The sequence below is a fragment of the Lactuca serriola genome, chromosome 2, assembly GCF_051521515.1.
Source record: "Lactuca serriola cultivar US96UC23 chromosome 2, Lser_US96UC23_V15, whole genome shotgun sequence".
Lineage (NCBI taxonomy): Eukaryota > Viridiplantae > Streptophyta > Magnoliopsida > Asterales > Asteraceae > Lactuca > Lactuca serriola.
This window is the reverse complement of record NC_136409.1, coordinates 69,238,912-69,311,000: the sequence shown is the minus strand read 5'-3', so window position 1 is coordinate 69,311,000 and position 72,089 is coordinate 69,238,912. Positions and strand designations below refer to the sequence as shown.

Below are 72,089 nucleotides of genomic sequence, written 5' to 3'. Positions count from 1 at the left end.
GATCGGCGTCTGTCTGCATAACTCTTCTGTCGGCTCTGGGCGGTCAATAACCTCTGCCTAACCTGCTGAATCTGCTCTGTCGTCTGAAGTACGATCTTTATACTGCCCATCACCCTCTGTCCCACCTCTCCCCAGCAAATGGGGGTCCGACACCTCCTACCATACAACAACTCAAAAGGTGGCATACCAATGCTCGAATGACGGCTGTTGTTGTAGGAAAAATCCGCCAAGGATAAATACGCATCCCAGTTATCCCCGAAGTCTAACACACACGCTCAAAGCATGTCCTCCAGTATCTGAATCGTCCGCTCGCTCTGACCGTCGGTCTGGGGATGGTATGCGGTACTAAAATGCAGTTTAGTACCCAGCTCCTCATGGAATTTCTTCCAAAACCTGGAAGTGAAACGTACATCTCGGTCCGAAACAATCGAGATCGGCACTCCATGCCGAGATACTACTTCTCTCACATATAACTCCGCCAACTTCTCCGCTAATGAACTCTCGCTGATGGCAAGGAAGTGTGCACTCTTCGTCAACCTATCCACAATCACCCAAATTGCATCGACTCCCCTGGCAGTTTTTGGCAATTTGGTGATGAAATCCATAGTAATCTGTTCCCACTTCCACTCAGGAATCTCCAATGGCTGTAACTTGCCATGCGGTCTCTGGTGCTCGGCCTTAACTCTACGGCAGGTCAAGCACCTCTCAACGAACCAGGCGACGTCTCTCTTCATGCAGGGCCACCAATATTCCTTACTCAAATCCAAATACATCTTCGTAGCACCGGGATGAATCGAGAATTTCGATCTATGAGCCTCTTCCATCAAGGTAATACGCGTACCGCCCACGAACGGTACCCAAATCCGACCCTGAAACGTCAGAAGTCCTCGTCCATCCTTAACGAACTGTGAAATTAACCCAACGACCCGCTCTTTCTTCTGCATCTCGGATCTCACAGCCTCGGCCTGTGCCCCACGAATAGCATCCAATACTGGAGTCATCACCGTCAGTCTCAGACACACATTTCACAATCGTAATCCTTGACCACATCCAACCACCTCCTCTGACGCATATTTAGGTTGGGTTGATCCATCAAATACTTCAAACTCTTATGGTAAGTGTATATCGTACATCGAACCCCATACAGGTAGTGACGCCAAATCTTGAGGGCGAACACTACTGCCCCCAACTCTAAATCATGCGTCGGATATCTCGCCTCATGAGGCTTTAGCTGCCTCGATGCATAAGCTATCACATGACCTCTCTGCATCAACACTGCACCCAGTCCCGAAATCGATGCGTCGCAATATACGACAAAATCTTCCATCCCTTCCGGGAGAGCTAATACCGGGCTTCGCACAGTCTCTGGCGAAGTGTCTCAAAGGAAGTCTGTTGCTCGGGTCCCCATAAGAATGCAACACCCTTCCGAGTCAATCTGGTGAGCGGCACAGCGATCTTGGAGAAGTCCTTAATAAACCTCCGATAGTATCCCGCCAACCCAAGGAAACTCCTGATCTCAGATGGTGACTTCGGTACCTCCCAACTCATCACAGCCTCAACCTTGGCCGGATCGACCAATATCCCTGCCTGATTAACAACATGTCCATGAAATTTGACCTCCCGCAACCAGAAGTCACATTTGGAGAACTTTGCATATAGCTTCTCTGACCTCAGTACCTCAAGGACCTCCCGCAAATGTCCCTCATGCTGCTCTCTAGATCGCGAATACACTAGGATGTCGTCGATAAATACAATCACTGACCGATCCAACATCGGCCTGCATACCCTGTTCATGAGGTCCATGAACACCGCCGGGGCATTGATGAGCCTGAAAGGCATCACCACAAACTCGTAATGCCCATATCGCGTCCTAAATGCTGTCTTCTGGACGTCCTTATCCCGCACTCTTACCTAATGGTACCCTGACCTCAGATCGATCTTGGAAAACCAAGATGCCCCTTGCAACTGATCGAATAAATCATCGATCCTCGGTAATGGGTAACGGTTCTTGACCGTCACTTTGTTCAACTCCCGGTAATCAATGCACATCCGGTGTGAACCATCCTTCTTCTTGACGAACAGAATCGGTGCTCCCCACAGCGAGCTGCTCGGCCGAATAAATCCCTTCCCCAGCAACTCCTGGAGTTGCGAGGACAACTCTTGCATCTCTGGAGGTGCGAGACGATAAGGCACCTTTGCAATAGGCGCGGCCCCCGGAATAAGGTCGATACCAAACTCTACTTGCCTCGCAGGAGGTACTCCCGTCAGCTCCTCGGGAAATACATCTGGAAACTCACGCACCACTGGGACCTCCTCCACTGACCTCGGTCTCTCGGAAGCCACCCGCGTATCCATCACATACGCCACAAAACCCTTACATCCCTGCTGTAGACATTGCCTCGCCCTAGCGGCCGAACAAAAAGCTAATCCCGAACGGGTACCCTCTCCGTACACCGTAAGAACTCCCCCACTAGGGTCTCGTATAGTCACCAGCTGACGCTCACAGTCGATGACAGCGCTGAATCGACTCAACCAGTCCATGCCCACGATGACACAGACATCACCCATCGCAATAGGAATTAGGTCAATCGGAAACTCAACCCCGAAAATCTCTAGTACGCATCCCCGAAGAACCTCCGTGGCACAAACCACCCTCTCGGCCGCTATAGAAACGCTCAGAGGCCGACTTAACGGCTCACGACTAATGCTGATATGCTGACTAAAAGCTAAAGATACAAAGGACCTACTCGCACCCGAGTCAAATAAGACTAGAGCAGGCATAGAGTTCTCAAGAAAAGTACCTACACATATATTAACATAAGCATAACATTTCGACTTTAAATAAATACGTGAATTACAGCATACCTGCCACAACATCGGGCGCAGCGCGGACCTCCTCCGCAGTCAGCTGAAAGGCTCTCCCGCGAGCCCTCGGGGCCTCGACCTTCGCCGGTCGAGTCTCAGTAGTCCTGGTAGTAGGTGTAGATCCCTGACGAAGCTGAGGGCACTCGGCCTTCCGATGGCCTGTCTGGTTGCAATGAAAACAAACCATAAACCCCTTAGGACAATCCCTGGCAATGTGTCCTTCCTTGCCACACTTGTAGCAACCACCAGCTCGACACGCCCCATCGTGACCCTTGCCGCACTTTCCGCAAGTGCGGCCCTTTGGACCTCCCGTCCTCAAATCGGCGGACTTGGTCCGCTTGGCTGTCGGCTGAGATTGAGCCGGCCGCCGGTCCACCTGCCGAGACTCGGCCTCCTCCCTGGCCTGGGTCTCCAACTCAATCTCGCGCTTCCTGGCATTCGCCTGAAGCTCAGTAAAAGTACGATAGGTGGAGTTCGACACAAACTCCCGGATATCCCTCCTCAAAACACCCAAGTACCGGCTCATCCGCGACTGCTCTGTAGACACCAGCTCAGGGCAGAACATCGCCCTCTCATGAAACTTCCGCGTGACCACCGCAACCGAATCAGTACCCTGCTTAAGGGTTAAGAACTCCTGAACCAATCGTTCCCTCTCCACTGGGGGAACGTACTCGTCCCTGAACATGGTAGTAAACCTCTCCCATGTCACTGCTGTAATCTCCGCCAAAGTGAAGTTCACCGTCACGAACTTCCACCAATCCTTCGCTCCCAAACGGAGCTGGTTCAAAGCGAACCGTACCCTCAGGTGCTCCGGGCATGAGCAAGTGTAGAAGCACCCTTCAATATCGGCGATCCACATCATCGCAGCAATCGGATCCTGCGTCCCATCGAACTCAGGGGGTTTCGTGTTGCTGAATTCCCGGAATAGCAACGAGTCGCCCCCCTGTGGCCTAGCAGCGGCCACAGCTGCGGTAGCGGTAGCGGCTGCAGCTTCAGTCAGTGCGGCGTACCGCTCTTCAAACGTCTCCATCAGGGTGGTCTTAATATACCCAAACATCTCCGGGATCTCAGCCCGGATCGCTGTAGCTACCTCCTCCTGAATCATCTGACGAATCTCCTCGTTGCTCACACCGCTCGAACTCGCCCCGTGGCGTGTTGTAACCATGATGTCTCTGAAATACAACATAAAATTATCAGAGACTCCATCAAGTACAATTGTACTCGATAACGCAACCCTACTCAGTCTCCGATATCCAGGGATTCTTACTTGGGTCTTCCACCGACCCGGTGTCTTCGGTAGTACGGGCCCAATACTACCGACCACACCGTATCAGCATTCGTCCCAAATCTTCCTCCCCAAACCCCGAAAAGTGAGTACTCTACTTTTGATATGCACTATCTACCTGCACGCTATCAAATATCTCGTATCAACAAACTCCTAGACTAAGGCATCACAAATCAGGCCACTCTAGTCCTATCATGAATACCTAGTCTTCTAGCATGCATAACAATTCATAATTCATTGCATAACATAACATTGTAAGGTATTCTGGGGATCTTTACCGTTCGGGCGCTGACTGATCGTACACATTGCTTCTTTCTTGTTTACCACATTATCATTTATAAAAGTTTATGCCTTTATTTTTAAAAATTTCCTCAAATCCTCGGTTTGAGTTCAGTTACACCCGAAGGTACACCCGAATCCCTCAAACCAAGGCTCTGATACCAATTGTAACAACGCAAATTTTCAAACAAATTTTTCATTTCAAATAAAGTGATTTTATTCAAACTAAATATAATTATTCCAAGTTTTATGTCAAAATACAAATCATAAAATTCCCAAGATCTCAAAACATCAAATAGTGTGTACGCATCACGCCGGCGCCTTCCCACGGTCCTCGCTAGTACCTGAAACACATACATAACAACTGTAAGCATAAATGCTTAGTGAGTTCCCCAGTATACTACTTACACATATACGCCTTTCCAGGCCCTGACCTTCCGGTCCACAACACAACGCCTTCCGGCCCATAACATATTCGCCTTCCGGCCCATAACATATTCGCCTTCCGGCCCATAACATATTCGCCTTCCGGCCCATAACATATTGCCTTTCGGCCCATAAACATACACAGCACATAATACATTTAACTTACCACATATAGCACATATATCATATATCATATCCGACCTTCCGGTCACACAGTCAAACCCTTCCGGGTACAGTATAGTGAGAATACTCACCTCGTGGATAATGAAAGCTAGCAACTCCTGAAATCACTCGTACTCGATCCGCCGAGCTACAAACTCCCTATAATATCATATATCCCTTATTAACACTTTTATCCTTCAAGACAACTGACCCTAAGAAATCACATATAGGTCAACTCTGGTCAACGGTCAACAATCAACGGTCAACGGTCAACTTGACCGGACTCGGCGAATGCTATGGCGACTCGGCGAGTCTAGACGTCCTCACCAATTCCCTGATGTTCCCTTTCTACTCGTCGAGTATCTCTCTTGACTCGACGAGTTCCTCGTGGAAGAATCGCGGGGCCACCCCGACTCCACTCGCCGAGTCAGAAGAACAGCTCGACGAGTCCCGGTTATTCTCCAAGCTACTCGCTGAGCCTGTTCATTGGACTCAGCGAGTCCATGCCATGCAGTCGATCAAACTGCTTCCTAAGATCAGAACTGTTCCGACCATTCATAGGTCTGGTCCTCCTAAGCTGGTCCATCACGTAAGGCCTCCATTTAGGTGCTCATGCTACACCCCAAGACTTATAATTTACATTTTGACTTAAGGCATAAGGATTCCAATCCAAAACCTCTATTGATTCCCGAAATGCACAGGCATGGGACATTCTGGACCTCTAAAGGTCCCAATACAGGGTTTCAATCGTTTGGGGACTAAGATAACATTCCATCTAACCACAAAAAGGGTTCCATAAACCCTAAATCCATATACACATCAACATAGAAGAATATAATCCGAATTATTACCTGAATAATGTACTCTCTGCGTCCCCAAACCTCAGAACGTGATTCTCTTGCTGTTCCTTTAGCCAAGCCCTTCTCTTCCTTGCACAACAACTCTTCCAAACTCAACAATGGTCTTCAATCCTTGCTCCAGATGCACACAATTGATTTAGGGTTCTTCTCAGTAGGCTAAAACGAACAATGATGGCCTATAAGTCCTTTTTATACGTCCCAAAACTGAACGGCTAAGGTTTCCGTTGAACAGCGCAGACTCGTCGAGTCCAGTCGCGAACCCGCGACCAGGTCTGCGGTCCTACTCGGCGAGTCTAGCTCCAACTCGCCGAGTCCCCTCTTAAAACACCCCAAAACACAATTTAACAATACCTGAGATTCCGGGCTGTTACAAAGGTCTATTGATAGCGGGCGGGTACCCAAGGAATGGTTTGCATGATAGAGTATACTTGTTGTCTGTGTGATAATTATATGTGCCTGGTAGGGAGGTGAGTGTGGGTGAGGTCCCGTATCTCACCAATAGCAGAGTGTGGATGGTGTTCCACATCTTATTAGTAGCAAAACAGGGGTGAGGCCCAAGTTAAGGCAAGAGTGAGTGTGGGTTGGGCCCGTATCTCACTATCAGTAGGAGCGTGGATGGGTTTCCTTGACTCATCAGTAGCAGGACAAGGGAGAGGTCCAGGATAGGTGAGGCCTTAGGACAGGATCCATTAGTATATGTTTAGCTTATGTGTTGTGATATGTTTATGTGCTATTATATGTTAACGGGCGAGGCCCAGTGACAGGCGGGCCTAAGTGAAATAGATCTGTATCCGAGCGGGGCTCGAAGCCAAGCAGGGCTTGGAGCGGTGGGGCCGTTGTAGCGGGCGAGGCCCGAGGTAGTGGGTGACGCCCAGAATAGCGGGTGTGGCCCAGTATGTGCAGTATGTGGTTATGCATGGTATGTGGTAGGTTGGGGAACTCACTAAGCTTCGTGCTTACGGTTTTCAGTTTTGGTTTCAGGTACTTCCGGTAGCGGAGGGAAGAGCTCGGGGTGATCGCATTGCACACACCATAGATTAGACAGCCTGGGAATGTTTTACTCTGATAATGAAAATACGTTTTGGAATTAATACTCTGATTATGTTACAGATTGATAAATGTGTTTTAAGTAATGTTTTATAAAAGAAATTTTAGTCTTGAAAATTGGGACGTTACAAGTTGGTATCAGAGCCTTGGTTTGAGGGATTCGGACACGCTCTCGGGTGTGTCTGACTCAAACTGAGGAATTAGCATAGAAGTTTCCAGAATGAAAAGACAGTTTTGTAAAAAGAGTTTTTAGAAATGAAACAGTTTTAGAAAAGTGAAAAGAATTCTGAAAGAAAAGAATTTTGATATGAGAAAAGGGTGCGGTGCATGCAATCAACAGAACTCAAGTAAGTACCCCAAAATACCCATACAAGTTTATGTTATGATTATCGGTTAGTAGAACAGCATGCTAGATTAGAACTAAGGATCTAGGGAGGATGCCTTATGTGCCTGTTATATGTGTTTTTGAGCTGCATGATAGTGCTAGTTAGATAGTAGTAGGATAGCCTGTTTAGGTTATGCTTGATTTTATGAGTTTGTGTTGCATGCTAGTACAAATTCTTGATATGAGATTGTGATTGCTTGAGTATGTTATGGTTAGATTTTCCCTTTTCTGAATGTTGCTTGCTTTGTGCATTGTGGGATTCTGAGTGATGGGAGTTAGCCATTAGGTGAATACGTCATGTCACATGTGATCAGGATTGAATAATCTCAGAGTGTTGGATTTGGCCCTATTGCAGCTCTCATTTGAGTCTAACCGTTGTAGGGACGATTCTTTTACTCGAAGGATTATCTGAGCCTCGTCACATGTGATGGTATTCAAGTGATGGCTAATTGGCATCACAAGGAGGCCTTCAGCAGCTGAGGACTGGTTTGAGTTGAGTCAGAGGTTTCCCTAGGGTAAGCCTAGGATGAGGTAGTGTTGGGAGCAGTAGTAGTGGAAAAAGGGACCTGGTGGAGTCGAAGCAGTTCTTGAGGAAAGTACGGATAGATGTGGAAGGTAGTATGGGCCCGTACTACTAAAAGCATAGGATCCGTACTCAATTCGGGAAAGGCCGAGATGAGACCGGGAAACTGGTAGTGTGTGTGTTTGGTCTCGCAGCAGTGATAAGTATTTTGATAAGTGGATGTATTATATTCTTCAGCATGGTGACGTTGCGAGAGAGGCCGATGGGCGGATCAAGCGCCAGAGAGGGATCAAGCACGGGTTCAGGAGTCGAGCAGCTCGAGGAGCGGATGAGGGAGTTGATATCAGCTGAGGTTACGCGCAGCATACTAGACCAGACTCCTGTGATCTTTGTCACGGTCAAGGAGGGTATACTGGAGATCTTGGATGAGAGGCTGGGAGCCTCCCGTACCGAGATGATGGCTTTGATGGGAGCTCGTACTTTGACATTCCGAGAGTTTAGGGCTTTCAGGGCACCAGATTATCATGGGGCTAGGGACCCCATTGCTAGAAGCAGGTGGTTGGCCGATGTCACCAATGCATTTCGTATGAGCCGGTGTCCCGAGGGGGACAAGGTCACACTCGCCTCCTGTCTTCTGAAGGACATAGCGAAGGATTGGTGGGAGGAGATTGGTCATGCTTTGGGGGATGATGCCGCGTTGGACGCGATGACATGGAGCGATTTCTCGGCCAGGTTCAGGGCGGAGTATTCGCCGATTATTGAGGTGCAGCAGTTGGCACGGGAGTTTTAGGATTTAACACAGACCACTGAGACTGTGGCGGAGATCACCACCAAGTTCAGGGAGAGGGCTCTTCTTGTACTGCAGTATGTCGCGGATGAGGAGATGAAGAAGGCACGATACCATGAGATGTTGAGGGATGACATCAGGCAGTTTGTGAGCAGGTCCAGCTGCAAAACGTTGGAGGATATGATCGTGCGAGCTAGCAAGAGAGAGAGAGAGAGAGAGAGAGAGAGATTGATTTGGAGCAGATCCGGATGAGGTTCAGGTAGCCACAGGTTCGGGAAAAAGGCCCAACGGATCGGATTCGAGATTGAGGGATTATCAGGACCCCAGCCGGTGTGGGAAATATGGCAAGGCGCATGGGGGCGCATGCAGGAGTGGTAGCGGTGGTGAGTCTGGCTGCTTCAAGTGCAGTCGGACTGGTCATTTTAGCAGGGATTGTACTGTTACCACCACACAGGGATCAGACTTGATATGTTTTCACTACAATCAGCGGGGCCACAAGAAGTCCCAATGCCCCAGTTTGCTTCCGGTAGGACGGGTGATGGCACCTACCCCTGCAACTTTGAGGATCACAGAAGGCCGTCAGGGCCGTGCAGAGGCGCCTGTGGTAGGAGGTAGGGCTTTTTAGATGAAAACCTTGGAGACACGAGCAGCATCGGATGTTGCAGGTATGCGCCTTCCGTTTTTAGTTCTTTTATTTGTGCATGATTATATTGTTATGGTTCTGCATCATTATCGGTATGAGTATTTTAATTTTGTGCAGCTTGATTTCGAGTTACATGCCATCTGCATACCTTGGATATTTGAATGGTAGTTAAGGGATGGGCTCTATTGGAGAAGGTTACTTAGGATGCAGTTACTGCAGCATGCCTGGGAAGGACTTGGTATGTCTCATTAGTTCGGAGTCGTATAGTTTTAGAAATGGACTGGTTAGATCCCTAGCTATGGTAAGCTTGGGGTTCCTCAGTAGATTGATTATGGAATGGTAGCAAGGATTGGGATTTCTTTTCGAGCATTGAGCAGCGAGGTGTAAGCATGATCGAAGTGCGGGAGAATCCTCTGAGTGTACAAGGGTAAGAGCATGCAGATCCAGAATGAGTACGCGATTTCTGAGAAGGAAAAGAAGTAGTACAACGTTTGATGGATTGAGGAGTTCAAGGTTGGGAGTTCGAGAAAATCCCCATCAGTTAGTGTGTGTAATGGTGATGGTTAGTACGTGGTTGGGAATTCAGGTTGGAGGATCGCCTGTAGGACTCGAGTGAGTCGGAATGAAGATCTTGAGGACAGATAGCATGGAATGCTTTCGTGTTAGTAGACATTGGCAGAGGCAGCATGTAGAGCATAGTAGAGCAGCGGGAGAGCCACAGCTTTCTCCAGCAGCGGTCAGTGGTGGAAGGTGTTGCAAGACTACAGGGCAGTCATAGCATTCACTAGCAGTCAGAGATGGAAGGTGTTGTAAGACTATAGGGCAACCATAGCATTCACTAGCACTCAGAGATGGAAGGTGTTATAAGACTACAGGGCAGCCGTAGCATTCACTAGCAGTCAGAGATGGAAGGTGTTGTAAGACTACGGGTAAGCCGTAGCATTCCATAGTAGCTTCGTTAGCGGAGTTGGGGCGAGGCCTTTATCTCCTAGTGATCAGATAGGGATCAGGAATGGGTAGTGGATGAGAATAGTAGGGAGGTTGCCTGTATAGCCCTAGAGAGGTGAGACCTTGGGAGAGGCTGCTCCAGGATGTAGTTGGGTGAGACCCGTGGGCGAGACCCGTATGAGAGTAGCAGTATAGGTGAGACCTGAGAGCAGGGTTGCTCAGTAGTATGGTTGGGCGAGACCCGTGGGCGAGGCCCGTGCGAGAGTGGTTAGACAAGTGAGACTAGAAGGATAGAAGTGGGTGAGACCTGTGGCTGAGGCCCGTGAGTTTTAGTAGCATAGGTGGGACCTGGTAAGGACCTTAGTGTCAAGATAAGGGATCAAGGATCCCAGGGTTGTAGTGCCAGAATGGCAGAATAGATTGAGCAGTTATAGGTAGTCGAAGTTTCTTCGAAAGTCGCTGGGAGAGACTAGGAGTTGTGTTGGGGCTAGCGATCGGTGGGAGCTGGTAATCCAGATATTGATAGATCAGCAGGGACCAGGGTGGTCTCGGTTCATCCGGAAGACGGATAAGGGACAACAGAGATTTTCAGTCAATGGCAGTGGAGTTAAGAAATGTCCAGTGGATACTGGCGGTAATGACCCATACTAGAGGTAGCGGGAGTAATGGGTTTGGTGAAGGATAGGACCTTCATAGTGACAAAGGAAATAGTTGGTTATGGAACATTGCCTTGGGAAGGCAAGAAAACGCACAAGGAAAGGGGGTGAACCCCTATGGCTCCGATTGCAGTACTCGAAGAGTACCAGAAGGGTTGTCAGTTGAGTAAGTTGTATTTCCAGAATGTTCAGGGTCAGGGTTGACCCGAGATTATTATCTGCAAGGATTAATGTTAGTCAGAATGACCGGGCGAAAGGCCAACGAAGGTAGGCAGCTAGTGTTGGATTAATAAGTAGAGTATAGAAAGCAGATTGTGGGGCGATTGACCGTAGAGAAACTTCGAGGATGAATTTTAGTTTAAGTGGGGGAGATTTGTAACACCCATAATACGGAAGACCAATAAAGGAAAGGAAAATCCTAAGTTAAAGGGCCAACTCGTCGAGTCCAAGGAGGAACTCGGTGAGTCCGAGCGGGATCCGGGTCGAGGAGTGAGTGATCGACTCAGCGAGTCGGAGAATGGACTCGGCGATTCCGGTCTGAAGAGGGAAACCCTAAATCTAGGACTTTGTGCACTATTTAGCCACCTCATTCTCTTCCTTAGGGTTCCCTTACACCTCTTCTCATCCAGAACATCGAACCCTAGCCGCCATATCCGTTTTTGAGCAAAGATCTAGCCTTGGAGTTGTTATTTGAAGCTTGGAAGAGAAGGAAGTTCATAGTGGTGCAAGAGGAAGCCTTGGATCCATAGTTGGTGTGACTTTTCACAACATTTAAAGGTAAGATGTCATTACCTTCACTCCTTTGCTCATAGTTTCCTTTTTGTCATGAGATTTGGGGCTTTTACGCCATGTCCTAGAGCCAATTGGAGTTAGAAGTCTAGATCTAAAGTTGCTACTTCAGATCTAAGTGTATTCTGACCTAGAGGGTCATAAAGTATCAGTCTTGGGGGTATGGGTGAAGCATGGTTGTCTTAAACCCGAGTATGGAGTGTTTTGCGCCTAGATCTCCTTAGCTACATGTAATGTTTGCAACTTTATGTGAGGAATAGGCCTTGGAAGAGTGGATCTACAGTTTGGAGTCCCTGCATGACTCAAAAAGCCTCTGAATGCATGAAGGACTGAATAGACTCGGCGGGTCCTTCGAGTGGACTCGGCGAGTAGTATGAAGATTAGGAGGAACTTGACGAGTTGGATGAACAACCCGGCAAGTCTGTTGAAGTTTGCCTTGGACTCGGCGAGTCTGTTCTCGTACTCGACGAGTCATGTCGCGAAACCCCAAACCCTTCAAGTTGAAACTCGAATCAGTGTGTCGAGTGGAGACTCGGTGAGTTGGATAGGACAGGACTCGGAAATCGATGGACTCGGTGAGTCATGGGTTGACTCGGTGAGTCAAGTCGCGAATGGAAGCACTCTAAGCATATGAACTCAGCAAGTCAGTAGGCAGACTCGGCGAGTAGGGTTGACCTGGAAGGTTGAATTTGACCAGGACTTTGACTTTGACCAGAGTTGACTTAGTTGACTTTCGGAGGACAGTTAGACTAAGTGTCATATTTGTATTGATAGCTCGGGGAGCTAGTGGAGCCGCAGTTCTGAAGAGTTGTCGGGCAGCAGCAGAGGGGTTTCAGCAAGTTCAGCAAGTGCAGGTGAGTTTACCTTTGTGTGAATGGGTCTAAAGCCACAATGTCGGCCCATGTAAATATGAGTAGGAAGACCACAGGGGTTAGCCCTAGGCATTGTATGCCAGTATGATATTTAGGACCAAGGTCCATTGATAGCGGGCGGGTACCCAAGGAATGGTTTGCATGATAGAGTATACTTGTTGTCTGTGTGATAATTATATGTGCCTGGTAGGGAGGTGAGTGTGGGTGAGGTCCCGTATCTCACCAATAGCAGAGTGTGGATGGTGTTCCACATCTTATTTGTAGCAAAACAGGGGTGAGGCCCAAGTTAAGGCAAGAGTGAGTGTGGGTTGGGCCCGTATCTCACTATCAGTAGGAGCGTGGACGGGTTTCCATGACTCATCAGTAGCAGGACAAGGGAGAGGCCCAGGATAGGTGAGGCCTTAGGACAGGATCCATTAGTATATGTTTAGCTTATGTGTTGTGATATGTTTATGTGCTATTATATGTTAACGGGCGAGCCCCAGTGACAGGCGGGCCTAAGTGAAACAGATCTGTATTCGAGCGGGGCTCGAAGCCAGGCGGGGCCTAGAGCGGCGGGGTCGTTGTATCGGGAGAGGCCCAGAATAGCGAGTGTGGCCCAGTATGTGCAGTATGTGGTTATGCATGGTATGTGGTAGGTTGGGGAACTCACTAAGCTTCGTGCTTACAGTTTTCAGTTTTGGTTTCAGGTACTTCCGGTAGCGGAGGGAAGAGCTTGGGGTGATCGCATGGCACACACCATAGATTAGACAGTCTACGAATGTTATACTCTGATAATGAAATTACGTTTTGGAATTAATACTTTGATTATGTTATGGATTGATAAATGTGTTTTAAGTAATGTTTTATAAAATAAATTTTTAGTCTTGAAAATTGGGACGTTACACGTAGTGTCATTCTATCATCTACTGGTGGGTCAAGTTTGAAGCCACCTCTATCAACAGAAGAGTTAAAGCAAATAGGAAAGAGTATTTTGATAGAACCAACTGTCAAAGAGAAAAAGATGGGTTTGGAGCAGGAAATGGAAAAGCAAAGAAAAATTCAGAGTATTCTTCGACAAAGATAGAGTGATCCTCCTAGCCTTGATAAGGGTGATCCATCCAAACATTACAAGTATGAAACAATTGAGGCTACTGTTTTCAGTGGTGTTATGCATGAGTTTCCTAAAGTTCCTAAAAAGAGATTTGATATTGAAAACTCAGATTTCAATTAGCTGGACTTCCCTATCAATGAAATGATGTTCATTTCTTCGCAATATTAGATTGTTGACAAATTTGAAGACAAAGATGAATTCAAGAGATTGAAGCTTCGATTCCATGCAGTTCTTGGAAAAGGGAAGAAGAGATTTGGTCGTTGGTCAAAATTATCAGAGTTCTAAGCATTTCCAAGGTTGTCTTATTCGAAGGAGTTTTGCAAAATTTTCATTATCATGTTGTTTGAGCTAACAATGTTGCATTCGACTTCTCAGTAGCAGACTTTCCATTGATGAATCTAAATGATCTCATCAGTGTAGCAAGGACTTTGAAAGGAGTAGATACTTCGAAGCTACAAATGATAAATAAAGAAGACTTCTTGATTGGGTATGCACACATTAAGTTATTCATCGACAATTACTACGATTGTCTTGAAATGACTCCAGTGGAATTGGCTTTAGCAATGGGAAAACCAGTAACAGTGCCCCAATCTATGTTGAAGGGTCAACGAAGTCTTAAAAGATATGAAGATGGGGAAATCTGTATGAAGCCCCTTGGAATTGTTTTTATGGGTAAAAATAAGAAAATGAAAAACGTTAAGTTTCTTTCTCAAACTTATGATGTGGAAAGGTATACATGTTCTCAGTATACAAATCTTCTGGTTCGTATGAATAGCTGGAAAAAGAACAATGATGGGGACAAAGCAGATATTCGAAAAACAATCAATTGGTATGCTGAGATAAGGAGGGTTAAACATCAAGCGGCATATATGTTGATGACTTAGGATTCAACACTGCTTACAAGGAGGGAGAATGTTGGTTTCGAAATATTTGTAAGGCGTCGAAGCGCCCTTTGTTTTGTATTAGTATCAAAGTAGTCATGTATGTTTTGCATAAGGGTATTTGTATTTCGAAGCGTTATTGATTAATCCCTTATGTATTTTTTGTATGCTTTTGTCATCCCTATAATAGGGAATTGATACTAGAGTTAGAGTATCTTTTTGAGTCTTCACTACTTGTACTCTAAATTTACTATGTATCTTCCAAAAGAAATATATTGAGCCAAGCAAATATTATTTACGATTCTGTGTTCATAATTCATTCTAAACTCTAATCTCGTTTCTTATGACTAAAGAGGGTAACGTACTTTAGCTTTTGGTCTCACAATTATTTTTCATGATATATTAACCATTGAACTTGTGGAAACATATACATTATACCAGTATGACCCTCAATAGTGAGTTTTGCCGATTTCCAATGTGGGTTTCTGCTAAGTATGATTTTTCTGGTATCTTCTCGACGACATTTCCGACGTTCCTTACCTCTGGCCACACTTTTAATCTAAGTTTTATTGAAGGAATTTGACATAAAATTTTGAAAATAAACTCACAAAAGACACCTAACTATGTGTTCTTGGTGTTTGTGTGTGAAAATTTGAAGTCGGTGAAGATGAACATGAACAAACAAAAATGAAATCACAAATTGTTTGTTGTATTGTTCTTAAATTCAAAGCTGATGAAGATGAAAATGAGCACACAAAAACCCTAGGCTTTTAAGTTCGGTTTCATCTGAATCTCGGTCAAGAAAAAAAACCTAGGTATGTTGAGTTCGATTTCCTCCAGATTCATCATGTTTTTGAGTTGGAGTTCGAGGGTTTCGAGTTTATAGAGCTCTTGTGTTCGAGGTCAAGGATTTCAAGTTCATCTAATTCTTGTGCTCATCTAATTTTGGGTTTTTAACATTTCTAGTAAAAAAAAGGTCTCGCCGGAAAATCAAGTTTGACCGGAGAAGATGACCAAAAAATCATACTTCACTGGAAAACTCATGTTTGACTGGAAACAGTGCCGGAAACCGGCAAAACCCACTATTATCGGTGATACCGGTATTATCTATACGTTTCAACAAGTTGAAAGGTTAGTAAAACATGAAAAATAATTTAATAACCAAACGTGACCAAAAGCTATGGTAGGTTAACCTATCAAGTTACTTTTTTTTTTTGAAACAGCAAACTAACTAATTTACTCTTAAATAACCACCTATGTGTATCAACCGAGATTTGAACCATTGACCTCTGAAATGAGATGATCACTCCATACCGCTAGGCTATTGGCCCTTTGGTATCTATCAAGTTACTATCCCATTTATTTAATACCAAAAAGTGCGATCCAATTTAATGTGCAATTAACGCACGGCAGAGGTTTTATTAGGACACCATTTACAAGTATGCTGTTTTTGACTTTAATTAACTTTGTTTGCGTGATTTTAAATAATAAAACAGTGCATGTACACTAATTTTAAATACTAAAAAATGATATATTATTTTTAACAGAAACCAATTTATATGAGTTTTCAATAACGACAAAGAAAGTTAATAGGTGGATCAGTGGTAGCTACGCATGTTTAATACAGGCAATATCGTTTGTTGAGCTCATGGGGGCAGTTTGCAACCTTCATTCATTACATTTGTAAATGGCTAATTATATTCTCACCCACCTATATCCAATACATATAATTATATAATATTTTATTCTTATTCTTGTTAAATAGATAAGCTCGTCTATTCATTTCACACACACATTCCCTCGATCTTGAAAATGGCTGACGCTTTAGTCTCTGTTGCTGCCGACGCAATCCTAAAAAAAGTGGCATCGTTAGCTGCCAACGAAATCGCCCTTGTTTTGGGTTACAAAGCGAAGTTGCACACACTTGAACAGTCCTTGAAAATGATTCGTGCCAAGTTACAGGATGCCGAGAATGAGAAAGCTCAAAAACATGGTGTGATGGAGTGGCTGAAACAGCTAAAAGATGTGGTTGATGAAGCTGATGACGTGTTAGATGAGGTTGACTACGATATGCTGAGGCGTGAGGTAAAGAATCGAGACCGGGTGCATAGAAAGGTACCCTCTCTCCCAAGCATGAAAAAGCTTTCATTTCGTAGAGAAATTGGTCAAAAAATAAAAAATATTAATGAAAAGTTGTCTCAAATTAATAAGCTCGCCAATGAGTTAACACTAAAAGATGAACAACCTGGTCCTGTTGTTCCAGATCGTCCATACCCCCAGACTGTCCCAAATTTAGAGAAATTCAAAATTGTTGGGAGGGAGGAGGATGAAGAGCACATCATACACCTTTTAACCGAATCCAGAAAAGAAGAAATGCTTACGATTGTTCCTATTGTGGGAATGGGCGGGATGGGGAAGACCACTCTGGCTAAGTCTGTCTACAATAATCCAAAAATCCAGCAACACTTTGATGTTGAAGCGTGGGTATGTGTATCGGTTAAGGTTGATATCAAGACACTTCTAGCAAAGATCTATGAAATTCTTGCAGGACAGGCACCTAAGTCGGTTGAAATGGGCAATTTAATTAGTGCTCTTGAAGAGAAGTTGGGATCAAAAAGATATTTCCTAGTTCTGGATGACGTTTGGGACGAAGAGAGATCACATTGGGAAGAATTTAAGAGTCATATGATGATGATAAAGTCAGAAACTGGAAGTGGCGTTCTTGTGACGACCCGAAAACTTGACCTTGGAACTAAGGCTATGAAAATCGATTCATGTCTTTTGAAAAGTCTTTCTGATGATCATTGTTGGTACATCTTTAAAGAGAGGGCGTTTCTAGTGGGACAATCATGGCAACCCAAATTGGAGGAGATAGGACGTGATATTGTGAAAAAATGCCGTGGTTTGCCTTTGCTAGTAAAGGTAATAGGAGGTGTATTGCAGAATTACAGTGACCCAGAGAAGTGGTTGGCCATCAAAAATAGTGACATTTGGGATCTAGAAGATGAAAGGGAGAGAGTTCAAAAGAGTTTGGAACTGAGCATAGATAATCTGCCTAGACTATCTATCTCCAAGCAATGTTTTGCATACTGTTCCATCTTTGAGAAAGATACACTCATGGAAAGGGAAGAACTGATCCAACTTTGGATGGCTTTAGGGTTGGTTGAAGCAGATGATACAGGAAGCAATGAGATGGAGGACGTTGGAAATGATATTTTTCAAATTCTGGTCAGCAATTCATTGTTCCAAGATGTTATAAGGGATGAGTATGGTCACATCACTCATTGTAGCATGCATGGTCTGTTACATGATCTTTCATTATCTCTTTTTTCCAAACAAGAAGGCTTATGTGTCGGGTGTGCAGTGAATGATGATATTTCTCGTGTCGATAAGGTTAAGCAGCTCAAGCATCTCGCTGTTTACAACAAACACAACGAGGTCATTGAATTTGAAGCCAAGGTTTCTATGTTCATTGAATGGGATATGGTGGGTAGAACTTTGCATACATTGTTTGTCAAAGAATTAAATATGATGGAATTTTCATTTCAACGACTCAAGTGCATTCGAATCCTAAAACTCCAAGGGAATACTATATGGGAGTTAGACGATTCAGTCGGAGGGTTGGTGCATCTTAGGTATCTTGATTTGTCAAAGACAATGATCCATGTTCTTCCTGAATCTATTGGTAAATTATACCACTTGCAAACTCTGAGGTTGCGCTCTTTTGTCTTTAAGCAGTTTCCAGAAGCCATGAGAAATTTGATAAGCCTGAGATATTTCGTGTGTGACGTAGACATTCCCACCAATATTTTGGGACAATTGATTTCTCTTCGAAAATTGCCAACCTTCACAGTGCTTAAAAGCAAGGGACACGGTATTGAAGCACTACGCTATTTGAATAATCTTAGCGGAAAGCTTCGTATTTTCGATCTAGAAAATGTGGGAAGCAAAGAGGATTCTGTTAAGGCTGAATTATCCGGAAAAAGAAAATTATACGATATTGAATTCAGTTGGAGTGGCAATGGAGGTGCCAACAGAAACGACAAGGAAGTATTGGAAGGCTTGCAACCCCCTAGAAATGTGAAAATGTTGAGAATTAACAAATTTTCTAGTTATCATTTTCCAAATTGGGTAACAAAGATGGCAATCAATATTGACGGGAAATGGACTCCCCTTGACAAGCTCGTGTCAATCACATTATATGGATGTAGCAGCTGCCTCTCTCTTCCGACACTTGAGCACCTACCATATCTTCGGGAGCTGGTATTAATGGAAATGGACAACTTGACATGTTTAAGGAGTTCCGATGTTACTGGATCAATGAAGCCTTTGTCTCCAAGGTTGAGATCGCTCAGACTAATACGTATGGAAAAACTGGAAAAGTGGATAGACGGAGAAACCAACAGCTCAAAAATGATATCGCCTATCCTCGAGAGTTTGGAAATTGAGAGTTGTCCAAGGATTATTCAGTTAGATGAATGCCATCCCCATCCTCTTGTATCCTTAAGGATATGTGACTGCACAGGTCTAGAGTACATTAAGAGCATACAAGGCCTCACATCTCTCGTATCTTTAGAAATTTCCTATTGCGAAAGTCTTTCAGAAATAACCAATTTCCCCAACCAGTGTCATTCTTTGAAGACTTTGCAAATTAAGTATTGCTACGGACTGCGGTCCTTGCCTTGCGAAATGTTTGACTGTTTTGCCCTCTTAAATGAGTTGATACTTGATCCATTCTCGAAGGAGCTCCATTCTTTCCCAAGTCTCCAAGGCATCGAGAAGTTAAGTAACCACCTTCACTCATTGGAATTGTGGGGTTGTGATCACTGGGAGTTGATGCCAGAAGAAATACAACACCTCACGTCACTGACACGGTTATGCGTAGATAGCTTTGGAATAAAAGAACTGCCTATATGGTTAACCAAAATGTCATCTATTCGAGAAATGTGTTTCACTGTTTGCAAAGGGTTAAATAAAGAAAAGGTTAAATGGAGAGCACCGTGTGAAGCAGATTTTGTCAGTTTAAATCATTCAAGGGTGTACATAAACAAGGCCGTCCTTCGGCATGTACGGGGTGTGCGTCGATAGGTGTCGTTTCGTTTAGGGGCTTGGATTTTTTTTAAGTACACTAATATTAGTCGTGACTTATTACTGATTATTGTCAATTTAATGATGGATTAGTGATAATTTTGTTTTGATTAATTGTATAACATGCAAACATATATAGCATGATTACATAGTGCAAGTCATTATTTCAGGAAGAAAAAAAAAAGGTAACCATATGTAACCGTGATTAGATGGTTAGATTTTTCTGTACCTTTATTAAACATAAACAAAAATAGCATTGTCACGAGCAAGCCAAACCACTCACTGACTCACATACTCTGGCTTTATCTGCTAAAATAATCAACACTTCTAAACTTCTGTCTAGTGGGAGAGGAATCTACTCTGCAATATGTTTGTTAATTAAATCGATATTAATCTTGTATTTTCTTCATGGGTTGCTGCAGAATGAGGTTTACATATACTTCATCACTGGTAATTCGGTTGATTAAATTCATCACTAGAAATCAGAAGTGTAAGTTTTGAAGATTAAAGTTTAAAAAAAAAAAAAAAAAAAAAAAAAAAAAAAAAAAAAAAAAACAAGTGTTTTAAAGAATCAGATATATATACAGCCAAAGACGTCAATATACATACCTGTGTAATGGTGAAATGGTCATCTTTGTTCTGTAGAAAACATTATAAACACAAGGAATCACTTCAATCAAATTAAACTTCATAAAATAAGTAATCGTTACATACTGTTAATTTTAAAAGGAATGATCCAATAGTAAAAGGTGATTCAAACTTAAAATCGGAACCAGAGAAGCTACCTCTGAAAGCACTGAGCACTGAACTCTCTACAATCGATGTGAGTATTGAAGCTCGAGCTATATGTACAAGTCTATATTTTGCAAAGCCCTGCATCTTGTTCTACGAAAACGTAAAGAGGGATAAAAGGATTTATAAGTATTTAGTTGAATATCAAGGTTGAATCCAATGTGACGGGGAACTGGGGGAGACCATATGTTCGATGAAATGCCAACGCTATAAGAAATGAGTTTAATTTTTATTTATTATTATTTTTTTTACTGATTTACCTTTTCCCTGCAAATATATATTAAACTAATCCGTTTATGGTATGGTCAGTTTTTAATCATATAAAAAGAATATGTTTCCCTTCCAAGACATTACTAAACCAAGTTTTAACTTTGAAAGTTTAATTTTGCAAATAGCCGTGGTTCATCTTCTTTTATAAATAATCATAGACCCTTAAATATTACAAAATTTAAACAACAATGAGTTATTCACTGCAAGTAATCACCAGCCTAGCTGGGTTGTGATGCATCCTGGGTTATAGACTTCAGTGGGTGAGGCCAAGAGTTTGATTCTTGGCTGAGCACATTTGGGGGATTTTCCCTGGATTGGCGTGGGTTCGATTCTTCGTTCCCTTTGGTGGTGAGTAGTGCCCCTCTTGGTGGCCTGCTAGGCATTCCTGATCCATCGGGTCGGGTTATCCTCTATCTATTTGTCGGTCCTAAAAAAATGAGTTATTCACTAAAGTAATGATCTTTAGAGCCCACTTATCTCCCAACCACAACATTTTTCATTTTAATTAACATTAATTGTATTTATTTCCTAAGCTATCCTCATAAGCCCCATTTTATAAAATTTATTTTCTTCTTTCATCTAAAGGTCTATTACTTTTTTGTAAAATAATACAGTCTTCTCTTTTAAGATCGATGATGATTTCCAATACAAAATAAGATCATCCCTTAGCAAAACATACAAACACCAACAACATTAAAATCCAAATCCTCCAAAACGAAATCGATCGAAGAATTTATGAGGCCCAAATGTATATGAATGAAACACCACCATTATATATTGTATCAACGATGTATCCAGTTTTAGCAACGAACTTTGGGTAAGCAATTGTGTAGATGAACCAAATAGCCTAAACCAAACTCAACAACAAACTTTGGTCAGCAAAATTTAGCAACAAACGTTGACCATCCTATTTTATAAGTGGTTCGTGTTTCACTGATGTAGAAACATTTATAACTAATAAATTCTTGGATATGAGTCAACTAGAACCAAATAAGGTGAGTCGTGGAGATGGATGGTGCAAACCAAGAACATGATTTATGATTGTAACTTTTTCACCATAAGTTTCATATTAAGAATGTCACATTTTCAAAATGGGATATAAGTTTTGGTTATTTTTAGTGAAAATATATATTTAAAATATTTAAAATAAGTAAATAATGAAGTGAAATTAAAAACTACGTGGGTTAAATGTTGAATTATGGAACTTAAAGAACCTCTACATCATTCTTCCGACCCCCTTTCCCTCTCATTCATGATTTCAAACCCTAAAAGCTTCTCCATGAGCAACTTTCCTCCATTTCCATGTGGATTTTAATGATCTAACATTAACTTATTGAAGCCATGGTCAACTCACTTCAAATCCTAGCTTAAAAGTAGCTTCCCTTCTCCATTTCTTCTCATTTATGTCTAGGGTTTGTGTAATGATTTCAAATCAATAAATTACTTGATATGTTGGTGTTTAGTTGAGTTTTCTTCTATAATTCCATCCATATATCAACTCTCAAAAATCAACTAACTTGTAGTTGTGAGATTTAAGCTACTGATAGACATTTTAAGGATTTTTTATTTTAACCCTACAGATTTGAAATATAATGGGATTTTAGGGGTTTTTCCTAACCTTAGGTTTTCAATTTTAGGATTTAGTACTAATATTATGGTTTGTACTAAATCCTAAAACTGAAAACCTAAGGTTAGGAATACCCCCTAAAATCCCATTGTATTTGAAATCTATAGGGTTAAAATAAAAAATTCTTAAAATGACCATCAGTAGCTTAAATCTCACAACTACAAGTTAGTTGATTTTTTAGAGTTGATATATGGATGGAATTATAGAAGAAAACTCAATTAAACATCAACATATCAAGTAATTTATGGAATGTTAACCTTAGGTTTTCAATTATAATGGGTTTTTCCTAACCTTAGGTTTTCAATTCCATCCATATGTTGTGTATTTTATTTCTAAAAAATATTAACCTTAGATTTCAAATATAATGGGATTTTAGGGGTTTTTCCTAACCTTAGGTTTTCAATTTTCGTGGGTCAAACACCTCATTGGTTTGTTGACATAGTAAACTATTTGGTTGCTTAATAATTTCCTGCTAATCTCACTCGAGTGCCAAAGATAATATCGAAAAGGAGGCAAAGAGGTACACTTGGGACGAGTCATCATTGTGGAAGTAGGGATGTCAACAGAATCAAACGGGAGAGAAATAGCCTCCCCCATGCCCACATTCGCATGTATCCCCTGACCCCGATCCACCCCTGAATTCCAAGTCCACCACTGATCATGTCCCCATTTCTCTGTTTCCCTCACTTCCCTGTTTCCCCCGTTTGGCTCGAATTCTCTCAATTAACCTTATTTATTTTATTTTTATCCCGTTTTTTTGTATTAGCCTTACATATTATATTAACTATTTAAAGACACAACACATATTACACAATGGGAAATCTAAGTTTAGTATTTTTTATAAATAAAATAATTAAATATATGATAATTATTTTGAGGCCCTCACAAGGTATTTGGGACGGAACTCCCCACCCTCGAACCAAAAACATTGTAAAAATACCCCTCGTACAGAAATGAGAGTTCGCGGGGTCGGGTTCTCACCGGGGGGGGGGGGGGGGTAACATCCCTATGTGGAAGCATTGTGCTAATAAAGTAATTAAAAGGTGTGTCCAAGTATCCAACAAGATAAGGTACAATCGATAAATTTCTTTCACACTAAAACTTTTGGATAATATTTTGGCCCTTTACGAACTACTTGGAAAGTGAAATCGATTATTACAGTATTGCATTGAGCAACTTAATTGAAGTGTGATCTATGTGGCAACTATACGTCTAATAATCTAAAATTGGTGTATTAAGTAGGTCTCTGCTTTGTTTTTATTGATAGATCGACAACCTTCCTAACATGAGTTATTATCAATTTCAAGCAAAAGACTTGCAAACCAACATTAAGTCTTCTTTTCAAATATAAATTCATTACAACTTTTACTTCAAGAAAACATATCCAACAACCATGACTAAAACTATAAAATGTGTGTGTGTGTGTGTGTGTATATATATATATATATATATATATATATGGGAAAAGTGAATTTACCCTTAAGGGTATATATAAGCTTAGGTACCCAAACTCATCATACTCTGTCGTTTTGTATCATATAATATATTCTAATTGTTCAATGCTCTTATAATTTAACTTCTAACTTGATTTAGGTAACATCCTAAAAATACAATCTGAAAATTTCGTTTTAAATTAGTATTAAAACCATATTCATCAAACGTCATATAAGAATCATAAACAATGTATCTCAAAATATCATAACAACTGTCAAATATATCAGAGTATAAACATCCCAGGCTGAACAAATGGTGTGTGCACTACAATCTTCCCGAGCTCCTCTTTTGAAAACTAAATACCTGAAACCAAAACTGAAACTGTAAGCACGAAGCTTAGTGAGCTCCCCCAAACTACCATATACCATACAATAACATATAAACACATATTGGGTCTTGCCCACTTGTTAGAACAAAGTTCTATTAGGATCGTATGATTCTAAGCAAGATATAAAATAAGAACGTAATAAGAAAACAAGTATTGCGTTGAATGTGTCGAATGATTAATGCAAATAACACCTCAGAAGAGCTCGATAAAGAACTTCAATCTGTAGAGGCGTTTAGGGTTACAAAAATCAACGTAATGAAAAGCTTATCAATATACACATACATGCATACATATATATACTATAACCCTAGCAATCAATCTAGATAACTACGTAACTAATCTAGATAGACACGGATGGACAGGCCCAATCCGGATTACAAAACACTTAGCCCAAGACGCAACACAAATATACTCTACAATCTCCCCCTTTACGTCCTTGGAGCAGAAACTTCATTCCCTCTTAACAACAGAAGGTTTCTTCACGGTTTTAAATACCTTCGGTATAATGGCCAAAATATGATGTCGAAACGTAATATACCACCGAAGCATGTCTGTGAAGTTCTTCTTGTCAACCACTAAGTTCTGCTTGCATCGATGAATGATATTTATGATATGCTCCAAGCAATCTGTTGAAAACAGATGCTTATCGACCAAAGCGAACAGAAACTTGTGTTTATCACCTTTAGTGAACATAACTGTTAGATTTGTTGAATCAATTTGCCCCAATTTCATTTTGTTGACATCACTAGGCTTAGATGTCGGCTTCACAGTAGGCTTTCTGTTCATAACCTTAGCTATCTCCTGATCCATGGTTGCTAGCTCATGAATATAGGAGGCCAACATTCTCTTAATGTGTTCAAGAATCGGATCATACTCCCTGGGATTAGAGAGCAGAATGTTGTATAGCAGAATCCAATCGTGTGGATTAAGGTTGGGAAGATCTGCCAGAGAGATAAAAGACTTCGTGTTTGCTGAACCACGGTTGATCTTGAAATTGACATTGATAAATCTCCCTGTAGATAAAGGTTTCAGTACCTTGACTTTAGTAATTTTCTGTGCGCTCCAAGTCAAGTACTGCGGTTGACCATTCTTCAAATAAAAATCTATCAGCTCTCTGTCAACCTTATAATGTGGATATGGGACCTCAGCAGTTGCCTCAAAGCAATGGAAAGTGAATGCTTTTCTGGTTATGGGCATGTCAAACTGCGAGTCTCTAGAATTTTCACAGTCAAACGAAGCAATTGGTTCCAACCAATAGACAGATGGAAACTCAATCGCCTGATTGATAAGTGTATCTCTGTCCCATTCTAGAAAAAGAGCATTCTTGCACTGCAAGGCCTCTTCGACTTCCTTATTCTTCTTCTCTCTTTCTTCAGCCTCTCTGGCCACTTTCATGGTTTCATCCAACTCTATGTCTCTCTTCTTCCTCTTGAGAGCATCTGCAATAGTCTCTTCTTCCTCATTAGTATCAGTTGGAATATGAATCTCTTTCTGTTTAAGCTTTCGCTCAGAAACCGAAGCTAAATTAACCTTCGATTCTGTTTTGACCTGTTGTGCACCACCCTCTCCCCCTTTTTTTGGAGGTATGAACCCCTCCGAAACACCCTTCATCTCACTAAGAATGGAAATGGCAGGTAGGAGTTTGGATTGAAGATGTTTTCGAATTGTCAAGGTTAGGATAGGATCATGAGCTTCCAGCAAGTTGGTCAGCATATCCTTAACATCTCCTGCACAACTTTTGTACACCACCCTTTGAGTTTTTAACAGAGAGATTTCCTTCTCTGCCTGGGCGAGCTGCACCTTATGTATGTCAATAGTGGCCTACTGTTGCACTAGATCCTCCTTTAGGGCACTCTCATTTGCTAGATTTGCAGTTAGACCATCAAACCGAGAGTCCACAGAGTGCAAAAAAGAGGTTGTGTCTGTTTGAAGCTCAGTACGAACAGCTTGAAACTTTTCAGTTTCTTCACGAAGAGACTTGGAGAAGGAATCCACCGAAGCTTGATATTTAGCTGCATTGGTGTCAGCATGAGATTTTAAAGAGTCAAGGAAAATCTAAGTTGTATGAAAAACCTCAGAAACTTCCTTGGTGGCCTTCTGGCAAGTAGAAGCAGACGCATCCACAACTGCTGTAGATTTATCAATGGCATCCGTGTACTGTTAAAGAGCCATCTCCAAAAAAGCTTTAATAACCACTCCTCCATAAGCTTTGCTATCAGCAAGCAGTTTATCCAGCTTTTCATGAATTTATTGGATCTGCTGACTTGTAACAGAAGCATCAGCTGTATCATCAGATGGAATTCGATAAGGGCTATAATAGGTAGAATCAAAATCCTTATAATCTCCCCCAAGAGTGGCTGCAGAATTGGAGGATTGGGTTGGTGAAGGTGGTAAGTTGATGACAGGAGGTTCAGTCACAGTAGTAGCCCCTATATCAGATACATTGACTTCTACTGTGGGTTTAGGAATGGTAGTTGTGGTAGATTCGGTTACAAGTGGAGTTGAGAATGGTATGGTTGAGATAGGAACAGAAGCACTTGGTGATGAAGGTGGCATAGCGGTTGTTGGAATGATAACTGGTGGAGTATCAACAGGAGCAGAGAGGTCAACTTTCTGTTGTGGTGATGGAGGAGGAGTTGGAAGTGTTGTTTGTTGTCAAGATTCTGGTAGAGTTGGGGAGCGTGGAGGAGTGATCTCTCGGGGCAAGTCATGATGTACTTCCTCTTCCTCAGGTTTTTCAGCATCAGGTTCTGTTCTTGGAGAAGTGCGTTGTCTTGGCCTACAATCCATCTTCTTTATCTTCTTCTTTTGCGGTTTAGAAGAGTCCCCTTCATCGGATTTTCGCTTAGAGGACTTGACCTTTGGTTCCTCAGGTTCCTCTTTCTTTGTGGGTTTCATGCCTAGGTTGATTGGTTTCTCCAATGCATATAGGGCAGCTTGCTGCTCTGGAGTTAGAACCCTCGGTCCAAAAGGAGGTAGTTTTCTATAATCGGCCAGGACATTGCTCTGTTCTGAAACAGATCTATACATTGTTTCAGGAATCATTCCATAGTGAAGAAACTTACTTGGATCTGAAATAATAACTTTCTTCGTATGGAAGGTTGCGATTGTAGCAAGAAGAGCATCCTTCATGATTGGAATCTCTAATGAATCGATAGCCTTCTTGGTAATCAGAGTCCAAAAACGGCCACAAGTGATTTCTGAATGGCGTGTCGAAGTATTTAGACTCTGCACCACTTGAGACCAGATGATGGAGCCGTAGTCGATATTGATTCCATTGTAGAGCCCATAAAGAAGAGTAAGAAATCCCTTGCTGGTGGTATCGGAACCACCACTTCTTTCGGCCAAACCTTTAATTAACAAGGTTAATAAACCATTCCATTGGGATGGTAAACAGGATTTCTTCACCTTTGTTATCGTTGTAACCACATCCGTGTACCCCATTTCGTACATCATGGAGAACAGTTGGGACGTCATGATGAAATCTGGTGAGATAATGGAGGAATCGACTGCAAGGCCCAGGAGTGAACAAAACTTCACTTTTGAAATTGAAGATTTCTTGTTGTGGATGGTGAAGTAGATGCGATCCTTGTTCTTGTCATATGTCTCCGAAGAATAAACTTGTGATAAGAGCGACATTGGAACAGCTTCCACCTAGGTTAGGGCTAAAACCAGGGGGAATATTTTAAGCATTCCACAACCTGTAACATGTATGGATCATATAAGAACGGAGTAAGTTCAATGATCATGTTTTGGTTAGGTTTTATGGTGAGCAAAGAAGATGATGCGGTCTGATCATGTGCAGATGAAGAAGTCGCCATTGATGAATGAAGAAGAAGATGAACAGTGTTTACTAGTTGTTTACATTGAGAGAATTGAGACTGGTAAATGACAAAGAACCCATTCGACCCTTTATATACCGTTGCCTAGAGAGAGAAAATCGTGATGATGAGGTTGCTAAAACGTCACCTGAAAAAGCGCGATGTGTGACAGTATGGTTACTCCCAAGACGACGTCAGCGCGCATGGGTTTAGAAACGAATAAAATTCACGCGCCTAAATCTTATCTTTAATTGGCGTTTGAAATTCCATATAGCCCCTTGTTTGGTTACGATAGATAACCAAAACTCATATCAAACAGTACCTTGAATGTTGGAAAATAAAATTTTCGTGCATAAGTGTGACAAAGAGAAAGAAATAAATCAAATGTGTATAGGATATGAGTGATGTCTGTGAGACATGAAGCAGAGGATTCCGGGCAAGAATCACTTCCTTCAAAGTCAAAATAGACTTGAAGTGCTTGTGTGGTTTCCCGAAAAATACGATCAATTGTTTGTTAAGAAACATTGAAAGGCTTCTTTTAATAATAGGTTCAGGGTAGCTTGTGTTCAACCGAACTTCGAGTTTTAACATAAAACCGAGCGTTGGAAGAAGTACCCGTGAGACCAATGTGGTCTGTTGAACAGGTAGGTTGGATATTTTATTTTAGTGACTATATTGGAATAGAAAAACTCAAAAAAATAAACTGGATCTTTTTGGGAAGAAATGTCTTGGTTGTAGACAATTTCATAAAGATCTATCAAAAATAAAAAGATATTTCCTTTGGTAACCAGTAAAATCTTGAATGTATAATTCACCATCAATTCATTTTTGGTGTTGGATTTTGGGTTTCACTCAGCACATGGTCTAACCATAAACCTCAGTGGTAAAGACCGAGAGTCTCAAGGGTTACGTTGGTGAACCGAAAGTAGATGGAGAATGTAAAGAGGTGGGTTAAGGACCGAATGTACCTTCTGCTAGATAATCCTGACAGAGCAGAGAAACTCTTAACTCATATGATAAGAGTAAGGTAGCTCTAGACCGAGTAGCATAAATTAGCCTGATTTGGAAGGAACGATAGGTATAGATCGAATCATTAAGGCCTACTCAAGATCATAGAGGCTTAAGACAACATGCAGCAGCATGCTTCTAGGGACCCTCAACTAGTTCATGTTGAAATTAAATCATACCTGCCTTAGACCCACAGTCGGTTGTCCTTGTTACCCATTTAGCCTAAGAAAATAAAGAGAAACACCAAACAAACGATCGAGATAGATAAAGTAATATTAAAACAAAAAAATATAAAATGTTTTTGGATTTTTAAAATTTTCTAAAAAAGAATAAAAACAGAAAGATAAAATATTTTTGGATTTTTGAAATTTTCTGAAAAAGAGTAAAAACAGAAAAATAAAATATTTTTGGATTTTTGAAATTTTCTGAAAAAGAGTAAAAACAGAAAAATAAAATATATAAAGTTCAAAGCAAACAAAAGATATGCACAAAATATACAACCGAAACCTTATCTGAGAGAAGCGAAATAGATCGACCATTCGGTTCATTTTTGTTCCAGAAAATCACGGAGCAGAGATAGACAGAGCGTTTTGTCCATTTCTGTTCCCTAAAATTCGAGAGCCGAAATAGACCGAGCGGTCTGTCCATTTCGGTTGTCTAATTTTTAATGAGAGATTTGAAGATTCGGTACCGAATCTCCTTCCATCATGCCCAAGCCTTGTAAGATTTTGTTAAAGATTGCTTCGGGTAAGGCTTTAGTAAAGATGTCAGCCAGTTGATCAGCAGATCGAACAAAGTGAACTTCCACGTTTCCGTCTTCTACATGATCCTTGATGAAATGATACCTAAGTGCAATGTGCTTAGTTTTTGAGTGTTGCACTGGATTATGACAAATCCTTATCGCACTTTCAGAGTCGCAGTAGAGAGGAATCTTTTTCATACTTAATCCATAGTCCGTTAATTGACTTTGAATCCAAACCACTTGTGAGGTACAAGATGCAGCAGCGATGTATTCAGCTTCGGCTGTGGACAATGAAACACAGGTTTGTTTCTTGGATTGCCAGCTCACAAGTTTTCCATCAAGAAATTGGCATCCACCTGTAGTACTTTTTCTATCCAGTCCACATCCTCCTAAATCAGCATCAGAAAAGGCTTGAATGAAGAATCCTAATTTAGCAGGGTACCAGAGACCGAGAGATGAAGTTTTCTTCAAATATCGAAAAATGTTCTTCACAGTGAGCATATGAGGTTCTCTTGGATTGGCTTGAAACCTGGCACAGTAACAAACAGAAAACATAATATCTGGTCTACTAGCTGTCAGATACATAAGAGGCCCTATCATTTTTCGATAAAGTGTTATGTCCACAGCAGGTTTCTCCAGAGATGGGGTTAGTTTAGTGCTGAATGCCATAGGAACCTTCACTTTTGAATCACCCTTCATTCCAAATTTCGTTAGTAAGTTCTTGGTGTATGCCTCCTGGTTTATAAAAATACCTTATGGTCCCTGTCTAATATTTAAACCAAAGAAAAAGTTAATTGGACCCATTGCGCTCATTTCAAATTTAGTCTCCATCAACTTCCTGAATTCAGCTGTTAAGCTAGGATTCGTGGAGCCGAAGATGATATCATCAACATAAATCTGAACAATCATCAAATGTTCGCCTTCCTTCTTACAAAAGAAGGTTGGGTCAACCGAACCTTGTTTAAATTTTGACATTTTTAAGAAGCGAGTTAGTGTTTCATACCAGGCTCTCGGTGCTTGATTTAGGCCATAGACAGCTTTATCCAGCACATAGCAGTGATCCGGGTGTCTTTCATTCACAAAACCAGGCGGTTGTTCAACATAGACGGTTTCTTCTAATTCTCCATTCAAGAAAGCGCATTTGACATCCATTTGGAAGACTTCGAAGTTCTTGTGAGCACCATATGCAAGAAAGATTCTAACAGATTCCAACCTTGCTACTGGAGCAAATGTTTCTTCATAATCTATCCTTTCTTATTGACAATAACCTTTTACTACCAACCGAGCCTTGTTACAAATGACATTCCCCTCCTTTTCCAGCTTATTTCTAAACACCCATTTTAGGCCGACAACAGAGGCATCTTTTGGTGTGGGAATCAACCTCCAAACTCTGTTGCGTTCGAACTCATTGAGCTCATCCTGCATTGCTTGAACCCAATCAGAATGATCAAGTGCAGCATTTACAATTTTCGGCTCTATCTTGGAGATAAACGAATTAAACATACAAAATTCCTTTTTAGAGAATAATGCAGTTTGTTTCGCCTTCAGTTGAGACCGAGTAAGAACATTTTCGGAATTTTCACCAATAATTTGCTCTTTGGGATGGTCCTTTTTCCATTTTACTAATGGAGGATAGCTTGGATCATATTTTGGATGTAATTCAGCTTCTACTTCTATTTCAACATCTGACGGATCACCTTCGCCTTCGTCAATAGAACTATCACTTACTTTTTCCTTCTCCCCCTCGACTGGCAAAGTGAAGTCTCTGTCATCATCAGAGTTTGTATTGCTTGTTGAAGTGGGTGTCTCCCCCTCGATTGGATTTTCACTTGTGAGTTTTGGATCAGTTGTATCTTTATCATTGATACATTTAGATGTTAGGATGAACTTGGATTCTCCCCCTCAACGGAAACTTCAGTTGTCTTTGGAGTAGTTGAGCTCTCCCCCTGGAACGTTGAAGCTTTAATTAGAGAGCCTTTGGGTGACTTAGGACTTGGTGGTTCGCTTTCCATCCCTTTAGTGGCTTCGTCTATAACCTTCTTGAGATTATCTACTTTTTTGTCTGCTGTTGTTGCCTCCGAATGAATTGTTTTTTCTGGTTCATCGAACAGCCGAATGTATTCCTCAAACAGGTTGGATATTGGAACCGAGACCTGTCCAGATTCTGGGAATATGTCTCCTGAAGCAATGTCAGTCCTTTGAACCTTCTTCATATAATTGTCATCAAAAGTAACATAATAAGTTTCTTCAATTTTTCTTGACCTCTTATTCAGCACCCTATATGATTTTGATGACAGAAAATAACCCATAAATATGCCTTCACCAACTTTAACATCAAACTTATTTCGGTTCTCTTTAGAGTTAAAAATAAAGCATCGTGAACCGAAAATATGAAAAAATTTCACGTTCGGTTTCCTATTATTTAAGATCTCATAAGGAGTTATGGAGAATCATTTGTTGAGCAGAGACCGATTCTGAGTATAACAAGCAGCAGCGATGGCATCAGCCCAGAAGTATAAGGGTAGAGAAGCGTAACTGAGCATGGTTCTGGCTGCTTCACATAGAGAATGGTTTCATCTTTCAACGATCCCATTATGTTGTGGTGTATAGGGGGCCGAAAAATTGTGAGTTATCCCCTTATCAGCCAGAAAGTCTTCAAAGTCCTTGTTCTTGAATTCTAGTCCATTATCACTTCTGATGTTTCTGACTACCTTCCTTAATTGCACTTCCACTTGCTTAATGAACACCTTCAGCTTGGGAGTTGCATCTGATTTCTGTTTAAGAAAGAAAACCCAAGTGAAGCGGGAAAAGTCATCTACAATAACAAGAATGTACTTACTTCCACCGATGCTCTCTATAGAAGAAGGTCCACACAAATCAATGTGTAACAATTCAAGTGCTTCCACTATCTTAGTATTGATGCGTGTTGGGTGGCTTTTTCGGCTTTGCTTACCCATTTCACATGTTGCGCATAAATGCTCCTTATCGAACTTGAGAAGAGGAAGGCCTCGAACATGATCTCCAATCACCAATTTGTTGATATCTTTGAAATTCAGGTGTGATAGTCGTCGATGCCATAACCAGCTTTCATTAGTGTTTGCCTTTGACAGAAGACAGATAGTTGGTGTCCCTCGTATTGGATTAATATTTAAAGGGTACGTCTCTCCCTTCCGCGCAGATTTCAGCAAAACCTTCTTTGATTGTTTTTCAATTATCTCCGATCCCTCATCATCGAATGATACCTTCAAACCTGTGCCCACTACTAATTGCGATACACTGATGAGATTGTGCTGCAATCCTTCCACATAAGCCACCTTTCTGATTGAGAAATCTCCATTTGTTATCATGCCGTATCCTTTGATTGTCCCATAGAAATTGTTTCCAAACTTCACAGACCCACCATCTTTCAGAGACCGAAACTCCCTTAGCTCCTCCTTCCTTCCTGTCATGTGACGCGAGCAACCACTGTCTACATACCATTCTTCGTCAAACTGCTTCTCACTGATTACCTGTAAATTCAAGCAGATTTAGGAACCCAAAGTTTCTTGGGTCCTTGTGAGTTTTTCACAGAGAAAGGAATTACAACAGAAGCATCAACCAAATAAGTTCGTTTAATTAGAGTTTTTTGATCTTTTCTTTTAATGGTATACACCTTGATTTTTGATTTATCTTCCTTAAATTTTAGTGTATCATTTGGTGTTGCTTTTGATGGTTTAGTGTTTTTCGTTTGATTCCTAGGTTTAGTAGAGGGTATCTTATTTTCCTTCTCAGAATTTGATACCAGCTTTCCTTTTCCTTTGATGTCCTTCAAAGAATTTGTTTTATCTTGGGACTTGGAGTTTCCATAACTTGGATTAGAATCGAATCTGGTTTTAGGATCTGGATCGAGGACCGAAAGTGGGTCGACGACCGAAAGTGGGTTCAGGACCGAGACTAGACTTTCGGTTCTGGGATTTAGAATAATAGGAATTTGGACTAAAGTTTTCCTTCATATTTTCCTTTCCCTTGTCCATGGATTCTTTCCTGGGAATCTCATAGTTGGGATTTTGAGAATTCCAATGCCTTTTACGTTCATTCAGATTCATGGAGTATCTTCGATTTCTCAGGCATTTTTGTTCAACCAGCTCCTTCTGAGATTTGTGAATATTGAAGCTTGTCTTTGCTTTCTGTTTCTGGTGGGTTGCAGGTGACTTAGTTTGAACTTTCGGTGCTTCCTCTCTCTTGAGCAGAACTTTCGATTCTTCCCTCTTGATAGGAACATCAGGTTCAACCATCGGTTCTTTAGGAACATCTTTGGTTCCACTTGTGCTTGGAATATTGAAACTGGAGGGTTTGTTGAGAGGTTCTGGTATGTATCGACCCTTGACTCTCCATGTGGTTTTCTCCGATAGTCCCACAGTTTCGTCTGTATTATCAATAGGAGCAGACCAAAAATAGTCTTCGCAACCTACAACATTATCTTCGTCAACCATTGTTCTTAATTCTACCGTCTACTTTTGAGTGACTCCAGTCGTAGCATAGACCTGATTTGGCACGGTTTGGACCTTTTGATAAACCAAAGCTTTTTCCTTGAGTTTTAGTTTCTGTTCTTTTGACAGACGAGCAAACTCAACCAAATTTTCTGATATTAGAGATTTTTCACTCTCGGTTTCAGTTTTCATAAATTTGGAACAATCAATCTCATCTTCTACTGAGATTTCACTCATCTCGCTTTCTGCATCAAATTCAGACGAATTATCTAAGTTTATTTTATTATCCTTAACAATTTTAGCATTTGACAAGTCGAATGTATGTATAGTTTCAGTTTTAATCGTTAGCCTATCATTTTCATCTAAGATATCTTTTAACATACTTTTATGTTCCTTAGAATCGATGAAAGTTTCTATCTTATCCCAACCTAGCCTATACGACATTGACGTTTCTTCAGAGGACACTTCTGATTCGCATTCTGCCATAACTTCATCTTCTTTATATTCAAGAAAGGGCAAAATCATCTTATGAATTTTCTTACCAATTTCACAATTTAAATGTAATTGAGCAATATTAGTATAAAGACGCTTAGCAATCAAACAAAAAACATTTCTTTGTTTTAATAACTTTAAGTTGTCTCTTTGCAAATAAATACTTTCATCTCTAGCCCTAACTAACTCTGCTTCCTTCAGCTCAATCCTGATTCTCCTCTCCTCACTTTTTGAAGACACCCTGCCGAGTTGGTCAGTTAGGTTAGAATTTGCTAAGCATGTTTGCATGAGGCTACTACTTAGGTTAGAGAATTTAGAGTTTAATTCAATTAATTCTTCTTGATAATCAGTTTTTACAATTTTAAGAGACTCAAGAATAGAATGTACCTTTTTGATCAATCGATCGCAGTCGTTGATCTTCTCACTCACTGGCTTGGCCGCAAAACACTTATTTTCAGTCAGGTTCGGTTCCGAATCTGCACTCTCGGTTGATGGACCAGCAGTGACGATAAAACATTTTCCACCCGAACCTTCATTCTTTGCCACATTCGCCTTTCCATGAGTGGGTCTTCTAACCTCTTCGTCTTCAGAGTCGGTTGACCATACTTCTACGCCACCGAACTCATCTTCCTCAGTGTTCTCCTATACGATTAAGGCATTCATTGAGCTGTTGGACGCCTTTTTCTTTTTGAATTCTTCTAATTTGCACATATAATACGCTTCGTCATCTTCACCCTCTCTCTTCTCAGCCATCTTTCTCAACATGCAATCTTTGGCAAAATGGTTTTTGCCGTGACAATAGTTGCAGTCGTATCCAAAGTCTCCTGCAAGTGTCTTCTCCTTTTTCTCTTCATCCTTTTGAGAGAAGACTTTTAGTTCATCCTTCATCTTCTCAGAACTGTAGCTCCCCTGCCAGTTTCGGTTCTTGTTTGCGGGAAATTTTCTCCTTGCGAATTTCTTTGGATTTGTGATCATCAAGGCATATTCCTCACTTGTGAGCTCGCACTCTGACATGTCTGACTCTTCTTCTTCTTTTTCAGCAGTACTTTTTCCTTTAGAAACAAGAGCCAACGATCCCATACCAGAGACCACTTTCGCTTCCTTAGTTACAACACTTTCATGGGACTTCAGTATCCCTACTAGTTTTGCCAGCGAGTACGATTTGAACTGTTCATGTGCCTTCACAGTGGAAACCACCACCATACATTCTGGTCTCAGCCCATTCATGAACGTTACTTTCTGCTCGATCAACTTCCTCTCTATCCCATGCTTGATGATCTTACTTAAGAGATGATTGAACCGATCAAAGGTCTGTACAAGCTTCTCTTTAGGTTTCTGTTCAAAAACTCCAAATTCTGATAGCAACAGAGTTTGAATGGAGTGTTCCAGATCTTCATCAGTTGAGAAAAGTTCCTTTAGCCTATCCCAGATTTCTTTAGCAATTGTGCATGAACCTACAAGCCGAAAGGTATCAGATTGCAGGGCGAATCTTATCATCCGCGTGGCTTTTACGTTACACAAGATCTTGTCCTTCTCATCCTGTGGCATCTTTTGAACATCTGTCACCAACTTGTTGTAATCTTTTTGCATCTTAACAATTGTGTTTGTCTCCGAATGTATAAACGGTCAAAGAGTGATAGCTTCCCAGATGAGATAGCCATTGTCTTCCGATCCAACCACGTAATCTTCAAAGTGATGAGCCCATACTTCGTAGTCTTGAGTATAGAGTATGGGTACTCTTGTTGTTGATCTGATACTATTTGAGATGTTAATTGGGTTTGTATGTGAATCTTCTTGAGACATGGTGAGCTGCTCAGAATCAAACCTATAAACTTGAGATTAGGGTTTTATCAAAAATAGAGTTATCGTCGATATGAAGATGACGACTTCTATTTATACGATAAAAGCGAAAACCCTAAAGAATTACGTATACAGAAGTAATGTGTATTGATCACACAGTCTCTTGCTCTGATACCAATTGTTAGAACAAAGTTTTATTAGGAGCGTATGATTCTAAGCAAGATATAAAATAAGAACGTAATAAGAACACAAGTATTGCGTTAAATGTGTCGAATGATTAATGCAAATAACACCTCAGAAGAGCTCGATAAAGAACTTCAATTTGTAGAGGCGTTTAGGGTTACAAAAATCAACGTAATGAAAAGCTTATCAATATACGCATACATGCATGCATATATATACTATAACCCTAGCAATCAATCTAGATAACTACGCAACTAATCTAGATAGACACGGATGGACAGGCCCAATCCGGATTACAAAACACTTAGCCCAAGATGCAACACAAATATACACTACAACACTGAATCGAACCGAAGTCCGGAACTAACTGGGACCCCATCCCCTGCATCGGACCGAAGTCCGGAACTAACTGCATCGAACCGAAGTCCGGAACTGCCTGCATCAGACCGAAGTCCGGAACTGACTGGGACCCCGTCCCCTGCATCCGGCCGAAGTCCGGAAACTGACTGAACATAGCATATTGTAACATATCAACTAGCATGAATACGTATACTGCATACTACATCTGAACAAAGTTCGGAAAACATAACACAAAACATGCTTGAATCACAAAGACATCAAGCACTCTAACTACTGCATCGGACCGAGGTCCGGAACTAACTGAACATAGCATAACATAACCATAGCATATAATATAAACACATATATTGCATACTGCATCGGACCATAGTCCGGAACACATAACTTATATGTATCACAAAGACACCAAGCATAATAAACTACTGCATTGGACAGTAGTCCGAAACTACTGCTAACTAAACGGGCCGGCATTGTGGCCGTAGACCCGTTCCTACTGGAAGGAAACTCACCTCACACTGCTGACGTCCTGTAGACACAATCTCATACTGTTGAAGTCCCGCAGACTCAACCTTAGCTGTTGGATGACAGATTCCCAAACTGTCAACACCAAAATAACACCCAACAAATAATTGGGTTCTAACACATAACTCTAAATACATATTTTGGGTAATTACTACATTACCCCTAGCTTGGCTTACCCAAGCCCAAGGCCCAATCCATAGGCCCAAAGTCAACTAGGGATCAAAGCCCAACATATGGCATAATTTTCCAAATTAGGCCCAAACCTCTACATGGACTTCCCTTAAGGCCCAATTGTCCAGTCCAGTCCAACATGTCTCATTCTAAGGGCCCAATATCATACAACCATCTTGGCCTAACTATGGCCCATCTATGGCCCAATTTTTCCAAATTGGGCCCAATCCTTCATATGGGCCTTACCCTAGAGCCCAACTAATTACTCTAGTCCATTTGATTGTTCTTGGATGACCCAACACCAAGCCCAAGTGAAATTAGGGTTTCACATAAAATGATAATTAGGGTTAAGTGTTTCTTACTTAACCCATTAAGGGCTTAACCCACTAAGGACTTAATCCATTAAGTCCATTATTGCTTAGATTAATTTCTGCCAATGATTGTTATTTAATATTTCACTTTTTAAATAAGTCTCGTGTGTGTCCTCATAAATTCTCAAATATTAGGATTTTCTCAATTAGTCCATTAAGGACTTGATCCATTAATTCCTTTACTTTACTAGATAAATGGCATGGAATAGTTTGGGCTTAATTCACAATCCAATCTTAATGGCCCACAAGTGGGCCCAATAAATCTAAGGCCCAAAACTCATAATTAGGGTTTTCCACCCAAACATGGCCTAATAGGCCCAAAACCAATATCTAAGCCCATTGGGGTTTGCTAGCGGGGCACCACCCACTACCACCTCGGGTAGTGGTGGTCGATGACGGCTCACGACGGCGGCCACCACCCTAAGGTGGTGGTTTTCCATTTCTTTTCATTAATCTTTTGGAAATTACAATTACAATGCTTTATACACACACACACACTAACTAACTAACACACACACACACAACCACCCTAGTGGTGGTCGGCGGTGGTACAAGACGGCAACCACCACCTCAAGGTGGTGGTTGTGGCTATTCTTCGAAAATTCCTGCTAAACAACACCCAAACACCACTTAACTGCAATAAACACACCTACGCATACGTTTTCTGTTGCAAACGAACTCCAGCCACCTACTTGGTGGCATACAGTGGCGATGGTGACACGAGGAGGCAGCAACAGCAATAGCAACACCAACGTCCGCAGCGGCGGCGTTTTGTCTTCGTCGGCCGTTAGGCAGCAGCGGCGGTGTCGTGATGGCTAGAAGATGGCCTTTGGGGAAGGCAGCGGCTAGATGTCGTTGAAACGGAGGTGGTAGCTAGCTGCTGTTGGGACGATCCCAGTAGCGGCGGTGGTCGGAACGACACCAGCGACAGCCGAGGGTGCTGTAAGCAGCGACTGGTGGCGGCAACATCATGGTCTCGCCGATATGTAGGAGAAATTGGAGGTGAAGGTTAAGTCCTTGCGAAAGAACGACGACAACGATCGCGCCACCCAGCCCAGCAACCTTACGACATTCTGCACGACGTCTAGCAGTCGTGGCGGTGCTTCGATGGAGGAGTAGCGACGGCAGCGAGCCTGGTAGCGCAATGGCGGGTGAGAAAGCTCCGAGTACATGGTGGCGGCTGAAACATATTGGTTAGGGTTTGCCTTGGGTTTTCAATGCTTAAATATGGTTACAGCTTAAGAGGGTGATGGTAGGGAAGGATGGTGTCGGGTCTAAACCCGTGTCCATCCAAACTTCAATCCAAAAAATCCAACTTCAGCCCCTCCTCACCATTTGTTTTCCATTTAACCCTAAAACTTACACTTTAGCCCTTGCCCTAGGAAATTCTTTACAACTGAATCCAAAACTTACTTTTTAAACCCTAATCCCATAAATTTCTTTCATAAAAGATCCCTAAATCACCAATAAACCCTTAAGCCTTCAAATCTTTTCAATTTATGTCCTGAACGTACACTTTTAACCCGCGACCTTCAAAATTCTTTACAAACAAATCCAAAACTTACATTTATTAATATATTTAAATAACCAGGGCGTTACAATTTACTTCCAAGATTTTTATAAACTACACGATTATCTTCCTCTTACGTAATTTTCATTTTCAACTACAATATATATAGCCTAGTAGGTGTTCGGAAAAAAGATGTGATGTAAGAGAAAGGTAATAGTGAAATTTCAAAAATCTTGAAAGTAAATCAAGTTAGTAGTTGAAGTTTAAGAACATTATGATGGATATATCAAACAAAACGACGTATTATGGTGTGTTTGGGTACCTAAGCTTATATACCCTTAAGGGTATATTCACTTTTCCATATATATATATATATATATATATATATATATATATATATATATATATATATATATATATATATATATATATATATGTTCAAATGTTTCCAATAAATATTGTGTGCCTAAATGCACCAATGAGAATTCAAGAAATAATAAATAATTAAATAAACATTAAAGGGTATTTTGGACCTTTTGTACTTTTAATTAAGGAAATCATTTAATTGAAATCCTAAAATTGTGGAAATAAAGTAAATATATTTTACCTAGTCCTTCACCTTCGTTTCCTGCCATCATTTCTGTCTGCTGTCATCAATCTAAACCATTTCAGTCAGCCTTCATCTTCTAGATTTTTGTTTCAGTTTGAACACCGATGGATGTTTGATTAGAGATAGCTTCAACACGAATCTTGAATAGGAAGGGGTTCAATTTGAGGACAATGGTATAACCGAATAATGTAAAACCAATTAAACACCAATCGGGGTGAGGTTTGATTCTTATCTCCTTCGTAGCCAACATTCTATTCACCACATCTATTGAACAATTTGATTTTCAATTGCTTTTCAAGTTTCTATTAATTCTCAGGTTCAATTTTTCTTGATTCTTTATCTTGTACTCAATAATTAACTTGAACATGTTATGCTTGATGTAATTTCCCAAATAAAGTTAACCTGATTCCAAATCTTTTATAATAAAATGTTTGTCAACTTATTTCTGTTGTTGACCTTGTATATTGTAGGTATACCTTCAGAATTTGGTCTTTAATATTCTGCCTTTAAAGTGTTTGTGAAAAGTCCTCAACGAATGAGAGTGACAATGCAGACTTTTATACCTTTTTGTGAAAGGAGTACAAAAAACTTGAAGGAAACCCACGATTGTATCCGACAATGGGAAGATGTTAACATATCTTTTACTGATGTACATGTAAGTCTTTGTTATTATTCATTGATTCTTTGTCTACATAGAATGTTGTGAATGGAGTAGCATATGATTGATTTGTATGGTATTTGTGAATAGTATGTTAATAAACACGCCATGTAGGAGTGTTTTTCTTTCTCCATTGGAGAATAAGGCTGTAATATGTTTTTGAAGGCTATAAATATAGCTTGCTCAAGGCTTGTTTTCATGTTAGTATGAATGTCATTCAGTTTGGATTTGGAATGTAAAAAACAATAAACATGTGTAAAATAGCGATTATGATAGAATATTCAAAACCATTATGCAAGAATAATTTATTATGTAAGAATATTTATTGTTGTATTCTGATAGAATTGTAGTTAATTGTTTATATGTTTAATGTGCAGTTGTTACAAGTGTATCACTACAAAATATTTTGCAATAAATTTGTAATAGAAATGGCTTGAAGAATGGCTTGAAGGCGTGATGGGAAATGTTTGAAGAATGAATTAAAGAATGATCACACTCATAGAATGTAATTAAGAATGTTGTTATTTTTTAGCAATTAGACTTGTTATTTTTTCAGAATGTTGTTATTATTCAATGAATCACAATCATACAATGTAATTATTTGGTATACTATTAGTTCAAGAATCGATTTTGTGTATTCTTTCAGAATGTATTTAGTAGTTTATGATTGGCATTATGTCATTCTGACAGATGAAATCGAAAATATATTTACTAGTTCATGGTTGACATTCTATCATTCTGGCAGAACAAAATCGAAAAATATTTACTAGTTTATGGTTGGCATTGTATCATTCTGACAGAATAAAATCGGATTTTTAAATTAGAAATAGTTTAAAATATTCAAATTTTTTAAAATAAAAGAATTAATTGTCCCTAAAATTAGAAAATTTCCTTTTTTAATATAGGTTAATTGACTAAAATGCCCTTATGATGAAATTAATGTGATTATATGGTACATGTTATCCTATTCTAATATCATAGACCCTTATATCATGACCTTTGATTTTATTCCATCTGATGGTCCAGATCTGTGCATTCTAGCACACAATAGTTAGTATAAACAATATAACCTAACCCTATATATATATATATATATATATATATATATATATATATATATATATATATATGTTTAGGTTATTGTGTTCTAACTAGTTATTTTGTGGATGTAGGAATGATTATGTACCAATCATTTTACTTATTTTAAGAAAGTTATTTATCAATATTATTAAATTAAAAAAATAAAATAATACCATTTAATTTAAAGAAGGGTAAAAATGTACATTTCCATTACTTTCAAATTATGAAACACAAATTTAAAAATGGAATTTTCGAATTTTAATGGATTTTTTATTATGTTAATTTTGAATTATTATTTTTTAATTAATTTAATTTTAATTCTGTCAAAATGTGATTTTGTTAAATAATGTTCAATGACATTGTTTTGTCAAAATGTAATTCTATAAGAATATTATTGAAATATAAAAAATTTCTTGAACTTGTGGTTGAATAATAACATTCTTATATATTCATACACATCCAAACTTAAATACAAATTTAAATATATTCTTACAGACTATTAGTCTAATACATTTTAATATAACTATAATATTCTAACAGAATATCACGAAAATGAATAAAATTCTTAAGAATAAATTCTTAAGGAGTCGTCTTGTTGGTGCTTCTTTTTTACTTGAATCAAAGCACTTAGGTAATGTTCGATGACCAGTAAGAAACCTTGACTAAGTTAAGAGTTGCTTCTTAGTCGTGTAGACTGCCTACCTCATGAGAAACAACATCGCACAACTTTTGAAGATCACTTGATGGTGGTGTTGGGGGAAAAGTAGAGTAGTGATATAACAAAAAATGCTTCCGATTCAAGATAATGACATTTTACCACTTGGGTTTCAGTAAAGACTTCATAATCTTGGAGAAAACCGGGCAAACACACATAATTACACGTGCATTGCTCTCTGGGCATTTCATGAACAACTGGTGTGTACGAAAAAAATCCAACAAGGGCCTCAACACGTAAAACCCGGTAAAAACCGGACCGGACTGGGAAAAAAACCGGACCGGTTTTGATGGATTCCTAGAACCGAGAACCGGCCCGGGGGTCCAAAAAAACGGTCCGGTCCGGTCCACCGGTCCGAATGCTCACCATTAACTAAATCTACATTGTAAAAATCAAGGATTTCAAGAAAATTCCAAGTTTAGTACTCAAGGTCAACATTCAAAAGTGCTTGTTCGATTATTACTACCTAGTGTTATATATAAAACTTAATTAACACATGATATGATAAAAATAAGTTATATAAACAATAATAATAGTAATAATAAATGCTGATAATATATAATAATCGATAATTTATACATATTGAGACAAAATAATGTTGCTTTCTTATTTGAAATTTGGTAAGCGGATATGAAAATTGATAAGTAAAGGATTAGGATGGCCCTATTTTTATCTAAAATCTTTTCTCTCCTAAATATACGTAGTCAGACGTTCAAAGTTTGCACTGGATTCGGTTCTCTACATGCAGAGGGAGGAAAAATAGAAAAAGAGATTGAGAGAGCAACTCGCTGAGTCAACGCTGTTATCTGCCGCTGACTCGCAGGAACGGTAAGCATTGAAGGTACGCTATCTTTTTGCCGGAGTAAGTTTTCCGTTGTTCACCCAAACGAATTGTCAAACATACAGCCTAATATATACTTGCGATTAATTAAGAAGAATTGTTGCTTAATTGCCTGCTTGATCCAGATACTTTTAAAGTAAATATCTTAGCATTATCTGTTCAAGACTTGGGGCATTTTACCTCTGATATTCAATTTCTTTAGACGATCTTATGCTAAATTTAGTATCAAAAATGGTGTTGTATGCTAAATTTCGTATACTGTAAGATTAATTGTACGTTTGTGTTGATTTGAGTCCAAAATTAAGTCGCATGCTATATATGCAATCCAATAATTTTCAATACTGTTCTGTTCATATACATTATCAGAACTCTCATCATTTCTCCCAGTATTAGAGTCTGGGTATATATTCATATAGGTTATGTTCTCCTATGTTGACACCTTTCTCAATATGATTGATTTTCTGTAGGTTCAAACAAGCTAAGTCTATCAAAATGTACATAAAGCAGGTATTTGTCCTACTTCTTTTGGCCTCTTGGGTCCTTTCTGTTGTGATTTATTCTTTCTCCTTCTATCATCTTTATTTTAATTTGTACATGGGTTATACTGAAGGTCATCATCCAAGGGTTTAAGAGCTATAAAGAACAAGTTGCTACTGATGATTTCAGTCCAAAAGTTAACTGTGTTGGTACTGATATTTTTCCTGTTAAATATACCGTTTATTCATATTAACATAAATACATAATGTACAAGAATTTCTTCTTCAGTTGGTGCGAATGGATCTGGCAAGTCAAACTTTTTTCATGGTATGTGTAGCTCAGTATTATTTTTATCTGTTTTCTTTTGGGTGCTTTATTTGTCAACTTAACCTACTTAAATTGACTCCACAGCAATTCATTTTGTAATAAGCGACCTCTTTCATAATCTGCGCAATGAAGATAGACACACTTTCCTCCATGTATGCTCCTTGGTTACGTTTCTATGATCTCAATTCTCAACTTAACATACTTAAATTGGATTTTAATCTATTATTTACCATTTCTCAGGAAGGAGTAGGACACCAAGTTCTATCAGCTTCTGTTGAGATTGTATTTGATAACTCTGACAATCGCATCCCGGTAAATCTTCATCACCTACATATGAACAGAGTCTTCTTTGTATGCATTTACAACATTTTCTCTAATTTGTATTTTCTTTTTTAATATTTGAAGGTTGATAAAGAGGAGGTGCACCTCCGGAGAACAATTGGTATACAAAAGGATGAATACTTTTTGGATGGGAAGCATATAACGTGCGTTTTGTAATAGGATAGTTTGTTTCCTTCTACCCTTTGTTATGCCCTTGTTGAATTATTGTTTATCTTGTTGAGTGACATAACAAAGAAGGTAATGCAACATTATAGGAAAACTGAAGTTATGAGTCTCTTAGAAAGTGCTGGGTTCTCCCGTTCCAATCCATATTATGTTGTGCAACAAGGGAAGGCATGTCATCTCTTTTGTCTGGTTTTGATGTGTATAGTAAGTTTCAAACTTTTATTAATAAATAACAACCATGCATTTATTGTAGATTGCATCATTGACTTTGATGAAAGATGCTGAACAACTTGATCTACTGAAGGAAATTGGTGGGACTCGAGTTTATGAAGAGTGTCGTTGCAAAAGCTTGAAAATTATGCAAGAAACTGGCAAGTGGTTCATTGTTATTGTTAAGTTGGTTGTTTGTTGTATTTGTTGGATGCTTTCTTATATGTTTTATGAAACCAGGAAATAAGAGAAACCAGGTAATTCAAGTGATGCAATACGTGGATGACAGATTAAAAGAGTTGGATGAAGCGAAAGCAGAGTTGAAGGATTATCAGCAGCTTGACAAGCAGAGAAAGTCTCTAGAATACTCCATATATGAGAAACAATTAAATGATGCACAACGGGAGTTGGATGAGGTAAAAAAATCTTTTATATGTTGATTTATTTCGCTTTGACCAAGATCACTCTGAGAATTCCTATAATCATGTGACAATGCCTTATGTAAACATGTATCATTTGATGCAGGTGAACAAGGAGCGACATGTCATTTCTGAGGAATTAGTTAGGTATTCTAAGTCATCTGTAGAGGAAGAAGAAGAATTAGAGAAATTAGATAAGTCATTTAAAGATCTCACAAGAGAAGTTCAGGGTTTGACTCGAGATAAACAAACAATAGAGAAACAACAAACAGTAGCTGTTAAAAAGCACACAGAGGTTGATCTTGATGTCAAAGAACTTGAAGAGAAAATCGTTGGGAGTACTAAAGCCAAGGTATTATTGTAATTTCTTAAACACATTACATAGACGTCTATTTTGTAAATGTGTAAGGAGTTCATGATAAAATCACAGAATCATCTTCAATTCGAGGATATGGAAAAATACTTATGGATGCTGGAAAGCTGATTTGCTTTTTGATTTAAAAATTAATGCTGCAGGATGAAGCTGAAAAACAGCTTGAGGTTCTTCACATAGAAATCAAGGAGTCCACCCAAGAGCTAAACAAAATCAGGCCTTTGTATGACAAGCAAGTTAAAGAGGAGGAGGATATCACCAAAGAGTACTTCTTCATATTTGACTCCAGATGAAATCTAAGTTGTGTTGTTCTGTTTCCTTTTTTGGCTTTTCTACTCTATATCTTACTTGTTATCTTTGTGTTGAACTGCTTATGCCACAGAATTATGGAAAAGGAAAAGAAGCTCAGCATACTCTACCATAAACAAGGTGGTGCAACCCAGTTCTGTTCTAAAGCTGCACGTAATAAATGGCTTCAAAACGTTATCGATAAGTATAACAAGGTTCTGTCCTCCGATGAGGAGCAGGTAATCATTATATTGCACATGCATTACAATAATATGAATGCATGCATACATTCATACATATTGTAGAACCATGGAGTAGATGTAGATCTCCTAAGTTTTATTTCTTGAATGAAACACTAAAATTTATAGAACTTCATAACACACAAGGACAAGAAACTAAAACAAGTAAAAGAAAAACAAATGAGATCGCACTACTCTCTCTTATGTTACCCCCCAACCCACCGGGGGCATTCACTAGCTTTCAAATTTTGCGAGTGAATTCTTTTATACATACCTATAGTTTTTTCCTTCAAAGGAACCCCTATTCATAAAAAGATACATTTAGAAAAATCCTTGGTACAAAATCTATCCTTGGCATTAAGGAGAAGAGCATATTAAATAGGCATTGTCTCAGGATTTTGAGATGAAAGATTTGGGTGTTGCTACGCTACTTGAAAGTCACCTTTGAGGTTATCCTGTGTTTCAAACAAAAAGGGTTTATCTTGGAAGGATTTACACATTTAGATTTTGGTGGTTGTTAAGATTCACGTAAAAGCACTATGGGCTATATGGTCACTGTCAAGGGAGTGTTCTTGATGGTTTTAATTTCTTCATGCAATAACATGGCATAACGTGTGGCTGTTGTGAGATTTTAATTATAACACAATTGCCTTCTTTTATATGTTGTAGGAGAAACGACTCAAGGATGAAATCGGTAAAGTTGAGGGAGATATGGCAGCACAAGATGCATATATCCAAAGTCATCAAAGGGAGATAATTTCTTTAGAAACTCGGATATCAGGTTATCGCGAGGGTCTTAACTGTTACAAGTCAAAGAGGGATGAGCTTCATGATAAGCGGAAGTATACCTATGCTCTTTGGTCCTTTGGATTTTGCATAGTTTAATTTGATTTATCAGATGCTAAAGGTTTGACTCTTTAGGTCTTTGTGGGGGACAGAAAGCAAACTTATAGCTGAAATCGAGCTACTTAAAGTAGAAGTTGTGAAGGCGAAAAAAAGCTTAGCTTATTCTACTCCTGGGGTATGTTAATAAATTAGCATATTAATTTTACAGTGAATTATAGAGAATAACAATGTGCTTTACTCTTGCTATCAATTTATGTACTATCCATAATAGCAACATACTTACATTTTCTTACTGATAATATCAATGTACTTCTATTTTACCCATAATATATAGCAATGTACTATATGCTATCAATATGGCCAGTGTACCTTATTTGTTGCATATTGCTATTTCAATAATGAAATGTAAAAACATTGCTATTATGGGTAAGGAATCGTAAGTACATTGGTATTATGTGTGAAGAAAATATAAGTACGTTGCTGTTGTTTGTAAAAAATATGTAAATATTTTGCTATTATGGATGAAAAATGTAAATTCATTGTGGTTATGGTAAAAAAAAATTCCAACATTGATAAAAAAAAGAGTAAATGACATGGCTATTGCATTCATTATGTATGCATAGATATGTCCATATTGATATATACGTACGCACATACACATGTGCATCTTTTGATGATGCAACTCTATAGAGCCCCATCAATCTCACAAATTTACTGGTTTTTAGTTTAGATTTAGTTGCAAGAGCCATTTCCCTCACCAAGTCACCAAAGCACTATGTCTCTCAGTACCCATCCTATTTCTAAGTAGATTTGGTTTAAATGTACGGTTGTATTATTTTCTATCTTACAATTAACAGGACATAAGGAGGGGAATTAGTTGTGTTCGGAGAATCTGCAAAGACTACGACATTCGTGGAGTGTTCGGTTCAGTTATCGAGTTGCTGGAATGCAATGAAGATGTATTTACTGCTGTTGAAGTCACTGCTGGGAACAGGTTGTATATTGACGATTGTCTTTTAAACATGCTTTCTTAGCTAATTAGTTGTGGTATTATTTTTCTGCAGCTTATTCCACATGGTGGTTGAAACTGATGAAATATTTAACAAACTGATTCGACACCTTAACACAAAGGAAGGTGGAAGAGTTACATTTATACCTCTTAACCGGGTTAAGGTTCCTCATGTAACTTATCCTCTAGAAACATTTGGTGTGAAGCCTCTTCTTAAGGAATTGAAATATCACCCTAAGTACGATCAAGCATTTTCTCAGGTTAGCAATTTTTCCATTAATTTTTCTGTTTCTGATGATATTGCTATCATCACATCATCTCTTATTGCCATTATACCTCCTTTGATTTAAAATGTTGAAGGTCAACCTCATTTCTGTTATACTTATAGTAGTGGTCTAGCATTCAAATGGTTTTATAGAGTAAAACTTAATTCCATTACGTGGTCCAACATGTCTTCTCCTTTCTTGATAGAACTTTTACCATGGCGTAGCATTCAAATGATTTTTTAGATTAAAGTCCTCCTCTTAAAGTTGACATATCTTTTAGGACACAAAAAAACTGGTATATTTAGCATTATAGCTTTTATAAATAGTTACCATTATAAAGCATATATTCACTTCCATGATTTAAGTCAACAGTTATCCCATATTGTACTGGTTTATGAATAGTATTTATCCCCTAAAAGTTTTTAAGTCGGACAACGAAGTTTTGTTTGTTTAAATAAATGGATTTTAATACATTATTTACATATTTAATTAATATATGATAGTTACATTATGTTTCAAAATGTGTTATTGGAGTGAGTCTCTGCTATACCTGCCTGTTTTTATTATGACCGCTGACCATGGGCCCACTTATTGTTAAAGATCATCGCTCACCTATTAGAGACAATATTATCTAGAAGAAGTTAGCTTGTTCTAGATTGCTCTGGAAGATTCTAGAACATTATGGAAGACTATGAAAGACTCAAGAATATACTAGAAGAGTCTAAAATACTCTAGAATGACATGAAAGACCTTGGAAGGTTATGGAACATTCGAGAACACTATGGAAGACACAAGAACATCATAGACTAATCTAGGGCATTATAGAACATTCTAGAAACATATATAAGCATGTAATAGATATAGATTATGGTAGAAGATTCTAGAATACTCATGAATGTATGTAACTTGTAGGAAGATCTAGAAACTTCCTATAAGAAGGTGGAAACAACTATAAATAGGTGTGGAGCTCATTTGCTCCAAACCATCCAACATCTAAGTATTCACGAAAGCCTCAAAGAAAGCAAAATGTGTAGTAGTCTCACAAAGTGTAAGTTCTTCTTAAGTGTCTTAATAAAGTATTGTTGTTTCCCATATAAAGAGTTGTGTTCAACAATCTGGTATCAGAGCCAGGTTTCTTGATAGTGAAAACGAGTGATTCTCTTTGTATCGTGAGTAGTCTGTGATTCTACAAGTTTAGTGCTGAAACTAGCTTGTTTGGTATTACCGAGGTACTGCCAACACGATGGGTGATCTCCAAGTTGTCGGAGGAATCAAGAAACTCAACAACAACTACAAAATGTGGGAAACATGTATGAAGTCCTACTTACAAGGACAAGATCTATGGGAGGTTGTTGGTGGAAGCGAAACTATGCCACCAGAAGAAGATGTTAATGGTGCTTTGCACAAATGGAAAATCAAAGCAGGCAAAGCATTGTTTGCCTTGAAGACCATAATCGAAGAAGAGATGTAGGAGCATATTCGGGACGAGAACACACCGAAAGAAGCTTGGGACATGTTTGTGACACTTTTCTCAAAGAAGAATGATACTAGACTACAACTTTTGGAGAACGAGCTATTATCAATCTCACAACGTGACATGACGATTGCTCAATATTTCCACAAGGTCAAGTCGATATGTTGGGAGATTACTGAACTAGATCCGCAATCCGTCATTGCAGAAGCTCGAATGAAAAGGATCATCATCCATGGACTGAGGCTAGAAGCTTCATTACTATTGTACAAGGATGGCCCGTTCAACCATCACTTGTAGAGTTTGAGAATTTGTTGGCCAGCCAAGAAGCTATGGCTAAGCAAATTGGAAGCATCACGCTAAAGAGTGAAGAGGAAGCACTCTACACAAGTAAAAGCCGGAGGAATTTCAAGCCACCTTCTAAAGAAGGATACAAAAATGTTGACAATAGCAGAATAGGAAGGCACCATAGACTTGACAGTGGTGCATATGGATGACTATCGTATGGTATTGGGAATGGATTTTCTAGACAATATACGACCCTGACCTGAGAGAGATGATACTATGCGTATCACCAAGGGTTCAATAATTCACATTGTACCCTTGAAGACAAATATGATTGGATCCCGAATGCTATCAACTATGAAACTCGACAAAGGTCTCAAGAAGAGCGAGACAAAGTTTATGACAACCTTGAAGGAGGAAGACGTTCATTCAAAGATGGATGCTCCGAATGAGAATAATAACATGACATCACCAGAGTTGCATAAAAAGTCTCATCTTAGATAAAAAATGGAACATGTGATGGAGAAACTGGATAAGGCGAAAAAGAAGAAAAACACATTAATTCGTAAGAGAAAAGTAGAATTTCTCAACAGATCAACATCTAAACGAGATGAGCAGATCAATAAGGGATCAGGTCATAACATGTTAATATTGTGGGAATTTTCCAAGGCTTGTAAAAGGGACAACTCACATGCTTACAAGTTTGTCAAAGGGAGGCATAAGAAACTACACAAGACAGCTCAACGAAGTCAGGAACAATATTATGTTGCAAGAAAAGGCAACCACGAATGTCGTTGCCAACTACGAAAACAATATATGAAGCAACGGCTACAACAACTAAGGAAAAACCAAGCATGTGGAAGAGAAAAAGTTCTCAAGGAAGATGTCAATATGCGACAGATAAAGACTGATAACCAAATAGCAGAATTATTCACCAGAGGGCTGAGTAATGGAAAATGTGAAGGTTTTAGATGTCAGCTCAACATGGTACGAAGAATGGGGGCTAGTGCTGAGGGGGAGTGTTAAAGATCATCGTTAGCCTATTAGAGACAATATTATCTAGAAGAAGTTAGCTTGTTCTAGATTGCTCTGGAAGATTCTAGAAAATTATGGAAGACTATGAAAGACAAGAATATACTAGAAGAGTCTAAAATACTCTAGAATGACATGAAAGACCCTGGAAGGTTATGCAACATTCTAGAACACTATAGAAGACACAAGAACATCATAGACTAATCTAGGGCATTATAGAACATTCTAGAAACATATATAAAGCATGTAATAGATATAGATTATGGTAGAAGATTCTAGAATACTCATGAATGTATGTAACTTGTAGGAAGATCTACAAACTTCCTATAAGGAGGTGGAAACAATTATAAATAGGTGTGGAGCTCATTTGCTCCAAACCATCCAACATCTAAGTATTCAAGAAAGCCTCAAAGAAAGCAAAGTGTGTAGTAGTCTCACAAAGTGTAAGTTCTTCTTAAGTGTCTTAATAAAAGTATTGTTGTTTTCCATATAAAGAGTTGTGTTCAACACTTATAGCCTACTTTAGCGCTTTTATTGCATATGATGAAAATTTAGGGTCCACCTCTAGATAGTTATAAACATCAAATCGGTTTAGATTAGGCTTATCATTCCATAGGTCCACAACCATTAATTACAAGTCTGTTATTAAGTCTAGTCTAGTGATTTACACAAGGTGCAAGCAAAAAAGAAAAGACCCAAGCAAGATAACCATCAGGATAAGAATGACTATATACAATTATATTGGCTAGTTTTCATACATAGATTGTCTTAGGATTAGGATAGGAATAGCACAATTTGTTAGTTTTTGTCTGTTAGATTCTTATGATAATATAAATAAATGTTAGGTTCGGTATTTACTGAATAGGATAATCGAAGAAACCTTTGAATTCTGTCATCTTAGTTGATACAAAGTGTACATATATGATGCATGGAAACTTCTCTAAGGTTGTCGTTTCCGTTTCCGAAACTCCATGGAAACTCCATGGAAACGTTTCCTGGAAGTATCGGATATCATGGAAACGTTTCTGCGAAGTTTCCTTAAAGTTTTGATGAAGTTTCCTAGCCGTTTCTATTTTATTTTAAGGTTTACATGAGCTTTTTAAGTTTAAATCCAAAAAAGACTAATGGGTTGCTGTTTTTAAGGCTCAAAACGTATTTGATATTCCCTTAAGTCCCTAACCAATCGTCAATCAAAGTCTCCCCTGTCGTGAGTCGTCTCCTGTCTTCTCGATTAAAGACGATTAGTCGATCACAATTCACTAGGATTGTCAATCATCATTCATCACCATTCTTGATTCTCTTAATTCCTAATCACATCATCGATTATGGCTTCTCAAGAAACACAAGGATCATCAACTACATCAATAGATCAACCTCCATTGCGGGACTTGACATCAATATATATATATATACACACACACACAATTTTATATTGACATTGACGTATCTCTGCCGTATCCGTATCTTGATTTTTTGGGTTTTGCCGTTTCCCGTTTCTGTTCCGTATCCATTTCCCATTACCGTATCCGTTTCCGTGCAACTTAGGTGTACATTGCATCAATATATATATATATATATATATATATATATATATATGTATGTATGTATGTATGTATGTATGTACACAAACTTCCTAATAGAACATAAGGCCAAAATTGCATTCTTTCTCACTAATATCAACCATATATAGACACAAATATTACAGTTTACCACCTTTGACTTATAGACAACTACAAATAATATATAAACATATCCTAGTCTAATATACTCCTTTAATCTAAGGACGAGGGGTTGCACCGTTGCAGATGCTTAGACCAGAATGAAAATCATTGAAAAGAACCTGTGGTAAACCTTTGGTGAAAATATTTGCAAAATTGTATCGAGAAGGAACATGTAAAACACGTATCTTGTTGCTCTTTGTTCTTTGTCTCAAACACAATGAATGGCAATCCTAATGTAAATAGAACTAATGCTGTCAGAGTAAACAATAGAGTGCGAGACGAATGGGATCCCAATTCAAGAAGAAGGTTACTGAGTCAACAAATTTTAGCAACTACATTGGTTACCCCCTGTATTCAGCCTCGACACTAGATCAGGAGACTGTCATCTGTCGTTTCTAGGACCAAGAAATAAGACTATCTTCAAGGTAGATGTAGTAGTGTCAGCTCATCCTACCCAATCTGCATCTGCATCTGTATAAGAGCAAGGGATGAAATTTGACAAGGGCGCATATGAAAGTCTATAGATGTTGGTTTAGGTCCTTAAAAACACACACAATTGCACACTCAAAACTCACAATGTGCACTGAAGGTGCTTTTCTTAGGCCACTTTAATTAAATGAAAGCTATGCCTTATATAGGCTTACAAACACGAGAATAAAAAGGAAACAAAACAAAAGACTCCATGACTAAACCAACTTACTGCTATCTATCTCAATATGCTGAAAATAAGGAAAATCCGGCCCAAAGGACTAGCTACCATTTATCCCAACTATTTTCTTTCTAATACATGACAAAAAAGAAATAATAACTTGATCAAGGAGAAGCCACGTAAATCTACACTTTCTTATTCAATCTTCTGCATATAGAAAACACAAGATCCAAATGACCAACTCTAACTATCGACTCGGAGACCCGCTGATCCGTGAACAACTCGATTAACCCAAAAATCATCCTCTTAATCGATTTTTTTCATTTTGTTCATCCACAACATCGATCCCGTAAAAACATCCTTCACCTTGAACCATCAGAACTTTTCGCGGACACCTAACCTCCATCTCGGTCACATCCAAAGTCCTCCTTTGTTGTTGGCATCGTTTCTAACTCGATTCTTTCTTCTCCAATAGTGCCAACAGATCACACAGGTCTGGGTTTAGATCTTCTTTTATATCTTCAACCCACCCACACACACTTGCAGGTGCACAAAGTTTTTGTCTTCTGATCACACATATCTATTTTTTCTTCTCATGCTGACTTGCTTCTCCATGATATCTTCACCACACAGATTGCTTATTTTCTTGGTTCACCCACAACATTGATTTAGCACACAACTTTTTCTTTCAACTCATACAGATTAATCTCCAAAACTCTATCACACACATAATTCTAATCACTTAGAACCTCTTCCAAAGATCCCACGATTTGAATCATCACCTCCGTCGTCTCGAACGGTGCTTCCTATCTCCCCCACGACAATGGTCCACCCGAAACACGTTACCGTCTCCGTCTTCTGCTATAAAACAGTCTCATAATAGCCTCTGATGTCTCAAACCTTCAATTTTTTGCTCCCTGCAACAAAAGTCACTGCCAAACACCCTGCTTCCACTGCGATGGCAGCCTCACACCCGAAGGCTCCTCTCCTTTGAAAGTCGACTCTCAAACCGACACCTTCATCACCTTGCTCTGATACCAATTGTTGGTTCAGGTCATTAAAACACACACAATTACATTCACTCAAAACTCACAATGTGCATTGAAGGTGCTTTTCTTGGGCCACTTTAATTAAACCAAAGCTATGCCTTATATAGGCCGACAAACATGAGAATAAAAAGAAAACAAAACAAAAGAATCCATGACTAAATCAACTTACTACTATCTCACTATAATACGGTGTATGTGGATATTTTGATACAATAAATAAGGTTTACGACTAGGAGAATCTATGTTCGGTTTTGATTACATAAATAAATAAATTATTTTGGCATCTCAAGGAGCACAATCTACATCTCAAAAGTGGACAACCAAAACAAACAGTGATTTAATGTTTATCTATTGTTTTTACAACTACTTTTCCGATGGATCATGTAACCTGTTTATGATCACCAAAAACCATAAACTCATCTCGAAAATACAAATATTCAGATACAGTTACTTAATGTCAATGCACCGTTCTTTTTTAAAGTTGAATTCTCGTTTTTCTCTAAGGTATTTGCTAGAACATTGCTTTGTGACAACTTGAAACTTGCTACTCATGCCGCTAGTACTCATGGTTTGGACTGCATTACATACGGAGGTCTCTCAACTTACCCCTCTTTTTCTTTATTTTATCCTTGCCTTTTTTTCTGTTAAGCTCAGCCATCATCTGTTACAGGGGACCAAGTTAGCAAAAAAGGTGTTATGACCGGTGGATTTTATGATAAAAGATGTTCAAAGCTGAAGTTTATGAAAGTCATTCGACAAAATACCATGTCAATCACTGCAAAGGAAATCGAACTCCAAAATGTCAGATCACAACTTGATAATATCCTTTATATGTCCATATATTTTTCTCCGCTTAAACTGATTTAATTTTTGACACTGGTTTATTTGCGACTCGCGAGGTGTCTTTAGTGGGGTCCCTTGTGTCCTCCGATCGGAAAAGGAGTTTGACAATTTCAACATTTGTTTTGTTTATCCTTCAAGATTGTCTCATTTCATCTTATGTTAGGCTAAGTTTGTTACACTGTACAGCACAAGCTGTGTTAGGCTATTTTTTATGATGAGTATGAGGAGAGCATTAACGTCTTTTTACAGACTTGATATCCCTCTATCCCATCTTGTTCCACCTTTTTGGGTGGGACAAAAAATTGCAATATATATATATATATATATATATATATATATATATATATATAACCAAAACCAGTCCTAGTCCCAGTTTTGACTTGACTTTCCACACTTCTAGACAAGGAAATCAATGCAATTGTTTCTGATAATCAGAAAGATGATGCTAAGCTGCGTCACGAGAAATCAGCTGTGGAACAGCTTAAGCAAGAATTTGCTAATTATAAAAAGCACACACGCAAAATCTCCGAAGTTCTAGAAAAGAAGGTTTTCTCCAGGCTTTCCATTCCCCTCTTGATGAGTTATTTTCAGTCTTCTTTTTTAACTGTTTGGAGCAACTAAACAATATGCAGAAGAAGTTGCTTGCAAATGTAAAGACTCAAATTGAGCATGTCAAAAGTAATATTGCTATGAAAAGAGATGAGATGGGAACAGAACTTGCTGATCACTTAACCCCAGAGGAAAAGGATCTCCTGTCACAATTGAATCCTGAAATAGCAGAACTCAAAGAAAGGCTTGTAACCAGCAGGAGAACCCGAGTAGAGGTTGGCTAATAAATGTTTACTACGAGTCAGTTGAAATATAACTTAGTATGTATAATATGATTATTTTTTTAACTGATAGATTGAAACAAGAAAATCAGAGCTCGAGACTAATCTATCAATGAATCTTGCTAGAAGGAAACAAGAACTGGAGGAAGTGAAAGAGTCTCAAGAAACTGATACTTTAAATGTTGAAGCTGAAGCAAAGAAGCAGGAATTGCAAGATGTAAAAATGTTTGTTGAAGAAGTGAAAAAACAGCTCAAAAGTAAGGAGCCTTAGGCCCTGTTTAATTTTTTTTTTCTCTTTAGTACTGTCTGGATAATGTTTTTTTTGTAATTGGAAGAAATGACGGCATAATTGAGTAAATGGAAGGAAAAAAAATAAACTAGAGCAGATTTGAAGAAAGATGGGACTTGGAAATGCCTCCTTTCTCTGACTATCTTTATAAAGTCAAAAAGAAAAACCCATAAAAGTCATATCTCCACTAAGTTGATTAAGTCATAAAGAAACAAGTTTCTAATATAATTGATAGGCTTCATATTAATTTTCTTTTCACCAGGAGTATGTGAAAGAATAGACGATCGAAACAAGGAACTCATGAAAATCAACAAAAAGAAGAGTGATTTGAAGGTAATGTAGGCTTCCTAATGAGATATTGCAGTATATGTGATTGTCACTTTTCACTGGTAATACGTTTCCTTTTTGTGCAGGCTCATTTGGAGGAGTATAAAAAGACCCGCCAAAATAAAGATAAACGAGCAGAACAACTTATTAGTAGAAAAAACATTTTACGCACAAAACAAGAAGAATACACCAAGAAAATCAGAGGATTGGGTCCATTATCATCAGAAGTGTTCGAAATGTAAGTCTAGTATTTGAAGATCCATCTTAGTTAGCGTAACTGAATTTCCTTTTATAATGGCTAAGTGGAGTGGATGAGATTGATAAGATTTCTAATATAAGGAGGGCATTTATGTCTTTTTCACAGAAGAGAGATCGAAGTGAGCTCTTGTACCACTTTCGGGTGTGAAAAGAAATTCAAATTTTGTCCCATTGTAATAAATCCCAGTCCTAGTCCAATCAAACGGAGTCTGTCCTGTCCTATTCATGTCATGTCATGCTTAAAACTTTGTATACTTTTCATGTTAACATTGTCAAAATACAGGCACAAGTGGAAGAGCATAAAGGAATTATACAAACTGTTGCATGCGTGCAATGAGCAATTAAAGCAGTTTAGTCATGTAAACAAGAAAGCACTTGATCAATATTCCGACTTTATAGATCAAAGAGAAGAACTTCAGAAACGACAACAAGAACTTGATGCTGGTGATGAGGTAATTAGCATCGCTTTATTATGTATCCTATCTTGCTTAAATAATTAGTGATGTACTAAGCAGAACTACAAAGATAGTAAAGGAAATGAGGCTTTACCATTAAGTCCAAACCTTGTACATATTTGCTCTCATTTTATTTCCTACAATTTCCTCAAATATGCCATAAGATTTTCAGTTTTTAAAACATTATTTATCTGTGATCTTGTGTATCAGAAAATCAAAGAACTTATATCAGTAGTAGACCAACATAAGGACGAATCTATAGAACGTACATTTAAAGGTGTGGCTAAACATTTTCGAGAAGTATTTTCTGAACTTGTCCAAGGTGGTCATGGATCTTTGATAATGATGAAGAATAAGGTTGGTATTTATCAGTTTGTTATGCAGCTTTTAAATATCTGGAATTTTTAACTTCTTGCTTATGTTTTTTTATTAAAGCAGAACGGTGACCCTGCTGATAATGATTATGATGAGGATGAGCTTCCTGTAGCTGATAGAGAGGGGCGCATAGAAAAATACATCGGTGTTAAAGTAAAGGTATGTATTATTTAAATAGGAAACAAACTCGTCATATTAACTTTGACCACTTTAGTTCCGATTCCCTTAGGTGTGTTTGGTAGTGGTGGAATCGTTGAAGGAATGGAACTCTTCATTCCATTGGAATAAAAAGAAAATTGGTTGTATTGTCTAATGGAATGGAATAGACCATTCTTGAAGGAATGTGACTCTTGCATATTGTTAATTTTAATTCAATCACCGCGGAGTCTTTTTATTACTCCATCGTGGAATGAAATGAATGTTTTGCAATGTAACCCATATTTAGTTTTGTACTTTTAACAACAATATAGTTTTACTTTCTAAAATTTCTACAAAATATTTTTCATCATAATCTTTTAGGATTTTGATAATTTTGATAATTTTATTATGTTCAATTTTTATTTTTGTAAATTAAAAACCTCATTAATTAGAATTGAATAATGTACAAATTAGAGTTAAAACTATACAATTTAAGTACATATAAAAGAGAAAAACATATGAAGATTCATTCCATTCCTACGGGGTCAACCAAACATTGAAAGTAATGACTCACTCCAGTACCTTGCTTATTCCATTACTCTAATGATACCATGTCATCATTCCATTACATCCAACCAAACACACAATTAGGGCTTGTTTGTTTTGTGGATTCCCACATAATCCGACAGATAAGAAATTGGAGATTCTATTCTATAGCAGGTTTGGTTGCCAAAATTCAGTCACGATCCTTCTGAATCCATGTTTTATGGCTTTCGCCCTTCCCCGGGAAGAGTGGAGGAGTTCAAAACGTGTGACTGATTATGATGCTTATTTCTGACTCCTTCATATTCCAATTATTGTTTTGGATTAATATTTCAGGTCTCTTTCACTGGACAAAGGGAGACACAGTCCATGAAGCAATTGTCTGGAGGCCAAAAAACCGTGGTTGCATTGGCACTCATATTTGCCATACAGCGATGTGATCCAGCTCCATTTTATCTTTTGATGAGATCGACGCTGCACTAGACCCTCAGTACCGAACAGCAGTTGGAAGTATCCTTTCTAGTATTTGAAAATTTGCTTATATGCATTGGACAGGCCTGAAATAGATTTGGAAGGCTATTTTTGGTAATGAAGATATGGATTCACGTGTTTTGCCTAGACGAGAAATTGATAGCGAGTCTTTGTGCCACCCTGTTCCACCTTTTTGGGCGGAAAAAATATTGCAGTAATTGTCACATTCACATACATCCAAGTCCGAGTCCAATGCATGACAAACACAGTACAAAACCATCTGTCCTTAATGATAGCAAGTTGAAAAGATTATGGACCTTGACTTTTTTCCTAGTTTTTATATTGTTTCTATTCTTGACAACTTGTTTGTAGATATGGTTCATCGTGTGGCAGATATGGCAAATACACAATTCATTACAACAACATTCAGGCCCGAACTCGTGAGAGTTGCTAGCAAGATATATTGTGTGACACACAAAAACCAAGTTAGTCGTGTAAATGTTGTCACCGTGGAAGAAGCGTTGGATTTCATTGAGCATGACCAATCACATAATGTTGAATGAGGTAGGCCAAGAAAATTTTCACGTTTTGTTTCTTTATATCATTCATAAACTTGTAATCTCAGAAAAATAATTTTTAAACCTTAGATTATCTTTATTCACAACCTAACCCCACCCAACCTTTCATTAAGAAGTTACCCTCTTTCTCATCCACATATACAATGTTTAATTCCAACCCAATTTCAGTTTTTCCTTGGTTCAATTAGCAACCTGACCCGACCTTCTAATTATAAAAAATTCATATATTATTAATTTTCTGTTCTCTTAATATTATAAGAATATAGATGTAAAATTATATCATTCCAAAACAAACTACAAATAAAAATTACAAATTTTGAGAAAATGTGGCGATATTAGTCTTTATCTGTAAATGAAAAGATTTAAGAATTTTGGTGGATTTTGTTTTTCTGAATAAAAATAAAGTCTGGTTTACTACTAGAGAAGTTTTCTTCAAAAATAAACATTAAGCATCCAATAAGAATTTACATGTGTTAAACGGACGGACCAACCTTAGCAAGCGAAGGTTGGTTGAACAACCTAATCAGCCATATTCAATTTCTCTTTGTGTTTTTTATTCGATTTTATCTTTTGTCTAACATAATCGTACTACTAGACATGTATACATATATATATGCGCGCACATATATACGCATATCATGCACTTGCATTCTCATTCATACCATAAATGACAATAAAATGGCTTGCTTTGTATGCATCACACGGATGATTTCCTCGCGTGACCTTTTCACTTAAGGTTTTCAGACAAGTCCTTCCTCCATTGGTCATGGGTTTCTCCTCCCATATGGTAATGGAGGATATGAGAGGTAGAGTGTGTAGACTCAGAATAATATTGGTGTTACAAGTTTCATTAGATATCATGACTTCAACACATGCATTATCATGAAGATGGGTGTGACAAGTTTCATTGTATATATCATGACTTCAACACATGCATTATCATGAGATTTATACATTGCATTGAAATTTTCTTTATTTTGTTTATATCCAAAACTTGATCTCATTAGGCTTTCTAGACTAACACTTGATGTTATCAGTAGTATTTCAGGTTTGAAGAAGTAATTGATTTGCTCGACTTATAGAGTTCTAAGGCCTAAAGAGTTGATATATTTAGAGGAATAGCGATTCAGTCGGGTTTAGCCTGAAAGGCATTATTTCTTGATCGCTTCTTGATGATACTAGACTTTTCATACTCAAGGTTTGATTTGATGAATTAGTACATGATTTTCGGGTTTGAAGATCAATTCCATTTATTCTCGGACTACTGTTTCAATTATAATTAGACAAAATTTCAAAAATGGTCCCTGTGGTATGCATTTTTTTGGGGTTTTAGTCCAAACCACGACTTTTTTGGATTGATGGTCATTTTGAGCTAGTTTCGTTGCGTTTTTGGTCCCTCCAAATAGTGAAATGACTATAATACCATTAGGGTATTTATTTTTCATTTTTCTTTCAATTTTTTAAATTTAATAGTTATTTTAATTATTAAAAAAAAAAAAAAAGAGGGGTCCACCTCTCTCTTTCTCTCACTCACTCCTCTTCACTTGTACTTCCTCCCATCGATCCGGATCCACTTTTCTGAATCTTTACATAAACATCGATCATACCTCAATCAGAAACACATAAACAAAAACTAAACATGAGCTAAATGGTATTTCCAGCAATCCGATTACAGCAACGCCTGTTCCTTCACAAGAAACCCGTCGTTCTAATTCCTCCATAACTCGACCTCAGACTATCAACACAGATCTTAACAGTCAGCTGTAAATCCTCAGGCGAAATGCTCTCAGTTATCTCCGTTGAGAAATTCTTCTTTTGCAGAAACCCTTCACAAGGCTCCGGCTCCGGTTTCACAACGCTCTGGTAGGTTTGGTTCTTTTCGTAGTCCATCATCATCTTCCTCAACCACCTGCAACTTTGATTTTTGATTTAGGTTATGATCAGTTCTTGAACACATAACAGGTGCATCTCGATTTATTCTTTTACCCCTGAATCAATCGGAGCAGATCACCAGAATACCTTTTAAGATCTCATCGGAGAGGTTGCCACTGGATGAAGATGAAGCAGTTGCTAGTAATGGAGGAGTGATGTTTTTTATTGTCTTCTATCCACTCCTCTCGTATCTTTCTAATCTTCCACGTCCAAATCAACGACGCTCTCTGATGTCGTAATCCCGTTCTTCATCTTGGACTTACTCCTATAGCTGACCGCATAGCATGTTGTCCAATTTTATTTAAAAATAGAAGAGAACGAGCATTTAAGCCTCCATGCGGCGAGACCATTTTTGTAAATGTTTTACACACAACGACCATTTTCGTAATCTTGTCTTATATAGAGTGCATTTATGTAACTTTCTTACATGGGGACCATTTCTATAACTTTCTTGTACACAGAAGAAAAAATTGTAACTTCATTTATTTTCTACATAAGGACCATTTCTGTAATTTTGTCTTAGATGGTAATTGTTTTTGTAATTGTGTTACATAGGTACAACTTATGTAATTTTTTGTCACACATGGATCATTTATGTCATTTTGTCTATTTCAAACTACAGCAACCAAAATTGCAATTAAACTCATTACAAATATATATATATATATATATATATATATATATATATATATATATATATATATATATATATATATATATATTGTAGCAAGAATTGAGTGTATTGTGATATAATATGTTCTTTCGAATTTAGTGATGAAAATTTTGAAGTGAAAAATTAAATATCTTCCTACTTTTTGTTCCTACATATCCTCCTACCCAATTAAATTGTGACATGTGTAACATTTAATGCTCATTTAATGAGATTTAGTGATATTTTAGGATACTAATATGACACATGTCATTATTTAAATGGTTAGGAGGATTAGTAGGATCAAAAGTAGGAGGATATTTAATTTCTCTTTTGAAGTTATCAATGAACTGATTTTATAAAACATGAATGAGGAAAATTTTGAAACTACACTATAATAGTTGGTAGTTTTTTGAAAGCACAATACCTCATTAAGAAAAAAAAAAGTGTGATGTTGCTATAAAAACAAGCGAAAGTAGGCTGCTATAATGTGGAATGCAGGTATTATGTGCCACCTTTTGAATTTATAGTATGGAGGTGTGTAACTGTATCTTTATAATGTGATAAGTACTTCTTTATATAGTGTATGCATTTCAGGAATTAGTTTACACTTTATAAGGACAACATAGTAATATGTCAACATAAAAATGGAGAGTAAATTGACAATTATTAATACTATTGAAGGGGCGAGTCTAAAAACCGTCGCCTTCATCACAACCGTTCAAACTCCCCAACTTTCAATAACAGCCGTAATAACTCAACTTTACGGTTAATCGTAGCCGTTTTCAGTTCCTCCTCACGCGTCCTTTTTCTTCTCCACCACGTTCAGGCTGTGGGGAGTGGTCACACTCAACCCACCGAAAAAGTGCTGCCATATTTGCGTCACGTCAGCTTCACCAACAACCCACTAGACATTGGAAATGGTTACCACTCCACATCATTTTATATTTTTATTTTTGTAATTTTTTATCATTAAATTAAATAAAAAAACATAATTATAAACTTAAGTAATCATTTTACTAATTAAAAATTCAAATAAACATATTATTAATTTTTAAAATTATATAAACATATATAGTTTTATATAGTAGAGGGTTTAATTTAATTCAAATAAAAGTGAAAGGGTATAATAAGAATAAAAGAGACAATCTCAAGGACTAAATTTGTAACTTAAATTAAATCAAGTATAAATGTCACCGGGTTTCCTTTTTGGTCGTCTTCTTCACCCGTCTTCTTCAATACCTGCAACTGTGATTAAAAAAAAAAAAAAATTAAATGCTTCAAACGGTCACAAAATTGACCAGCCAATTACCTTTCGTGTCTTCTATTTTCTTTGAATAGATGGAATCAATTACCCAACATGTTGGTTCTGAGATGGTAGTTAAGCATTATTTTCAATATCAGTCCTTCATAGAACTTGACACTTGACTTGAACCTGAAGCTGCAAGTTTGCAAGAAGGGGATAGTTGTATACGACAGCTGTAATCAGAATGAAAAAAAGGTAAGTTCTTCATGAGAAATTGTTTAGACTATCTACCAAAGGTCTGAAATACCCCTGATTCAATTAGAATTGTCAAATAGTTGAACTTGAAAGGAACTTTATCCTTTGGGATTTGGGTATGCATAATGCATGGGCCATGGTGAGTTAATAGGGTTGCATAAATAGCTATAAAAAATTTTACTTTTTTAGTGTGTTTTTCAAATTGTTTCAAAAAAGAGTTCAAAAAACCTTTTAATAATGACAAAATAAGGAAAAATTTCTTCTGTGGAAGTGAGTCATGAGTTTGTGGAGACAGAATATTACAATGATCATAGTGGTGTTGACAAGCAATTATTTAATATATTTCCCTTTTTATATAAATAAAAATGTCTCATTAACTTTTCTTCACATTGTACTTGGCTTTCTATGGCTATATAACCATTAAAAGGGTCAAACGCAATAAGAAACAACATACTTTCTATTTTATCCTTATCACAATATTGTACTTTCTTTTAAATGACAAATTGAAAAATTGACCACTATTGTGGTTTAGAATAAATTGATTACTGAAACTGTGTTTGTTAATTGTAGTGATTATTTCTTCCTTTTGTTAACACCAAAAATAACAATATTTGCAACATTGCTTCACTGGTTTCACTCCTTGACACAACAAGAGGATAATAATTAAAGGGTTTTTTTAACATGTATTCTCTGTTATAGTAGAAGTAATGCTTTATGTTCTCATTTTCTATCCAATATTGTCTGGTGGATGGTAGAAAAAGGCTACAATATACCATGTAGTGTTTCTGCAATGAATTCGCAAACCCATCTAATGTTTCTTTATGGTTCGTTTATTTACCTCAAATTCACCTATAAGGTACCTCATTCCTCCTCCAACATTCCCTGTGGTTTACTACAGTTTTACTTGACCAATTGAATTATATAACGTTAAATATCACTTTGCCCTCAATTTTATTTGGTGTTGATATCAACCATGGAGCAGAAGAATAACAACTAGAAGATTGGCTCAATTTCAATCAAGAAACTTCAATTTCGATGGTAGGTATGTTTCATTCTCTCTCTCTCTCTCTCTCTCTCTCTCTCTCTCTCTCTCTCTCTATATATATATATATATATATATATATATATATATATATATATTGAAAGTAACATAAAAATGAGTTATGGAACAGAAAAAATAAAAGATAAAAGGGGCATAAATGAATCTAAAATTCTTATAGGCAAATGGAATTACGTGTATTTTGATTTACTGCACTTTCAATTCCTCTAATATCAAGACATTCTACCTATAAAATCTAGCAATTATAGCACTTTACTATTGAGTTAGGCCATGAATTGGACAATATGCATCATGCTTCATGCAAGGAGAATCCAACCACTAATGAGTGGACCCCAGCACCTACTGACAGTAAAACTGGAATTAACTTTAATTTTTTCAAATATAAATAATTTGAAAGAGATCTTGGTGAACTTTCTATTTCAGAATTCTTGTCTCTGATAAACATCAAAGGAGCGATAATTGAAATGGACTATTTGCTTCAGATGTTGAAATCAAATAGCAAGACAAGTAGATGACAAACAAGTTTTGTGAATTATGAGGGTATTCCGGTTGAAGTTTCTGTTGTAAATTGAAAAATATACCCATTATAACATTCTACTTTCTTTTCTGTTTATTACAATATTGTATTGTCAAATTTTCTTATAAAGGCAATGTAATTTGAAAACGTATGTCTTATAGCATTGTACTTTCAAATTCTTCATTCGCCAATTTTTTAACATAGTTTATTTATCTTATAGTTGATTTGTTTTTGCTATTGTTCACGCTTTTATTTCAGGCGATGAGTGTTTCTTACCTTCACAATAGATCAAAAAATAAGTTTGTAGGTGTTTATATAATTGGAACAAATGAACGATATAAGTAAAAAAAATATTGAATTTCATAATACAATGCTATAATTGGAACAAATGAAAGCACAATGTTATATAAGAAAGTAAAATCGATATACAAGTGGTGTGTTTGGAGAACTTTTATCACATTCTTTTGTTTAATAATAATAAGGTACACTATCAAAATTTCAAAAAAATAGCAGTGTACTTTATCAAAATTCTTAGATTCCAACAATATACTTTTGCAACAATAGCATATATGATTCACATTCAACCGCTTTGATCTTGCTCTTATTTTCGAGTTTTCTGTTTATTTAAATGAATTTGTGTTAAGTGTCAATTGAAAATTTAGAAAGAATGATGCTCAACTAGACCTGGCAATGGGGAGGGTTTGGAGCGAATCGACCTGATCCAAACCCTTTTAACAAATTTCAATATCCGATCCACACCCGCTCCATAACCCACAGGGTTTTGAATAATCAAACCCATACCCTTATCCACCGAATCAGCAAATACCCAAACCCGCCACATAAGCCATAGGTTTTTTGAATAATCAAACACATTTTACTTAAATCATAAAATAACATTTATAATAAAACAAATGTTGATTTAGAAAACATATTACGTACTTGAGGACTTTTGATTGGAAATAAAATCATTGCTATGGTAACTTCTGATTGGTTTTTGAACGTTGATTGCATTGATAGAGATTATCAATTGCAAACTTTCTTCTGTTTGATAAATGAATTTGTTGATTTATAAATGATATTTATGATTTCTTGATGAAGTATAAATGAAATGACATCATGACTCTTGGTAGAAGACTGTAAGTTTAGAAGTCGAGTCCTCGAGTCCTATGTAAAAACAGTTTAGTCTTTGTCCTTTTCTTTTTGGGCTTTCAATTGGAATTAAAAGTAAATTTTAGGCAGTATAAAAGATAAATATATAATTATAAAATTTATACGGGGCAGGTTATAAACGGAGCGGATCGGTGATGATCCATATTCGAGCTTTTTAATAAAAGGGTTAGCGGGTACGGATCGTTAACGGGTAAACGAATCAAAAACTATGCTCCAAACCCATATAATTCTTAAGGGTTTGGATCGGGTCAGGGTCAAAACCCGCTCCATTGCCAGATCTAGCTCGAAAAATTGTTATTATTAGGTTATCATGCTTTTTTATTTTGAATCTTGATGTTTTTCGCTATTGTTTTCTAAAGGAAAATTTTAGTCATTAGTATTGGATTATTGGAACTGAAACTGAAACTGGATATCGGTTACATCTGTTCTTTTAATTTTGGAACCGAAACGGTTCCGGTACATGTTACCTGATTTTATAACATATAGAAAGTATAAAAGTAAAAATATAAAGTAGCATTTTCTAAAATGAGAGTACTTATCATAACATTAAAATATGTGTTAATTATGGTTGTGGTAGCATGATATTACCCTCATTTTTATTAGGGTATATAACTTGTCATAAATTTAGTGTACATATTTTGCAAGGCAAAAACATGTTTTTACAGGAAACATTCATATCTATTATGAGTTTTATTTCTTATTTCTTACTTCAACCAGGTGCGAAGAAAAACTCATTTGATGATCTTCATGAACAATATCTGTATTTTTTAGTAAGAATGACCTTTTGTTATGTATGCAACATAATAATAGATATTATTTCAAGAGATAGAAAGATAATCATTGCTAATATAGGAACGAATGAAAGATATATGCTATAAAAATAAGATAAATCAATATATTGTATATACATTTGTCAACTTGTCCACCGGACGGGTATGACACTAGTTTAACTTGTAGGTGGACTTATCATGCATAAGATGTTTAAGTATCACCAATTTGAGCAACAAACAAATACATTAATGAAGTTAAAAAGGAGAAAAACTAAATAAAAGAAAAGCAAAAATTTCATAAACAATTTGTAACATCCCGTTTAAAATAAAATAATTTAATAAAAATCCAGAATCCCGAGAAGTAATTTTATTATTATTTTATATTATTATTGTCCACAAATTAAATAATAATTAGTGGGGTGTTGGTTTTGGAAGGCCAAATGATATAATTTTGATTTCCGAGGGTTAAAGTGTAATTTTGGGACTTAATTTGTAAGGATTTATGGAAGCAGGGACTAAGGAGTAAATTATGGACCTTATATGAGAATATTATGTTAAGGAGGGATTGATTGGTAAGTTTTGGATCTGATTTGTAAGGGTTTTCTGCAGGAGGGGTGAAAAGGGTAAATATTAGGGTTATTTTGAAAGAAAATATAGAAGGGAGGGTCATTGTTGTTATTATGGGTTGGAGTTTAGGAGTCGGGTATATAACCCATCGCAATCCTCTCTCAAACCCTAACCCTAAAGATATGAGTAGCCGTCACCCTCCATCCTTGTGCCTCCCTCTTCCAACCGCCGCACTGCCTCCTTGCGCCACCCCTCACCACCATCAGCGGAGAGATCGGGAACCACCAACGATCGCACCATCTGCCCGCTTGGGCGATTACTGCCACTGTTCCATCGTCATTCGACCACCATAACCACCGGGTACCGCCACAACGTGGCTGCTAGACGTTTTGAGCCCCGAGAGCTGTTGACCGCCGATGATAGCGACCACTAGACTCCCACCACGTTTGCTGCCGACAAGAGGGAGTCCAACGATTCGAAGATGTTGGGACGACGGGGTTGTGATGGGTCGAATGAGCGACATCTCTGTCAGACGAGTTCAAGCATTCCACCGCCGCCATTTCCCAGCCGTGCTTTTCTTTCCCTTCTCCGTCTTTGTTCCGACGTTTCGCCGCTGCTGTGGCTCGGTCCACTTTCTTCTTCGCGGCTGTTAGGACCTGTCAACCACCGCTGCTACCAGATTCCTTGTGCTACCATCGTCGCCAGGTGGGTGGCTGGGTTATTTCACAACAGAAGTCGTGTAAATGTGTATATGTGCGTGTCTTCTGTAGGTCGGAAATTGTATGGGAACCACCATGGTCGCCAGCCATGGTGGCTGCCGCCGTTTACCACCACCTGCCGCCACGGTGCGGCTGTGTGTGTATGTACTTAGTATGTGTTTATTAGTATATGTGAGTGTGTGTTAATTGGATGGTGTTGTAAATTGTAACAAAATGGAATAATGGAAAAGAAAATCTGTCACAACCACCGTAAGGTGGTGGTTGCCGCCTCCGGCCGCCGTGTCGGATGGCGGTGTGCTTTGATTGCATTTGGAGCTCGGTTGGGGGATGTTTGGACAATATGGGACCAATGAAACCCTAATGGGCCCAAAGAAATCCTAGTGGCCCAATGGAACCCTAATGGGCCCAATAAGGCCCAATGTGACCTAAAAGCCCAACCAATGGACTAATGGGCTAGTATGGGGTTGGAAAAACTTAATTAGGGTTTGGAAACCCTAATGGCATAAGACCCTAATTTTGAGAATTTATTGGGACACGCACGATATTATTTAATAACTTGAAATATTAAATAATAATCATTGACAAAATTAACCTAAAAGCAATATTGGACTTAATAGATTAAGTCCTTAGTAAATTAAGTCCTTAATGGGTTAAGTAAGAAACACTTAACCCTAATTATCATTTCATGTAAAAGCCCTAATCTCACTCGGGCTTTGAGTTGGGCCTTCCTGTTGGGCTTTTGCAATTGGACTATTGGTGGGCCATCCAAGAGCAAGTTAATGGACCAAAGTAATTAGATGGGCTTTAGGGTAAGGCCCATGTAAGGACTTGGGCCCAACTTGGAAAGTTGGGCCATAGATGGGCCATAATTGGGCCTTCATGATTATGTGATATTGGATCATGGGAATTGGATTGGAATAATGGGATGGGCCATAAAGAAAGCCCATGTAGAGGTCTGGGCCCAATTTGGAAAATTAGGCCATGTGTTGGGCTTTGGCCCATTACTTGACTATTAGGTTTTGTAGTGTGAGTTGGACTTTGGGCTTGGAACCCAAGTATTAATTGGGTGTTGTTTGATGTTGGCAGTTTGGGAATTTGTCAACCAGTAGTTGGAGTTTCATCTGCAGGACTTCAGCAGTGCCAGGTGAGTCATCCTCACTATATCAATAGGTTCTAAGGCACCAAGGTCGGCCCTTATGGATTGTATTTGGTTATGGCATGATATGTTTATTGATTACATCCTGGTTATAGTATGTTGTTATGATATGTATGATATGTGCTTGTTATTGATTGATTATGTGTTATGAGTATGTTGGCATATGTATGTGTATGTTTGGGTTGAGGCGGTCCTGCTTTATGCTGAAGGCCAACGTACCCAGGGTGGTCCAGATAGGCTGAAGGCCTGCGAGGCAGTCCAGTCAGGCTGAAGGCTCATTATGCCTACTGTTTGATAGAAATAGTGATCTGTTAGTTCTGCCTCCTGGTAGATAGGATGACACTATGCTTTTTGATCTGTTCCATCTGAATCCTGATAGTTAGGATGAGGTTATGTTTATGCTTAGTGACCTGGTTAGGTCGGTGTCCTGGTTATAGGATGTTGATGTGCTATATGATATATTAGATCGATTTGATTGTTATATATGTATGCTAGTGTATGATAACTATGTTCACATGTTTGTTTGATTGGGGGTTGGGTTAAGACGGTCCTGCTTTGTGTTATAGGCCAACATACCCTGCGAGCGGTCCGGATAGACTGTAGGCCCTACGAGGCGGTCTAGTCATGCCGAAGGTTCAGAAGCGGTCCAGATAGGTTGTAGGCCCTACGAGGCGGTATAGTCATGTTGAAGGTTCATGATGCATGCAGTTATGTATTGGTTATATGATATGGTTATGTTGGTATGGTGTTGGTATTTTGGGGTAACTCACTAAGCTCTCGGGCTTACAGATTGTTTCAGGTACATCAGATGATCGCAGGAAGGCAAAGGCGTGATCGTACAACTCCTCATATTTTATGGTTTTATGAATCAATTCTGGGGATACTCTGATGTCTAAACTATTTTGAAAACAAACTATAATAACTTTATGGTTTTAAAATGTATTAAAAAGTTTTAATTTGGCTTGAATTTTATGGGTGTTACAAGTTGGTATCAGAGCCTTGGTTTTAGTGAATTGGAGGAACACTCGTGTGAATCCAGTCTCAAATCAAGGAAAGGATTTTAAAATGAATTTATTAAATGGTTTTCAAAATAAGTAAAGGAGGATATTGGGTGTACGATCAGCCAGAGCCAGTAAGTAGACCCTAAAATACCATACAGTTATTTTATTATGTGATATGTTAGAACAACATGCTAGTACTAGGCTAGGGATCTTCAGGAATTGCATGATAGAATTGCCTGATTACATGATGCCTGCTAGCCTAGGGTTTCCTTATATGAGATTGACATCGTTACTGTAGTTACTTGTGTATGCATCACGGCTGTGTATAATTAAGATCTTATAGCCTGAGAATGTTTGATTTGGCCTTATGTTCTATTCTTATTGATTAGGGCTTAGGGTAGGATCGAATATTCAAAAGCCTATGGGGTCCAGCGTTATGTATGGCTAGCATACACTAATGCTACAGGGTTGGTGGAAGTTTCATGGATGGGTGGGTTCTGTGAGGTCGGGAGGCCAGTTATGAGATATTTAGCATTCCTCTAGGAGTGAGGATTGAGCGCTCGCTATGTTTATGTATATTGTTAGGGCATTGTGATGATACTTGAGACAAATATGGGTAGGTGTGGAAGGTAGTATGGGCCCGTACTACTGAAAGCACAGGACCCATAAGCGTAGCAAGGAAGTCACAAACCCAAGGGTTTGGTTGGGAATTGGCTCTTTGTCATTATATGGGTTATCAGAGACCTTTCTGGTGTGTTACCAGAATGGTGGTTACAAGACATCTTGAGAGTGGATTCGAGTTAGGATCGGGAGCTAGCAGCCAGGATAGACTAGCATTGTCAGTGGATCGTGTCAGTGAGATCATCTGGGAGGAGGTGATCGTGATTTGTCTGGGGTCAGATTCCGGAGATGTTTGGGTCTATCAAGACCGCCATAGTTGAATACCTTGATGAGCGTTATATAGACATTGTTGAGACGGCTGCTGCAACAGCTTCAACTGCTGTAACAACGGTAGGGGAACGAGTTGGTCGAGCTTTCCGGTACCGGGACTCGTTACTAGGACATATTCTAATAAGCAGAGGGCTGCAGTTGCTTGTGTAACATCCCGAGTTCAGGAGTGCAAGTTCAGGGTTCAAAGTGTAAATAAGGATGGTCAACTCGGCGAGTCCATGGGTGGACTCGGCGAGTAGAGTCGTGATTCTGGTCGCGTGTAAAGTGGCCAACTCAGCGAGTCGGCAGCTGGACTCGGCGAGTTGGTGCTGAAGAGAGAAAAACCCTAATCTTCGGGGTTGCACCCAATTTAAAGGACTTAATGCCCT

General features: G+C 38.5%; 1 protein-coding gene and 1 pseudogene across 3 annotated transcripts; both read left to right on the top strand.

Annotated features, from left to right (window-relative positions):
- The first annotated feature begins 16,287 nt into the window (after nucleotides 1-16,287).
- LOC145086355 (putative disease resistance protein RGA3) lies at nucleotides 16,288-19,703 on the top strand. Of its 2 annotated transcripts, XM_079024105.1 has the most exons (2): nucleotides 16,492-16,616; nucleotides 16,765-19,703. In XM_079024105.1, exon 2 carries the CDS (start codon nucleotides 16,875-16,877, stop codon nucleotides 19,587-19,589), a length of 2,715 nt encoding a protein of 904 aa, XP_078880231.1. In that variant the 5' UTR covers nucleotides 16,492-16,616; nucleotides 16,765-16,874; the 3' UTR covers nucleotides 19,590-19,703. The 2 variants fall into 2 exon arrangements, with proteins under 2 accessions (XP_078880230.1, XP_078880231.1); XM_079024104.1 differs by having other exon boundaries at nucleotides 16,288-19,703.
- Nucleotides 19,704-43,945: 24,242 nt separating this feature from the next.
- On the top strand, nucleotides 43,946-59,713 carry LOC145090326 (structural maintenance of chromosomes protein 3-like; annotated as a pseudogene). Its single transcript, XR_013701493.1, has 28 exons — nucleotides 43,946-43,960; nucleotides 44,064-44,139; nucleotides 44,219-44,257; nucleotides 44,342-44,409; nucleotides 44,498-44,569; nucleotides 44,663-44,742; nucleotides 44,854-44,932; nucleotides 45,018-45,135; nucleotides 45,215-45,390; nucleotides 45,500-45,745; nucleotides 45,910-46,031; nucleotides 46,149-46,293; nucleotides 46,963-47,135; nucleotides 47,215-47,314; nucleotides 47,997-48,133; nucleotides 48,204-48,408; nucleotides 55,126-55,213; nucleotides 55,292-55,441; nucleotides 55,859-56,010; nucleotides 56,097-56,288; nucleotides 56,368-56,551; nucleotides 56,846-56,916; nucleotides 56,997-57,148; nucleotides 57,452-57,620; nucleotides 57,834-57,980; nucleotides 58,062-58,157; nucleotides 59,016-59,189; nucleotides 59,523-59,713. The product of XR_013701493.1 is annotated as a structural maintenance of chromosomes protein 3-like (transcript).
- Nucleotides 59,714-72,089: the final 12,376 nt, after the last annotated feature.

Excerpts from the sequence above, each read along its gene's own strand:
- LOC145086355 (XM_079024104.1), top strand. The coding sequence starts at position 16,314 with ATGGCTGACGCTTTAGTCTCTGTTGCTGCCGACGCAATCCTAAAAAAA.